The sequence below is a fragment of the Heptranchias perlo genome, chromosome 18 (genome assembly GCF_035084215.1).
Source record: "Heptranchias perlo isolate sHepPer1 chromosome 18, sHepPer1.hap1, whole genome shotgun sequence".
In the NCBI taxonomy this organism is placed as follows: Eukaryota; Metazoa; Chordata; class Chondrichthyes; order Hexanchiformes; family Hexanchidae; genus Heptranchias; species Heptranchias perlo.
Genome location: NC_090342.1, coordinates 3,682,037 through 3,754,125, shown reverse-complemented (window position 1 = coordinate 3,754,125; position 72,089 = coordinate 3,682,037). Strand labels below are relative to the sequence as shown.

The following is a 72,089-nucleotide window of genomic DNA, read 5'->3' as shown; positions in this document are numbered from 1 at the left end:
CCTGTGAATGCTCACAATGCAGGGACCTGCCATGTGTTGCTTCATTTTAACATAGACCACAATCCCACCACTGTTCACAGGTGAAAGGCAGGTGTCTCAGTGGTTGATTGATAGCCAAGGCTGCCACCACTGATTGAGGTCCCAAGGACTCCCATGGTACCCTGAAACAGTGAGGCTCATTCAATCCACAGGTCCAGCTGTGGCTCAGTAGACAGCACTCTCGCCTCTGAGTCAGAAGATTGTGCGTTTGAGCCCCACTCAAGAGGCTTGAGCAAAAAGTCCGGGCTGATACGCCCAGTCCAGTACTGAGGGAGTGCTGCACTGTCAGAGGTGCCGTCTTTCGGATGAGACATTAAACCGAGATCCTGTCTGCCCTCTCAGGAAGATGTAAAAGATCCGACGGCCACTATTTCGGGGAAGAGCAGGGGGGGTTTCCCTGGTGTCCTGGGCAATACTTAACTCTCAACCAACATCACTAAAAACAGATTATCTGGCCATTATCACATTGCTGTGTGTGGGATCTTGCTGTGTGCAAATTGGCTGCCGTGATTCATACATTACAATAGTAACAACACTTCAAAAGTACCTCATTGGCTGTAAAGTGCTTTGGGAGGTCCTGAGGTTGTGAAATGCAAGTTCTATCTTTGTGCAGGCCACAGGGATTATGAGGCACACTACAGGTGATCTGTTTGGGTAGATCTGGTGAGCACTGCAGTGCAGTACAGCCAGGGGAATCATGCATTGTCTGGGCTGCTGTCTGCTGCGGTTTTCCATGAAGAAAGAACTTGCATTTATATAGCGCCTTTCACGACCTCAGGACGTCCCAAAGCGCTTTACACCCAATGAAATACTTTTTGAAGTGTAGTCAATGTTGTAATGTCGGAAACTCAGCAGCCAATTTGCGCACAGCAAGATCCCACAAACAGCAATGAGGTAAATGACCAGGTCATCTGTTGTTTCGTGATGTTGGTTGAGGGATAAATAATGGCCCCAGGAAACCAGGGAGAACTTCCCTGCTCTTCTTCGAAATTGTGCCTCCTCAGGTGGATGTTTCTGGGCTGGTGCTTGTGAGGGTGACATTGATTTGGGTTGGTGTTGGTGAAGAGGGGCTCGATCTTGCTGAAGCAGTATTAATAATAGTGGTAATATTTTATTAAGTAATTAAATGCCCACTCATGTATTCCAGTGTTGTCCCTGAGTATGCACATGCAGGCTCCATTGCTGAGTTAACGAGTTTCACATCCTGTCTAAATTGAAGAACTAATTTTCTCACAATTTTTATCTTTCCTGTTTAAGAGTTGCTGAGTCATGTAACCCTTAACTCACCTTACACTGGGGCAACATCTGGTGGGGAAAAAAAACCCTTGACAAGGCACGGTGCCCCAATCCCATCAGTAAAATTGATTTGTTTGTCCGCTGTGATTTGAAATCTTTGCCAGTATCAAAATAAAAGAAAGACTTGCATTTATATAGCAGCGTTCATGACCTCGGAATGTTCCAAAGCACTTTACAGCCAATGAAGTACTTTTTTTGAAATGTAGCCATTGATGTAATAAGGAAACCCGGCAGCCAATTTGCGCACAGCAAGATCCCACAAACAGCAATGAGATAACCACCAGATAATCTGTATTAGTGATGTTGGTTGAGGGATAAATATTGGTCAGGGCACCAGGGAGAACTCCTCATTTTCTTCAAAAATAGTGCCATGGAATCTTTTACATCCACCTGAGAGGTCAGATGTGGTCTCAGTTTAACATCTCATCCAAAAGACAACACTTCCAACAGTGCAGCACTCCCTCAGTACTGCACTGGAGTGTCAACTTAGATTACATACTCAGGTTTCATGGAGTGGGACATGAGCCCACAGCTTTCTGACTCAGAGGCGAGATGCTGCCCACTGAGCCACAGTCGACAGGTAAATGTTGAATGGTTCAATGATCCAGCTGGATCGATGTTGTTACAGAGGCTGAACCAACAGCAACACAGCACTGAGCAGTCATTTACCTCCATGCACATGGTGGTAGGGAGGAGTGCAACAGCCAGGCATGCACTGCCATCTTTCACATTGGTGACATCTTGGAGCCATCACTACTACCCCTCCCTCACCTGTACTTGATGCTTCCTTGTCATAGTCACCATTTACTTCTCCTATTTGTGTATCTCCAACATCGATAACAGAAGACAAATGGTACTTTGGTCAGATTCTGTAGGACGACTGATCTTTTACTTTTCATTCTCGGGGTGTGGCTGTCACTGGCAAGGCCGGCATTTATTGCCCATCCCTAGTTGCCCCTTGAGAAGGTGGTGGTGAGCCGCCTTCTTGAACCGCTGCAGTCCGTGTGGTGACGGTTCTCCCACAGTGCTGTTAGGAAGGGAGTTCCAGGATTTTGACCCAGCGACGATGAAGGAACGGCCGATATATGTCCAAGTCGGGATGGTGCGTGACTTGGAGGGGAACGTGCAGGTGGTGTTGTTCCCATGCGCCTGCTGTCATCGTCCTTCTAGGTGGTAGAGGTCGCGGGTTTGGGAGGTGCTGTCGAAGAAGCCTTGGCGAGTTGCTGCAGTGCATCCTGTGGATGGTACACACTGCAGCCACAGTGCGCCGGTGGTGAAGGGAGTGAACGTTTAAGGTGGTGGATGGGCTGCTGATCAAGCGGGATGCTTTGTCCTGGATGGTGTCGAGTTCTTGAGTGTTAATGCAGCAGCACCCATCCAGGCAAGTGGAGAGTATTCTATCACACTCCTGACTTCTGCCTTGTAGGTGGTGGAGAGGCTTTGGGGAGTCAGGAGATGAGCCACGTGCTGCAGAATTCACAGCCTCTAACCTGCTCTAGTAGCAATTTATGATCTGAGGAGACGGAAAACAGCCAGCTGAGATCCGATATTGGAAAGAATGGTTGGGAACAAGATATCAAGTCAATGAGCTCACAAGAGAAATTATGTGTTATTATTAGGGTTTCAAAAAATCAGTCCAATAACGGGAAAGGATTAGGCAATATAAGTGGGGTCAATGTGCTCTCCTGGACTAGTTTTCGATCACCTAAGGGAATCAGAGAGGAATTTTCCAGATTTTTTTTTCCCTAATTGCCCTCGGGTTTTTATCTGGTTTTTTTGCCGCTCCCAGGAGATCACATGACTGCTGGTGGGCGGAGAGACTCTAATTACAAACTTCACCCATCGCAACTCGATGCAGCAGGTGGTCTTTTCCTGCCTGTCAATATCCGTGTGCCCGTATGTTTGAGTATTTGGAGCAGACAAGCAGCAGCCATCATGCTATCATACTCCTTCTGAAGGTCCTTGGGATGTTGTACCTCATTTTACTTTAGGACAGTAGCTGAAATTCACTGTTTAAAGGATAATTATATAGAATTAGGTGAAAATTACAGGCCATTCAACACAACTGGTCTGTGCTGGTGTTTATGCTCCACACGAGCCTCCTCCCTCCCAACTTCATCTCACCCGATCAGCATTTCCTCCTATTCCTTTCTCCCTTGTGTGCTCCCCTTAAATGTGAAGTGATACATTTTGGTAGGAAGAATGAGGAGAGGCAATATAAACTAAATGGTACAATTTTAAAGGGGGTGCAGGAACAGAGAGACATACACAAATCTTTGAAGGTGGCAGGACAAATTGAGAAGGCTGTTAAAAAAGCAGATGGGATCCTGGGCTTTGTTATAGAGGCATAGAGTACAAAAGCAAGGAAGTTATGCTAAACCTTTATAAAATACTGGATAGGCCTCAGCTGGAGTGTTGTGTTCAATTCTAGGCACCGCGCTTTAGGAAAAATGTCAAGGCCTTAGAGAGGGTGCAGAAGAGATTTACTAGAATGATACCAGGGATGATGGACTTTAGTTATGTGGAGAGACTGGAAAAGCTGGGACTGTTCTCCTTAGAACAGAGAAGGTTAAGAGGAGATTTGATAGAGGTGTTCAAAATCATGAACGGTTTTGATCGAGTAAATAAGGAGAAACTGTTTCCAGTGGCAGAAGGGTCGGTAACCAGAGGACACAGATTTAACGTGATTGGCAAAAGAAACAGAGGTGAGATGAGGAAACATTTTGTTACCCAGCGAGTTGTTACGATCTGGAATTCACTGCCTGAAAGGGCGGTGGAAGCAGATTCAATAATAACTTTCAAAAGGGAATTGGATAAATATTTGAAGGGTTATGGAGAAAGAACAGCGGAGTGGGACTAATTTGAAAGCTCTAGCAAAGAGCCGGCATGGGCACAATGGGCCGAATGGCCTCCTTCTGTGCTGTATCATACTATGATGCTATGAAAGGTCTCTATGCTATTCACTTCAACTACTATAGTGTAACCTTGATTATCTGCCAAAATGGAAAGAACACGCTCACAAGTAATGGAAATTCACAGATAATCGAGAGTCTCTAAACATTTATTCTGATACTAACGGGTTAATTTCTATTTGGGGGTTCTTCCGATTGTCCGCTGAAACCTTTGTGGAAAATCTACGGGAATTCGTCCCTTTTTCCGGGTTTTCCATGGACCTTCTGCCAAAGTTATAGTGGACAATCAGGAGAATCGCCATGGAAATTACACCCCAGAGTTCTGAGCTTCTGATTAGTCTGTTCAGGTCAGCCAATCAAAATCCCAGCATGTGCAGACCCACGTTCTCCAGTTTTAAAACTGAGGTATTCTTGAACAATTTTGCTGCGACCCCAACTCCTCCTGGTCTCTCAAACCCATCACCCCAACTCCTCCTGGTCTCCCAGACCCATCACCCCAACTCCTCCTGGTCTCCCAGATCCATCATCCCAACTCCTCCTGGTCTCTCAGACCCATCATCCCAACTCCTCCTGGTCTCCCAGATCCATCATCCCAACTCCTCCTGGTCTCCGAGACCCATCACCCCAACTCCCCCTGGTCTCCCAGACCCATCATCCCAACTCCTCCTGGTCTCCGAGACCCATCACCCCAACTCCTCCTGGTCTCCCAGACCCATCACCCCAACTCCTCCTGGTCTCCCAGACCCATCACCCCAACTCCTCCTGGTCTCCCAGACCCATCACCCCAACTCCTCCTGGTCTCCCAGACCCATCACCCCAACTCCACCTGGTCTCCGAGACCCATCACCCCAACTCCCCCTGGTCTCCCAGACCCATCACCCCAACTCCTGCTGGTCTCCTGGATCCATCATCCCAACTCCTCCTGGTCTCCCAGACCCATCACCCCAACTGCTGCTGGTCTCCCAGACCCATCACCCCAACTCCTGCTGGTCTCCTGGATCCATCATCCCAACTCCTCCTGGTCTCCCAGACCCATCACCCCAACTCCTGCTGGTCTCCTGGATCCATCATCCCAACTCCTCCTGGTCTCCCAGACCCATCACCCCAACTCCTGCTGGTCTCCTGGATCCATCATCCCAACTCCTCCTGGTCTCCCAGACCCATCACCCCAACTCCTGCGCTGGTCTCCTGGATCCATCATCCCAACTCCTCCTGGTCTCCCAGACCCATCACCCCAACTCCTGCGCTGGTCTCCTGGATCCAACGCTCTGACTCCTGCTGGTCCCTCTCAAATAAGTGAGCTATTTTATAGAGTGGCCCTAACTATAGCGCTCCTGATATGTATCATAATCTCTGTGTGCCTTGTTTTCTTTACAGATCCCTCTCTAACGGAGATCCTGTACAAAACCCTCTCTATGAAGCGTCCTCATTAAAAGAAGTTTTTGGGAAGCTCCCAAGGGAAACTTAATTGGGCAGGTCCACTACTTTGGGCTTTATAGCAAATACATTTTAGTGTATAATGTGCAGATACATAGGGATAGAAATTGGTATCCGTGCCCAAATCGGGGGGGGGGGGGGATTGTTTTTATTCATTCGTGGGATGTGGGCATCACTGGCAAGGCCGGCATTTATTGCCCATCCCTAATTGCCCTTGAGAAGGTGGTGGTGAGCCACCTTCTTGAACCGCTGCAGTCCGTGTGGTGAAGGTTCTCCCACAGTGCTGTTAGGAAGGGAGTTCCAGGATTTTGACCCAGCGACGATGAAGGAACGGCGATATATTTCCAAGTCGGGATGGTGTGTGACTCGGAGGGGAACGTGCAGGTGGTGTTGTCCCCATGTGCCTGCTGCTCTTGTCCTTCTAGGTGGTAGAGGTTGCAGGTTTGGGAGGTGCTGTCAAAGAAGGAAATGACCAATTTCGCTTTGCCCTGTGCTTCAGAGAAGCCTGAAAAGCGTTTGATGCCACATTGGTCTCCAATTATTTTCAGGCATCGGGGCTGCTACCTAAAACAGGCGTTAGGCCCCCTTCCATGTGCTAATGAGGGTCCTAATGCCTATTTTCGGACCCCCTTTGAGGAATTGGGCTGCCCAGAGCGAGCCGGATTTACGGCCTACTCCGCTCTGGTTTTCCAGACCAAGGATTCGACCTGGCAACTGGCCGCCATGGGAAAGGTAAGTTTTAATTTTTAAAATTTTTTATGTGGAGCCAGGAGGATCAGGAGCAGGATTTAGGAGTGAAATCAAGAAACACAGAGGGTAGTGGAAATCTGGAACTCTCTCTCCCCCAAAAGGCTGTGGATTCTGGGGGTCAATTGGAGCTTTCAAGACTGAGATTGATAGTCTTTTGTTGGGTGAGGGTATCAAGGGATATGGAGCAAAGGCGGGTAAATGGAGTTAAGGTACAGATCAGTCATGATCTAATAGCATGGCGGAACAGGCTCGAGGGGCTGAATGGCCTCCTCCTGTTCCTATCCACCTGAACGGGCAGACGAAGCCTTGATTTAACCTCTCAACCAAAAGACGGCACCTGTGACAATGCAGCACTCCCTCATCAGTGCTGCACGGTGAAAATGGTGGTAAATGCCTTTTGAAACCACAGATATGTCACACACTAATTAACCATTTTGAATGCGTATATACATTTTTCTGACTGGTGAACTGTTGCTTTAACAGCCAGAACATTCTGGAAGAAACTTTTGCTGAGTCAATAGTCTTCAGCAATTCTACATGAAGCAGTCACAAGTTATTCTATTGTTGCTTGGCGATTCTGAATGGATTTTCCAAAGTGTTCTTCGTTTATGACACAAGATGATGTTGGGTTTTTTGTTTTAAACAGCACTGGTGCCTGTTGATATTCACCTCAGTCGTGGTTCAGTATTTATCTTCTAACTATAACAAGGAGCTGGAACTGACACACCGACGTGCGACAGAATCTAAAGGTTCCTTTTTTTTTTGTTTCTTAAAATGGGCACAATTTATCAGATGGCAAGCGTGTAACCACAAATAAAGCATACTGCGTAATTCTGGCGTGTGAACTCTTTCTGAACTTCTGACACAACTAAATGCGAAAACTGCGGCTCTTTAAATGACCCCTGCAGAGTGACTACATTGCAAAGGATCTTTCAGTGACCCTCTCCTGACAGATCTTCACTGTAGAACGGGGGGGATGGGTTGATGCAATGGGTCAGTTTAGCCGTTGTGAATTTATTTTTCTTCCATTGGATGTGGTTGATGCTGACGAGGCCGACATTTATTGCCCATCCTTAGCTGTCCTGAAAAGGTTAGGATGGACCTGCTCCTTGAAGCAATAGTGTTACAACTGAGTGGCTTTGCTAGGCCACTTCAGAAGGCATTAAGAGTCAACCATGTAGTGTGGGGACTGGAGTCGGGTGTAGGCCCAGACCAGGACGGCAGGTTCCCTTCCCTGAAGGAAATTAGTGAACCAGTTGGATTTTTACGACAAACCGACAGCTTTCAAAGTCATTATTTGGTACTTTGGCAGGATTCGAGCTCCCAATCTTTGAGTTGCTGATCCCGTACCGTAACCACGAGGCTACTGTAACTAGTTAACAGAGTGGAACTCTCGATTATCGGCCGATTTCCAACACCCGCCAGGGAATTTTTACAACAACCTGGAAGTTTTCATGGTCATTTACGAATCACCAGGTTAATTGAATTCTGTTTCAAACTCAAATCTTCCAGGTTGTTAATCCAGTTAAAAGAAAGAACTTGCATTTATACAGCGCCTGTCACGTCCTCGGGACGTCCCAAAGCGCTTTACAGCCAATGAAGCACTTTATAAAGTGTAGTCACTATTGTAATGTAGGAAACACGGCAGACAATTTGCACACAGCAAGATCCCACAAACAGCAATGAGATAAATGACCAGACAAACTTACTTTCTTTCTTTTCCTCTACGAACACTTAATGATTTGAATTTTCCTCCTTGGGGGAAAGGCGGGAGGCGGGGGGGAAGAGGGCAGAGTTTCAGGAGGGTGGTACTTCTGCTCTCCCTGACCACCCAGCTCTGACCCATTTTCCTGGGTCGGGGCTCGTTAGGCATTCTCAGATGGGCCCCACTGTCGAGAGGGAGCCAGGAAAGTCCGTCAGAGGCAATGCGCAGGGTGCCGCTGCAGCTGTCAAAGAGCTGACGAGGGACTTAAAGGGGCAGAAGCACCCGGAAGATCAGAATGAGGCTTCCCACTGAAGGCCGGCTGTGAGCAAGGCGGCTGGCTACAAGCCCTCTCCCTCCGTTTGGGTATCTGCCACTGCTCGCCAGGGCCTACCACCAGCTTCCACATGGCGGCCACCAGGAAACAGAGGTAAGTGTGGCAGAGAGTAGGGAATATACATGGGACCCCAGGCCCAGCACCTCCACCCCCAACCCCCCTCCCCCCACCCCGTCCGCCATTTACCTGGGGGGGGGGGCGTGAGAAGCCTGGTGGGGGGTGTGATGTGAGGGAAATCTCGCACAGGCAGTGAGAGGGCTGTAGGTCTCATCGCCAGAATCTTCTGACATTCTCCGCCATTCGGGGAGCGGGGGAGGGGAGGGTGCGGGGGGAGGGGGGATTACGGAGGAGAAATCTCCCCCCCACCCACCACCCACCACCAAAACCGTGTTGATGCTAAATTTCACTCTGTGCTGTTTGAACACTGCCGCTAACCGGCTTTATTTTAAATGGGTAGATGTCTGTGTTAAGAAAGCACAGGGAGGGATTTAGGACGGGTGAGTTAAGGACCAGCACGGGTCAGAATATTGAGCCCCCCCCCCATCTACTTTATTTTCCCTATTACAGTGCGGCCGGACATTTTGTCCTGCGTTAGGCGTTTTTGGAGTTCCGATTTTACCTTAACCCGACCGGCCTGTGGTGGACACCCATTTTACAAAAGCAACGGTGTTAAGCTAAACCTTTCTAAATCACTAGTTAGACCTCAGCTGGAGCATTGAGTCCAATTCTGGGCACCACATTTTGGGGAAGATGTCAAAGCCTTAGAGAGGGTGCAGAGTAGAGGAGATTTACTAAGAATGGTACCAGGGATGAGGTACCTCAGTTACGTGGATGGACTGAAGAAGCTGGGGTTGCTCTCCTTAGAACGGAGAAGGTTAGGGGGAGATTTAATAGAGGTGTTCAAAATCATGAGGGGTTTTGATAGAGTAAATAAGGAGAAACTGTTTCCACTGGCGGGAGGGTCAGTAACCAGAGGACACAGAATTAAGGTGATTGGCAAAAGAACCAGAGGAGGAGATGAGGAGAAATTGTTTTAGGCAGCGAGTTGTTATGATCTGGAGTGCGCTGCCTGAAAGGGCGGTGGGAGCAGATTCAGTAGTAACTTTCAGGGGGGAGTTAGATATGTGCTTAAGGTGGAGGGGTTTTCAGGGCTATGGGGATGGAGCAGAGGGGATTGGGACTAATTGGATAGCACCTTCAGAGAGCTGCGTAGGTGTGATGGGCTGAACGGCCCCCCTTCTGTACTGTGTGATTATTTACACCCACTTCGATTTTACTTTGTGTTGACTTCAATGGAGAGTAAAATCGGGGCATGGTGTACAGTGGCCCTAAATCCACCCCATTCACGCTGGGGAGGTTAGGTTAAAATCGGGGCCAATGCCTTTGTTGGCGCAAAAAGAGTGGAAATTACAACGGGCGCCGCTCTCGTAACGAATCGTTTTGCACACTCGTGCCCGATTCCTCTCTGTGCCTTCAGTTAACGAGTCTTTAACCTGGCAAACTAGCGCCACGTGCGTTAACCAGCGTTAACACGAACAGCGCCGATAACGACACGATTGGAAATGCTTATTCTCTCCTGCCTCCGCTGGAAATGCCCACACTGCGTTACACTCCCCTCGTCCGAGGGGTCAGTGCAGGCCCCGCCCCTCCCCTCCGCACTCCTCCCCCCCCCCTCCCCTCCCCCTCCACTCCTCCCCTCCCCTCCCCTCCCCTCCGCACTCCTCCCCTCCCCCCCCACTCCTCCCCCCCTCCCCTCCCCTCCGCACTCCTCCCCTCCCCCCCACTCCTCCCCTCCCCCCCCACTCCTCCCCCCCTCCCCTCCCCTCCGCACTCCTCCCCTCCCCCCCACTCCTCCCCTCCCCTCCCCTCTTCCCCCCCCCCCCACCACCGCCGCACTTCAGCCCTTTAATTTTTAATTCAAAAAAAGATAAAGTATATTTAGCGCAGCGCATCGCTGGTACAGGAATAAGTCGCAAATCTGCAAGTTTCTGAGCTGCTTCCTGCCTCAACACAAGTCAGAAAGGGAACAGCCAACAAACCAAGTCAGCAATTCTGGCCTATCATCAAATATCCACCCCCCTCATTGGGCTTTGGGCTCAAACTCCCCCGTTATGTTGCTCATTCCTTTCAAATCTGAGACCCCCGGAGTGGACGCTGTGGGGAACCTGAGCCGCCTGAAATCTGTCACGGCTGAGGCACCTGGGGCGAGATCATGGCGGATTCTGGGTGGGGCCCTTTAATGCTGGGGAGGGGCGGGGGGTTCTGCCCCACTTGCCTTGTGCCAGGGTTTGCTAGAAGAGGTTGGGGTGGGGATGGGGATTGGATGGGGTGGGTTTGGGGATGGGGATTGGATGGGGATGGGGATGGGGTGGGGATGGGGATGGGTTTGGGGTGGGTTTGGGGTGGGGATGGGGATGGGTTTGGGGTGGGGATGGGGATGGGGTGGGGATGGGGATGGGTTTGGGGTGGGGATGGGGATGGGGTGGGTTTGGGGTGGGGATGGGGATGGGTTTGGGGTGGGGATGGGGATGGGGATGGGGTGGGTTTGGGGTGGGTTTGGGGATGGGTTTGGGGTGGGGATGGGGATGGGGATGGGGTGGGTTTGGGGTGGGTTTGGGGTGGGTTTGGGGATGGGGTGGGGATGGGGATGGGGTGGGTTTGGGATGGGGATGGGATGGGGGTGGGGATGGGGATGGGGGTGGGGATGGGGATGGGGTGGGGATGGGGATGGGGTGGGGATGGGGATGGGGTGGGTTTGGGATGGGGATGGGGTGGGGATGGGGATGGGGTGGGTTTGGGATGGGGATGGGATGGGGGTGGGGATGGGGATGGGGTGGGGATGGGGTGGGTTTGGGGTGGGTTTGGGGATGGGTGGGGATGGTTCCTGCGGCTGTAACTTTCAAAACTGGCGTCTCTCCTGCACAAAACAAGCATACAGTACCTTCAGGAAATGGGGTCCTTAAGAACATAGGTCCATAGGTCCATGGGCACATAAGTCCATATGAACATAAATCTATAGGAATGTAGGAACATAGGTCCATAGGAACATACATAGGAACATAGTCCATAGGAACATTGGACCATAGGAACATAGGAGTGAGCTGTAACTAAGACTTATTGCTCTCACCTCTGAGTCAAAAGGTTGTGTGTTCAAGTCTAGGACTGATTTCTATACCAGTATGTTTTTAGTCCAACAAGAATGGATCTAGTTCCTGGAAATGAAGTGGGGTTGGTAAGGATAGGGGATCATCTAGGAAACAGCGGCCAGAACATTAATTGAAAAGGAGAAGGAACAGTCAGAGATAAAGGTTTTAAGACTTTTAAAAAAAAAAGCAAGTATCAATGAATTGAAACAGGAATTAACCCAAAAAAAGTGGGAAGAAAAACTAGCAAATTTGTCAGTGCACAAACAGTGGGAAACTATCAACAGGTAATGATTAGGGCATAGACTAGACATAGTCCCATGGGGGAGTGGGACTAATTGGATAGCTCTTTCAAAGATGGGCCGAATGGCTCCCTTCTGTGCTGCATGATTCTATGATAAAGCTGGAGTTCTTCAGATAAGTAAAGAAATTAAAATTAAAATAAGACTTAAAAAAGGCATATAATAGATCTAGAGCTAATAATGTAAAAGGGAATCAAGTGGAATTTTAAAAATATAGAGGAGAAGCAAAAAAAATGGGATTACAAAGGCAAAGAGTGGGGTTGAAGAATGATTGGCAGGAAACATGCTTTCATTAACAAGTATAAAGTAAAAGGCCAGTTAAAGGAAGGGTAGGACCAATTCAAGTAAAAAAAGGTAAACCTTATGGAATTTGAAGGAATGGCAGAAATAGTAAATGAAGAGTTTGCTTTGGTTTTCACAATGATGGTGGGAATGAGGGAATACAAGAGGAGGAGGTAGAGCAATTAAGGGGGATAATTATAGATAGGGGCGTAGTATTGAAAACGTTGGTTGAAATCAAGTGGAAAAGGCACTGGGGCATCATGGAATTGGCCCTGGAATGCCAAGGGGGAATTCAGAGAGGAAATAGCAGAGGCTCCGGCCTCAATCTTTGAAACAAGAGGGGAGATGAGGAGAATTTTTTTTACGCAGGTAGCTGTTATGATCTGGAATGCGCTGCCTGAAAGGGCGGTGGAAGCAGATTCAATAATAACTTTCAAAAGGGAATTGGATAAATACTTGAAAAAGTAAAAAATTGCAGGTCCATGGGGAAAGAGCAGGGGAGTGGGACTAACTGGATCGCTCTTTCAAAGAGCCGGCACAGGCACGATGGGCTGAACGGCCTCCCTCTGTGCTGTATGATTCTATGATACCAACACAGAGTTACAATCCTGTGGTTTCACACTGATAAGTTGCAACGGAATTTCTGAATCTCCTATTGACTCAGTGTTACCATGCTCCGGTTTTTTGTTCTCATAAAACCAAGCCTGCATTTTGGGAGCAGATAGAACGAGCTTTAGATCTTACAAACAAAAGGGACCTTGATGAGGTGTGGAAGTAGTGAGAATTGCTTCTGCTTTGCTATTGTTCAGCCATGTCTTTGGAGAATGCTAAATGTGGAAGTGTACACAGGTATTGGAAAAATACAGGGAACTTGTATTGTTTATGATAAAGTGCCTGTAAAATATCAACCTGAATTTGCAAGATTCCACTCCCAGCGCAGAGTCCCTCCTGACCAGAGCAGGAATCCCGTTGGGCCATTGGTGAACCAGTTGGGTTTTTACGACAATCCGACAGCATCACGGTCACTTTTCCTGATCCCAGCTTTTTATTCCCAGCAGCACCCACATCCTGAGAATGAGCTTTTAAAAAAAAAATTGGGTGTACAACAACAACAGCAACAGCTTTGCACTTACAGAGCAACCTCAACGTAAGGAAGATACCATGGTGCTTCACGGGTAGACACAAGGTAAATACTGATCAGGCCAGGCCTGTCGTCTTAACATAAATACATCGAACCCCTTGCTGATGAAGTTCGCAATGCAACTGAAGTAAAAAATGCCCCTCCCCCTCCCTCGCCCCAAGAAATTTGAACTCTTTTTTTGGAGAAGTGTCAAAAAAACACAACCAGCCTTTATTACTCACTGAGCAAGCTTAGTTTCTGCTAAAACTCTCCTTGTTTATTTGATGGAGAGACACTCAGAATTGCACCAGATCACAGCGGCTTTCAGAGCTGCACTTCCTGTTTGATTATTCGCTCAGTATAGTTTCTGTTTTTCTGATTAGATGGACCTGTGTCAGCCACAGATTTGAATGACACCACCCTTTGGGGTTACAGCAGAGTTTCATGTATCAAGGATGGAACTTATTTTACGGTGCTACTAAACAACAACTTGCATTTATATAGCGCCTTTAACGTAGTAAAAACGTCCCAAAGCGCCTCACGGGAGCGATTATCAAACAGAATTTGACACCGAGCCACATAAGGAGATATTAGGACAGGTGACCAAAAGCTTGGTCAGAGAGGTAGGTTTTAAGGAGCATCTTAAAGGAGGAGAGAGAGGCGGAGAGGTTTAGGGAGAGGATTCCAGAGCTCAGGGCCTAGGCAGCTGAAGGCACGGCCGCCAATGGTGGAGCGATGAAAATCGGGGATGGGCAAGAGGCCAGAATTGGAGGAGCGCAGAGATCTCGGAGGGTTGTAGGGCTGGAGGAGTTGTAATGATCTGCATACGGCCTACACACCGAGAGCAACCGACTTTTATCATCCATCTTTCAGATGAGACGTTCAACTGAGGCCCCGTCTGCCCTTTCAGGTGGACGTAAAAGATCCCAAGGCCACCATTTCGAAGAAGAGCCAAAGAGTTCTCCCCAGTGTCGTGGTCAATATTTATCCCTCATCACCAAAAAACAGAATATCTGGTCATTTACCACAAACATTACTGTTTGTGGGAACTTTGCTTTGCGCAAATTGGCTGCCATGTTTGTCTACATAACAACAGAGACTGCACAGACTCTACAGCATAAACAGAGGCAATTCGGTCCATTGCAAAGAGAGCTCACTCTTCTACTGGAGCCGTCTAATCCAATCCCATCTTCTCGCCCTTTTCCCTGTATCCTATTGTGTTCCGCTTTTTCAAATCCAATTCCCCATTGGATGTTGTCAGGGTAAATTCTCTGATTTAATGCTCTGAGCGTAAAGCCCTGCTCTCCGAGAGTTCTGATTGTACGAGTGCAGTTCCCGAATGGTCCAGTCGTTAATTTTAATGGAGGGAAAATCAGAGGCTGCCCAGCCAGCTTTCCCGTTGGGCCAGGAGTCCCGTCGAAAGTGCAAAAGCAGAAATTTATCAAATGGCCTCTGTCCATGTTCTAAGAAAGACTGACTGACTGACATTTATATCTCGACATCCCAAAGTGCTTTACAGCTAATGTGTAGTCACTGTTGTAATGTAGGAAACACAGCAGCCAATTTGTGCACAGCAAGATCCCATAAACAGTAATGAGATAATTACCAGATAATCTGTTTTTGGTTGAATGATATATTTTGACATGGGGAGAACTCCCCAGCTCTTCTTTGAATAGTGCCATTGGATCGTTTATGTCCATCTGAAAGATGGCACCTCCAACAGTGCAGCACTCCCTCAGTACTGCACTGGGAGTGTCAGCCTACATTTCATTCTCAAGTCTCTGGAGTGGGACTTGAACCCACAGCCCTTCTGCTTATGGAGGTGAGGGTGCTACCCACTGAGCCACAGCTGACATTAATGACCAGTGCTGTGAAAATAATTTCTCGAACTTTCCCCTTCGTTCTTCTGGTGATAATTCCCAGTCTGTGGCCCCTTGTTACTGGTGGAAGAAATCTTTTACTGTTTAACTGTCTCAAAACCTTTGACAGCTTCTTTACATCCCCTATTTCATGGGTCAAATTTCCCCCATTCCTTCATGCTGTGCATGAGCCTACACGATCTGGGAGTTCCCTTATTATAAAGGATAGTTTAATGGCATCTCTACATAACCAGTACGGTTAGTTTAGACAAATTGGGTTATAATGGATAAGCACTTGAAGAGCCATAACCCACAAGGCAACAGACCAAAAGCTGGACAGTGGGATTAGGCTGGATGGCTCTTTTTCAGCTGGCACAGACACGATGGGCTGAATGGCCTCCTTCTGTGCCGTAAATTTCTACGATTCTATAAACTCCCCCCAAATCCCCTAGTTAGACAATGAGTTTATTTTAATATAACAGTGTATAAAGCACAACCACTGGAATTACCAGCAGCATTAATAAACTCTTGATTTTAGATGGGTTCGTCCACACTACTCTCACAGGAAACAGGCTCGAGCCTCCGTGCTGTTGAGTTCCCTATCTCAGCTGCATTGCTGTGGGAAAGTTCCAAGTGGAGAGGGTCGATTTTAACTTTTGGGTGGTTGGAGCCATTTTTAGGATTTTGACCCAGCGACGATGAAGGAACGGCCGATATATGTCCAAGGTGGGATGGTGTGTGACTTGGAGGAGAACTTGGAGGTGGTGGTAGAAACATAGAAAATAGGAGCAGGAATAGGCCATTCGGCCCCTTGAGCCGGCTCCACCATTCAATATGATCATGGCTGATCCTCTATCTCAATGCCATATTCCCGCTCTCTCCCCATATCCCTTGATGCCTTTTGTGTCTAGAAATCTATCCAGCTCCTTCTTAAATATATTCAGTGACTTGGCCTTCACAGCCTTCTGCGGTAGAGAATTCCATAGGTTCACCACCCTCTGAGTGAAGAAATTTCTCCTCATCTCAGTCCTAAATTTCCTACCCCGTATCCTGAGACTGTGACTCCTCATTCTGGACCCCCCAGCCAGTGGAAACATCCTCCCTGCATCCAGTCGGTCTAGCCCTGTCAGAATTTTATACGTTTCAATGAGATCCCCTCTCAATCTTCTAAACTCAAGTGAATACAAGCCTCAATCGCTCCTCATAGGACAGTCCTGCCATCCCAGGAATCAGTCTGGTGAACCTTCGCTGCACTCCCTCTATAGCAAGTATATCCTTTGTTAGGTCAGGAGACCAAAACTGCACACAATACTCCAGGTGTGGTTTCACCAAGGCCCTGTATAACTGCAGTAAGACATCCTTGCTCCTGTACTCAAATCCTCTTACAATGAAGGCCAACATACCATTTGCCTTCCTAACTGCTTGCTGCACCTGCATGTTTGCTTTCAGTGACTGGTGTACAAGGACACCCAGGTCCCTTTGTACATCCACATTCCCCAATCTATCACCATTTAAATAATACTCTGCCTTTCTGTTTTTCCTTCCGAAGTGGATAACTTCACATTTATCCACATTATACTGCATCTGCCATGTATTTGCCCACTCACTCAACTTGTCTAAATCGCCTTGAAGCCTCTTTGCATCCTCCTCACATCTTATGATCCCACCTAGTTTTGTCTCGTCAGCAAACTTGGAAATAATGGGCATCATTTTAGCACCCGCTCCAACCCGCCCACTTCCGGGTTCCCCACTGACGCGCCAGCGTGCGCGCGCAGCCCCCGCTGGTGGGAATCCCGCAGGCAATTAAAGCCAGCGGGATGCCACTTGAAAGTATTAATGTTGCTTGTTCAGGTCATTTACAGACCTGATTGAGCTGTTTTATTAGGAGGGGTGGGATTTTATACTGAACTGAGACTGTTTCCCATACTGGGGGAAACACTCCCAGTTCAAACGGAGATGTTGCAGCCAGCAGCCTGTGGCAGCTTCAAAGGTGCATTCGACAGGAGGCCACTCCGTCACATTGGACAAAGTTTGGCCTCCACCACCCACCTCCTAACAAGAAAATTCACCGACCTGGAACCGCAACCCCGGTGTGAGGACACACTTACCTACTTTGCGGACCCCCTCAGATGTACATCTTCCGGATGGGGGCCGCCGTAGCTGCAGTCATGACCTCCTCGGAGGGCGAACAGCATCACCAGCCTCGCCGTCCACCTCTGACACGTGGAGCTCCACAACACAGTGCTGTGACACATCCACCTGCACAGCAGGGGGGAGGGCAACCACAGAGAGAGATGCGTCGCAGAGGGCACTACCCCCCCCACAGGGTCCACAGACCGAGGCTCAGCTTCCTGGACCTCTCTGAGCAGCAGTGCACACAGAGACTCGGAGTCACTCGACATGTAGTCGTGGACATCTGCAGCCTCCTTCATGCCGAGCTGCTCCCGGCTGGCCCGAGCACCATCTTCTTACCTGTCGCTATCAAAGTCACCACTGCCCTCAACAACTTCTCCTCCGCATCCTTCCAGGGTGCTACCGGGGACATCGCCGACGTCTCTCCGTCGTCTGCACAAAAGAGCCCTGCAAATACACCTACACCCACTCTGCAGTGACACACTGGGTGGCATCAGTTGTGGGTCTTCATAGTGATCCTCAGGAAAAGGCATTATTGCACAAACCAGACAAGATTTGCAAAGACACGGCAGTAGTGGTGCCAATATAATATGTGATGTGAGTTGGTCAGAAATTAAATATAAGTAAAAACCATGACAAACCCTCAAACACCCTTGTGCATCCCCTTCATGCTCACGACACGTTTGCCTTACACTGTCTACTGCACATATGTGATGCATGCCCTGTGGCTGCAGCACAGGTAGTGGCAGGTTGAGTGAGGCTGACTGTGAAAGAGATGCACGAGATGGTGAGTATGAGATAGAGCCATGAGATTGTATGAGGATTGGGTTGAGTGGTAGTGGCGGGATGAGTACTGGCGAGGTGAGTAAGAGCAGGTAAGATGAGGATGAGGTTTGAGTGGGTATGAGGGGTGATGTGACAGAGTTGTGTTGGCAGTGCAGAAGGAGATGTGGGCTGGGGGCGGTGATGTGGCAGATGGAGTGTAGGGGAATGAGTAAGTGTACTCACTTTGGCTGACCTACTGAGGTCATTGGAGCGCCTCCTGCACTGTATGCAGGTGGGCGATATGTTGGTAGTGCAGGTGACCTCCTCTGCCACCTCGAGCCAGGCCTTCCTGGTGGCAGAGGCAGGCCGCTTCCTCCCGCCCACCGGGGGGAAGATCTCTGTCCTCCCCCTCCTCCTCACCCCATCTAATGATACCTGGAGTGAGGCATCATTAAACTGGGAGCAGCCTTCCCCCTGGGCTGCTCCATGATGTAATTCTTTCTATTTGTGCAGCATCTGTCAGTGGAGGACTGCCCCTTTAAATAGAGCTCTTCCAGCTGACAGATCTTACTGTGCATGCGCAGTCCGCCCGATGCGCAGATCAGCAGTGGGGAACCCGGAAGACAAGGTAAGTGGATCCAATTGGGCTGCGATCGCGCGGGGGGCTGACTAATTTCACCGGGCGCGTTACCCACGCGCCCAATAGCCCCCCCGCCGCGAACCCGCAGCCCTGGTAATATCGAGCCCATTACATTTGGTTCCCTCATCCAAATCATTGATATATATTGTGAATAGCTGGGGCCCAAGCACTGATCCCCGCAGTACCCCACTAGTCACTGCCTGTCACCCAGAAAAAGACCCATTTATTCTTACTCTCTGTTTCCTGTCTGTCAACAATTCTCAATCCATGCCAGTATATTCCCCCCAATCCCATGTGCTTTGATTTTGCACACTAACCTCTTATGTGGGACTTTATCAAAGGCCTTCTGAAAATCCAAATAAACCACATCCACTGGTTCTACCTTATCTATTCTACTAGTTACATCCTCGAAAAACTCCAGTAGGTTTGTCAAACATGATTTCCCTTTCATAAATCCATGTTGACTTTGTCTAATCCCGTTGATATTCTCTAAGTGTCCTATTATCACATCCTTTATAATAGACTCTAGCATTTTCCCTACTACTGCATGCATCTGCTGCCCTTGTTCTTCTGGTGTTGGAGGTCACGGGTTTGGGAGGTGCTGTTGACGAAGCCTTGGCGTAGTGTAGATAGTACACACTGCAGCCACGGTGCGCCGGTGGTGAAGGGAGTGGATAGTTAAGATGGAGAGGGAGCAGGTGATTAACATGGTGGATAGGATGTCGATCAAGCGGACTGCTTTGTCCTGGACGGTGTCGAGCTTCTTGAGTGTTGTTGCGGCTTCACCCATCCAGGCAAGTGAAGAGTATTCCATCGCACTCCTCAGGAGGTGAGTCACTCGCCGGAGAATATCTAGCCTCTGATCTGCTCTTGTAGCCACAGTATTTATGTGCCTGGTCCAGTTAAGTTTCTGGTCAATGGTGACCCCCCCAGGATGTTGATTGTGGAGGATTTGGCGATGGTAATTCCATTGAATGTGAAGGGGAGGTGGTTAAACTCTCTCTTGTTGGAGATGGTCATTGCCTGGCACTTGTCTGGCATGAGTGTTACTTGTCACTTATCAGCCCAAGCCTGGATGTTGTCCAGGCCTTGCTAAATGCGGGCACGGACTGCTTCATTATCTGAGGAATTGCGAATGGAGCTGAATACTGTGCAATCATCAGCGAAATTATGCAGGGTTTTGATGGGCTGAATAGCGAAAGACTATTTCCTTTGGTTGGGGAGTCAGTGATGAATGCTTTTCAACTTAAAATTGTCACTAAAAGAGTGAGGAGAAAGGCCAGGAGAAATAGAATTGTTGAGCATGGAATTCTTTGTCTCAGAGGTTGGTTGAGGCAGAGACCATTACATCTTTTAAGGGGAAAATGGTTATATATTTGAAGCAGTGGAAGATACAGGGCTATGAGAAAAGAGTGGGGCAATGGGATTAGTTTTCGATTGCTCTAGCAAAGAGCCGGCACAGACACGATTGGCTGAATGGCCTTCTTTCGTATTGTAAACTTCTATGATTAATCCATAATCTTTTGTGCCCAGGAGATATGTGACTCACCGGGGCTGCCCCAGATGAACCAAACTGGTCCTTTCCCATCCCGTCGCCTAGAAATTCGAGCGTACCCAAAAAATGGGTGCGATCCTTGCACCTGAATGGATGGGCCCGAGCTGCACGTAATATTGGGCCTCGGGCCTCATTATCATCGAGCTGGCGAGCTGCGGACACCTAATTGCGTTCCCAGGCAGCTCGCCGGCGAAGAGGACTCGAAGAACGGGCTGCAGCACCAGCTGAAAATCGGGTGCTAAACGGTCAAACTTCTAGGCCTGTGATTATCAGCCAACTTGTATCAACACCACAGTTTGCTGCACCTCCTATGGATGTTCTCATGATGGCTGTTGCTATGTCGATAAATGTTAACTAAAATAAACCAGCAGGTAAGGGATAATATCCTTGGTAAACAGAGATGAGACTTAAGCCCATCTCTGCGACCAAACACTTCGTCACCCATTCCAATCTCTCCTTCTTTGGCTCAGTGTCCCCTGTACCTCTGTGAAGTTCCACCTTGAACATCCATCCCATCCCCCACCGTAAACACCCACTCCTTTCCCCACCTTAAACACCCGCCCCCTCCCCCACCTTAAACACCCGCCCCCTCCCCCGCTGTAAACACCCGCCCCCTCCCCGCCGTAAACACCCCCCGCCGTAAACACCCGCTCCCTCCCCCACCGTAAACACCCGCCCCCTCCCCCACCGTAAACACCCGCCCCCTCCCCGCCGTAAACACCCGCCCCCTCCCCCACCGTAAACACCCGCCCCCTCCCCGCCGTAAACACCCGCTCCCTCCCCCACCGTAAACACCCGCCCCCTCCCCGCCGTAAACACCCGCCCCCTCCCCCGCCGTAAACACCCCCCGCCGTAAACACCCGCTCCCTCCCCCACCGTAAACACCCGCCCCCTCCCCCACCGTAAACACCCGCCCCCCTCCCCCGCCGTAAACAGCCGCCCCCTCCCCCGCCGTAAACAGCCGCCCCCTCCCCCGCCGTAAACAGCCGCCCCCTCCCCCGCCGTAAACACCCGCCAGCTCCCCTGCCGTAACTACCCGCCCCCTCCCCCGCCGTAAACAGCCGCCCCCTCCCCCGCCGTAAACAGCCGCCCCCTCCCCCGCCGTAAACAGCCGCCCCCTCCCCCGCCGTAAACACCTGCCCCCTCCCCCGCCGTAAACACCCGCCCCCTCCCCCGCCGTATACACCCGCCCCCTCCCCCGCCGTAAACACCCGCCCCCTCCTCCGCCGTAAACACCCGCCCCCTCCCCCGCCGTAAACACCCGCTCCCTCCCCGCCCCCTCCTCCGCCGTAAACACCCGCCCTCTCCCCCGCCGTAAACACCCGCCCCCTCCCCCGCCGTAAACACCCGCCCCCTCCCCCGCCGTAAACACCCGCCCCCTCCCCCGCCGTAAACACCCGCCCCCTCCCCCGCCGTAAACACCCGCCCCCTCCCCCGCCGTAAACACCCGCCCCCTCCCCCGCCGTAAACACCCGCCCCCTCCCCCGCCGTAAACACCCGCCCCCTCCCCCGCCGTAAACACCCGCCCCCTCCCCCGCCGTAAACACCCGCCCCCTCCCCCGCCGTAAACACCCGCCCCCTCCCCCGCCGTAAACACCCGCCCCCTCCCCCACCTTAAACACCCGCTCCCTCCCCCACCCTAAACATTTACTCCCTTCACCACCGGCGCACTGTGGCTGCAGTGTGTACCATCCACAGGATGCACTGCAGCAACTCGCCAAGGCTTCTTTGACAGCACCTCCCAAACCCGCGACCTCTACCACCTAGAAGGACAAGAGCAGCAGGTACATGGGAACAACACCACCTGCACGTTCCCCTCCAAGTCACACACCATCCCGACTTCATCGTCGCTGGGTCAAAATCCTGGAACTCCCTTCCTAACAGCACTGTGGGAGAACCTTCACCACACGGACTGCAGCGGTTCAAGAAGGCGGCTCACCACCACCTTCTCAAGGGCAATTAGGGATGGGCAATAAATGCCGGCCTCGCCAGCGACGCCCACATCCCGAGAATGAATTTAAAAATAGTGCCTTGGGACACTTACTCCATTAGAGGTGCTATATAAATGCAAATTGCTGTTGTACAAAACTATTGGTGCAAAAAAAAATAGCAACTGCTACCCTTCGGGCAACCATTCACTAACTTTCTGGAGGATCACCATCGATAAAAGACCAATGGTAAAAATGTGATGGTAAATTGCCCAACAGTTTAATTCCTACCCGTTTAATACAACACCTGGGCTTGTGAATGAGAGAAAGAGAACTCCGAACATTGACTGCATGGAGCCAGCGTTTGACTCCAGTAAATCCACGTGACACAGTTAACTTCTTCATAAATAGCCTCAATAAAGAAGTAATTTTGAAGCAGAATGTCAGAGTGTCAGGTCCACACAAAGGAAAGGGGAAACTGCCCACTTCTCTCCAAAACATTCATTTTATTTTGCTGCTGAACTATTTTATGTTCTCCAATGCTGCTACAAATAACAACTCCACTTTTCTGTGCAGTTGAAGCCATCAATCTTTTTTTTTATATAGAATCTTACAGCACAGAAAGGAGGCCATTTGGCCCATTGTGCCTGTGCTGGCTCTTTGAAAAAGCTGTCCAATTACCACCGCCCTTCCAGATCATAACAACTCGCTGTGTAAAGAAAATTCCTCATCTCCCCTCTGGTTCTTTTGCCAATTACCTTAAATCTGTGTCCTCTGGTTACCGACCCTCCTGCCACTGGAAACAGTTTCTCCCTATTTACCCTATCAAAACCCTTCGTAATTTTGAACACCTCCATTAAATCTCTTCTCTGCTCTAAGGAGAACAATCCCAGCCTCTCTGGTCTCTCCACATAATTGAATATATATTTAACAATTTCTTACAAAGACTCTGTCTTAAACAAGTAATGTTTACTTGGGCTGTGTTTAGTCACGGCCCTTCTTTTCTGGATGCCCGGGGTCTCCACCCATTCTCATCTCCCGCCCGTCGCTGGCCCAGAATTCCCTAGGCCTTTCCCAGGTGATAAAAGTGGGCCTGTAACTGGAGTCCGCCCAGACCCCACCTTCCCAACTGGTTACTTAGAATTACATTACAGCACAGAAACAGGTCACTCGGTCCAACTGGTCTATGCCAGTGTTTATGCTCCACTCAAGCCTCCTCCCTCCCTACTTCATCTCACCCTATCAGCATATCCTTCTATTCCTTTCTCCCTCATGTACATATCGAGTGTCCCCTTAAATGTATCTACACTATTTGCCTCAACTACTCCCTGTGGTAGCAAGATCCACTCTCTGGATGAAGAAGTTTCTCCTGAATTCCCTATTGGATTTATTAGCGACGATCTTATATTTATGACCCCTAGTTCTGGTCTCCCCCACAAGTAGAAACATCGTCTCTGCATCTACCCTATCAAACCCTTTCATAATCTTAAAGACCTCTATTAGGTCCCCTCTCAGTCTTCTCTTTTCTAGAGAAAAGAGCCCCACATTATCTAATGTCCTTCAGGGAAGGGAACCTGCCACCCTTACCCAGTCTGGACCTACACGTGACTCCAGTCCCATACCATGTGGTCGACTGTCTGCTGAAGTGGTCGAGCAAACCACTCAGTTCTAAAAACAATTACCAGAGTGTCTATTGACATCACTGTGTCAGCCAATGAGAAGGTGGTGGGGTGGGACTTACGGCAGGACTCACAGCAAACAAAGTCTATTTAAACAGCGCACTACAGCAAACGGTCCACAGAGTCTACTTAAAAAGAGTCTCTACGAGCTAGAGGAAACAGAAACTGCAGCAACTTCTCCCGATAAAAGCAGGATTAATTCTCCAGCAAGATGCAGTGAGCGGAGGATAGTTACATAACACAAATTATGTGCGTAAAATCAATCCCACTCACTTACAGCAGTGCGGTCTCAGGCGTGATTGACGGGAGAATTACCCAATCTCCGTTCTGGCCGGGAATAGTGGTGTCACTATTTGCAGCCAACAATTACTATGGCAGGAAGCCCAACATCACCTTCTCAGAGTACCTGTGGGTGGGCTGTAGATGTAGATGTGGCCTTGCCAGCGCCACTCACACCCCAAAAACAGATAAATTAAAACTAAAGCCCCCTGTTTTGCGGCCCCATCAGTATCAGGAACGTCGAGATCGTGGGCAGGCTGTGGCTCAGGCCTTACCAGGTTTTAGCGAGGCCAGTACGTGCATGGACCCAGGGATGCATACGATTGTCTGCGGATAGGAATCCAACAAGGCAGCAGCTCTTAAAGAACCATTGGTATCAGCCGTGGCTCAGCGGACAGCACTCTTTGCCTCTGAGTCAGAAGGTTATGAGTTCAAGTCCCACTCCAGAGACTTGAGCACAAAATCTAGGCGTGCAGTACTGAGGGAGTGCTGCACTGTCGGAGGGTCAGTACTGACGGAGTGCTGCACTGTCGGAGGGTCAGTACTGAGGGAGTGCTGCACCGTCGAAGGGTCAGTATTGAGGGAGTGCTGCAGTGTTGGAGGTGCTGTCTATCAGATGTGACATTAAAGCAAGTTCTTGTCTGCCCTCTCAGGTGGATGTAAAAGATCCCATGCCACTATTTTGAAGAAGGGCAGGGGTGTTCTTGCCAGTGTCCTGGTTGAGATTTATCCCTCAACCAACATAATTGGTTGTATCCAGAGAACCTCTCTGGATACGTCGAGGGCATCCTGAAACCCATCGTACAGGGAACCCCCAGCTTCTGTCGCGACACTACAGACTTCCTACAAAAACTCAGTACCCACGGACCAGTTGAACCAGGAACACTTCTCACCACGATGGACGTCTCGGCACTCTACACCAGTATCCCCCACGATGACGGCATCGCTGCGACAGCATCAATACTCAACACCAACAACAGCCAATCTCCGGAAGCCATCCTACAACTCATCCGCTTCATCCTGGATCACAATGTCTTCACCTTCGATAACCAGTTCTTTACCCAAACACACGGAACAGCCATGGGGACCAAATTCGCACCCCAATACGCCAACATTTTCATGCACAAGTTCGAGCAGGACTTCTTCACTGCACAAGACCTCCAACCAACACTATACACCAGATACATCGACGACATTTTCTTTCTATGGACCCACGGCAAGGAATCACTAAAGAGACTACACGATAACATCAACAAGTTCCATCCCACCATCAAGCTCACCATGGACTACTCCTCAGAATCAGTTTCTTTCTTGGACACACGAATCTCCATCAAAGACGGGCACCTCAGCACCTCACTCTACCGCAAGCCCACGGACAACCTCACGATGCTCCACTTTTCCAGCTTCCACCCTAACCACGTCAAAGAGGCCATCCCCTATGGACAGGCCCTGCGAATACACAGGGTCTGCTCAGACGAGGAGGAACGCGATGGACACCTACAGACGCTGAAAGACGCCCTAGTAAGAATGGGATATGACGCTCGACTCATCGATCGACAGTTCCGACGGGCCACAGCAAAAAATCGCATAGACCTCCTCAGGAGACTAACACGGGACGCAACCAACAGAGTACCCTTTGTCGTCCAGTACTTCCCCGGAGCGGAGAAACTACGCCATGTTCTCCGCAGCCTTCAACATGTCATCAATGACGACGAACACCTCGCTATGGCCATCCCCACACCTCCACTACTCGCCTTTAAACAGCCACCCAACCTCAAACAGACCATCGTTCGCAGCAAATTACCTAGCTTTCAAGAGAACAGCGTCCACGACACCACACAACCCTGCCACGGTAACCTCTGCAAGACATGCCAGATCATCGACACAGATACCACCATCACACGAGAGGACACCACCCACCAGGTGCATGGTTCATACTCCTGTGACTCGGCCAACGTTGTCTACCTCATACGTTGCAGGAAAGGATGCCCCAGAGCATGGTACATTGGCGAGACCATGCAGACGCTGCGACAACGGATGAACGGACACCGCGCAACAATCGCCAAACAGGAGGGTTCCCTCCCAGTCGGGGAACACTTCAGCAGTCATGGACATTCATCCACCGACCTTCGGGTAAGCGTACTCCAAGGCGGCCTTCGAGACACACGACAACGCAAAATCGTCGAGCAGAAATTGATAGCCAAGTTCCGCACCCATGAGGACGGCCTCAACCGGGATCTTGGGTTCATGTCACGCTACACGTTACCCCACCAGCGAACAAATGTTATCTGTTTTTAATATAATGGGTCATTTGCTGGCTCTCTCTGCCTTCCGGATGTTTCTGCCTCTCTCTGTTTTTTTTCCTGTTTGTTTTTTTGTTGAATGTGTATTCGGGGGTTCTGCAGGTGACACCTCTCTGTCTGAACACGGTGATTGCCTTGGCAACGGGCAGTTGCAGGGGCAGTCTGTAAACACCATGTATTGTTCTATATGTATAAATGCGTAGGCTTCAAGGAGCTCCTGAAACATTTACCTGAGGAAGGAGGAAGTCTCCGAAAGCTTGTGAATTTAAAATAAAATTGCTGGACTATAACTTGGTGTTGTAAAATTGTTTACAAACATAATTAAAAGCAGATTATCTGGTCATTATCTCATTGCTGTTTGCGGGACTTTGCTGTGTGCAAAATTGGCTGCTGCATTTCCTACATTACAACAGTGACTACATTTCAAAAGTACTTAACTGGCTGTAAAGCGCTTTGGGACATCCTGAGGCCATATTAATGCAAGTTCTTTCTTTTTTTAAGCTTTTGAAAAGTGAACTGATTACTGCCAGCTAACAGCCACCATGAGTCAGCACATTCAAATTGCTGTTGTCAGTTCCGTCACTGAGAATTAGAAAACAACCTACATTTCTTCACAACCCATATTGCCAGTGTCTAGAATTTAAATAAGACCATAAGAGATAGGAGCAGGAGTAGGCCATTCGGCCCCTCGAGCCTGCTCCGCCATTCAATGACATCATGGCTGATCTGATTTTTACCTCAACTCCACTTTCCCGCCCTTTCCCCATATCCTTTGACTCCCTTGCTGATCAAAAATTTGTCTAACTCAGCCTTGAATGTATTCAATGACTCAGCCTCCACAGCTTTTTGAGGTAAAGAATTCCAAAGATTCACGACCTTCTGGGAGAAGAAATTCCTCCTCATTTCCGTCTTAAACGGGCGACCCCTTATTCTGCGACTATGCCCCCTAGTTTTAGATTCCCCCATGAGGGGTAACATCCTCTCAGCATCTACCCTATCGAGTCCCCTCAGAATCTTGTATGTTTCAATAAGATCTCCTCTCATTCTTCTAAACTCCAATGAGTATAGACCCAACCTGTTCAATCTTTCCTCATAAGACAACCCTTCCATACCCGGAATCAACCTAGTGAACCTTCTCTGAACTGCCTCCAATGTAAGTATGTCCTTCCTTAAATAAGGGCACCAGAACTGTATGCAGTACTCCAGGTGTGGTCTCACCAGCACCCTGTATAGTTGTAGCATGACTTCCCTGCTTTTATACTCCATCCCCCTAGAAATAAAGGGCAATATTCCATTTGCCTTCTGGATTACCTGCTGCACTTGAATGTTGACTTTTTGTGTTTCATGTACGAGGACACTCAGATCCCTCTGTACTGCAGCATTTTGTAGTATTTCTCCATTTAAATAATATTTTGCTTTTTTATTTTTCCTCCCAAAGTGGATGACTTTACATTTTCCCACATTATATTCCATCTGCCTAATTTTTGCCCATTCGCTTAACCTGTCAATATCCCTTTGCAGACACTTTGTGTCCTCAACGCAACTTGCTTTTCCACCTACCTTTGTATCATCAGCAAATTTGGCTACAAGGCACTCTGTTCCTTCATCCAAGTCATTGATATATATTGTAAATAATCGAGGCCCCTGATCCCTGCGGCATCCCACTAGTTACAGATTGACAATTTGAAAATGACCCTTTTATCCCCACTCTTTGTTTTCTGTTAGTTAGCCAATCCTCTATCCATACCAATATATTACCCCCAACACCATGAGCTCTTATCTTGTGCAGTAATCTTTTATGTGGCACCTTATCGAATGCCTTTTGGGAAATCCAAATATACTGCATCCATTGGTTCCCCTTTATCCACCCTGCCCGTTACGAACAGAATTCATATGAAGGAAAGAACTTGTATTTATTTGGCCCTTAGTCTCACTTCTCAGTGAAAGTACTTCACGTACAACGAGTTACATCTAAGTGCAGTCACTGATGTTACGTAGACAAACAGCAAAGAGGAGAATTATCAGTTTATTTACTTCTGGTGGTGTTTGGGTGGAGTGGAATGTTGGCCCAGGACATCCACCAGAAACACAAGGAACGGGCCAGACAGCGTCTCACTCAAAGATCAGCACCTCTGACTGACAGAGCAGCAATTCACTCAGGAGTGCACTGGAGCGTCAGCCTGGATTATGTGCTCAAGTCCTGGAGTTGGGCTTGAACGCATGACCTTCTGACTCAGAGGTGAGAGTTGGTGCATGTGCTGGGGACAGTTCCACTCTCAGCCAAGCAGCCATTCTTCAGGTATGAAGTTAGACACTGAGTGTTGGCGAGCTGTCCAACTAAGGGGGTTTGGGGGGGTGGCAGGAGAGGGAGGTTTATAGCTTAATTTGTCCTCACTTTTTTTAATATCCATTCTTGGCATATGGGCGTCACTGGCAAGGCCCACGGTTATTGTCCATCCCTAATTGACCTGAAAAGGTAGCAGTCATCCTTCTTTGAGTCAATATATGTAACAAAATGGTAACGGAGAAAATAATGGGACTTAAAATAGATAAATCATTAGGATCTAATGGTTTCCACCCCGGGGTATTAAAAGAAGTTTGTGAAGACCCTCCTGCAGTGGAAAGAGTTTCTCCTTATTTACTCCATCAAAACCCCTCATAAGCAGTTAAAGATGTCTAGTTTTTCTTTATTTAAAATAATACCATACAGAAGTCAGATACATATATTGTAGCAATGTAATATTGCACATGAAGTGGTGAATATCACATTTAATCCAATTCACTGACTCGTTACTTTTTTTTACTGTGAAGCACTGTACAGTTGCCTTTACTCACATCAAGTGTGGAGCCCCGATGGGCGAGAAAGAAAGACTTACATTTACATTTCACCTTATCATATTGATCAAAAACATCACAAAGCCCTTGAAAGTCAGCAAACTATATTAAAATGTAGTCACTGTTATTATTTAGGCAAACAATTTGCACGCAGCAAGGTCCCACAAACAGCAAACGAATGACCAGACACACTGTTATTTTGGTGGGTGTTGAAGGGATGTCGGCCAGCGCACTGGGAGCGCTCCCTGCAACTTCTTCGAATCGTGCCGTGGATTCTGTAGCTCCCGCCTGAACCAGCAGAACAGGCAGGCGAGATATTGCTCTCGCCGTTTGGTGGAGCTGCAGTATAAAGGGGCAGCAGCAGAGGGTGCCAGCGCCATTGGCTGAGCATTCTCCACCAGTAACCATATTGTGTTAATGTGTGAGTGAAAACGGAAATCCCCCTTTCCTTCTAAAGCTGCAGCTCGGCTCTTGCAGGTTTTTTTTTTGCAATGAAGGAAGTTCAGAAATGGAAACATCAGCAGGGAGTTCTTGGCGATATTTTAAAAATTGAATTTGTGTTTATTTATTTACCAAGTTCCGCCAGCGGAAACTCGGATTCCAACGAAAACGGAGCGGAATTCACCGGCGGGTGTTGGGAATCGGCCGATAATCGAGAGTCCCACTCAACCAACTGGTTAGAGTAGCCTCGTGGTCACAGTATGGGACCAGCACTCGGAGGTTGGGAGCTCGAATCCCACCATCGTACCAGATAATGACGTTGAAAGCTGTCAGATTGTCGTAAAAACCCAACTGGTTCACTAATGTCCTTCAGGGAAGGAAACCTGCCATCCTTACCTGGTCTGGGCCTATATGTGACTCCAGTCCCACCGTACATGCTTGACCCTTAATGTCCTCAGGACAACCAGGGATGGGCAATAACTTTTTTTTTAATTACAATAAAATAGCGGAAAGCAGCATGGATTTCAGATTAGCATGGAGTAACAAGACATTGTCTCAACAATAACCTGCATTTATATAGCACCTTTAACATAGTAAAAATGTCCCAAGGCATTTCACAGGAGCGTAATCAGACAAAATTTGCCACCAAGCCACATAAGGAGATATTAGGACAGCTTGGTCAAAGAGGTAGGTTTTAAGGAGCGTCTTAGAGGAGGAGAGAGAGGCGGAGAGGTTTAGGGAGATAATACCAGAGCTTAGGGCCTAGGCAGCTGAAGGAATGGCCGCCAACGGTGAGCCAAAGGATGTGGGAGATGAGCAAGAGGCCAGAATTGGAGGAGCGCAGAGATCTCGGAGGGTTGTAGGACTGGAGGAGGTTACAATAGATAGGGAGGGGCGAGGCCATGGAGGGATTTGAAAACAAAGATGAGAATTTTAAATGTGATACATTGCTGAACTGGGAGCCAATGTATCATTGGAATATTGGAATTTTGAAGCCGACTCAATCACCTCATTTATGAGGGAATTGCATAAACACTTGAAGAGGAAAAATATTAAAGGGTTTAGGGAAAAATCATGTAAGTGAGATTAGTGCAGACAGCTCCAATGTGGAGTCAGCACTGTCACAATCGTCATGGATCAAAAGTCCTCCTTCTGTGCTTGAGTTACTTCTAAGACCTAACTTATAATTCTACGATCATGCTGCTAAGCTCCATTCCCAGCACGGACCCAGTCTAGACAGATGCATGGGTCAGCTTTAGAGCTGGAACACCATAGGGCTCCCTCTGTGGGAGGGAGTGCTCCTTCTGTGAGGCTCCACACTGGAAGAAAAGTTTCACAAAAAGATCCCGCAGTGTACGTACACAACAAGGTCACTGTACCTCATCTGTTTGTGACTTGAGATTATTTGAGAACGGAATCTGTGAAAATATTACACATGGATAGATTCTGTTTCTTACCAGAAATGTTTTTGCTGTTGGTTGTACTATTGAACACTTAAGATTCCAGAGACTTGAGCACATAATCCAGGCTGACACTCCCAGTGCAGTACTGAGGGAGCACGGCACTGTCGGAGGGTCAGTACTGAGGGAGCACTGCACTGCTGGAGGGTCAGTACTGAGGGAGCACTGCACTGCTGGAGGGTCAGTACTGAGGGAGCGCTGCACTGTCGGAGGGTCAGTACTGAGGGAGCGCTGCACTGTCGGAGGGTCAGTACTGAGGGAGCGCTGCACTGTCGGAGGGTCAGTTCTGAGGGAGCACTGCACTGTCAGAGGGGCAGTACTGAGGGAGCGCTGCCCAGTCGGAGGGTCAGTTCTGAGGGAGCGCTGCACTGTCGGAGGGTCAGTACTGAGGGAGCGCTGCACTGTCGGAGGGTCAGTACCGAGGGAGTGCTGCACTCTCAGAGGGGCATCTTTTGGATGAGACGTTGAACTGAGACCTCGTCTGCCCTTTCAGGTGAACGTAAAAGATCCCAAGGCGCTATTTTGAAGAAGAGCAGGGGGGAGTTCACCCCGCTGTCCTGGTCAATATTTATCCCTCAACCAACATCAGTAAAACAGATTATCTGGTCATTATCACGTTGCTGTTTGTGGGATCTTGCTGTGCGCAAATTGGCTGCCGCATTTCCTACATTACAACAGTGACTATACTTCAAAATGCACTTTGTGGCTGTAAAGTGCCTTGGGATGTCCTGAAGTCTTGAAAAGCACTGTATAAATGTGAATTTTTCTTTCTTTTTCTGCAGGAAGACTGAGCATCGATAAGTGACAACATCATCTTCCTAGACTGGGGGTAAAATTCATCTGAGGGAGTTTGCAGGGTGGTGGGCAGCGGAGAGCGAGTCAGCGACTCGTTTTACACAACGGCTGATTTTATTTCCCGTTGACATCAATGGAGATCGGGTGGGGAATAAAACGGCCGACTGATTCGCTGTTGCCCGAGACAGATTTTACCCCCACTCCGTCTTTCCCAGATGGATTAAGAAGTCTCGGGGCTCTGGGCTCCAAGAGAATTCGAGCCCCCTCCTCACCCCCCCCCAATCCGTTAAAACACAAACGTGTCGTGAAATGCATTCAGAAATCGGCCTGTACGATGTTCACCAATAATAAAACAAATCATATCACAATATACCACACTTAAATTAAACTGATCCAGCGGGGGAATCAGTTTTTCTGTGTTGAGGTGTGTTTCACCAGAGGCCCCATATTGAGCTGAGGGCCCCTGGGAACAGGCCCCGTGCGTTAATCTGTCCCCCAGTATCTTAAAAAAAAATCTGTCATTAATTGCTGTAAATTGCATTTTACTTCATGCATTTTACACAAAGTATCTCCTTACCTAATGATTGGCTTCAAAATATCCTTTTCTCTGTAAAGATTATTGTATCTTGACTTGGCGAAGATGAATTTCAGAACAAATGCCAAAAATAAACTCCCAGATCTGTTTGTGAAGAATGAGTCTGATTTGTGGCCAAGTTCACTGGTCGGCTGAAGTCACTAAAACTGAATTCAATTGTTTTACCAAATTCATTTCTATAGTTCTAGAAAGGGGAAAATGCCTACACAAGTAACTCTTAGGTGGGGAAGTTGTTTCATAGTAAAGGAGTACTTTTCTGTTCCTCCGGAACACAAACATGTTTTTTATTTTAATAAGCAAATTCCCTAACGCTCGGGGTCCAGACCGTTCGTTACTGGTAAATTCCACTTGAAGGAGTGAGCACCTGTCCATCCTTCAACCCTGAAACATTTCACATCACAAGTGAACCAACGAATGATTCATGGCGTGTCCTTTCAGTTAGAGGACGATAGGTGTTTTTTTTAGTGATGATGATTAACTGTGTGCCTATCTGTACATACGTTTAAAAAAGTCTTACTTCTGCTGCACTTCCTGTCAGCTACTGCAATTATAAATTCCTACGTCCACATCTATAATGTCTATGTAAACTTTTCATGCCCGTAATTGCACCCTCTGCAGGAGCGTGTAATTAAGTGTGACAAGTTTACACAGGCAGTTTCCATTTGTCAGTGAAGCGCTTTGGGACGTCCAGAGGTTGTGAAAGGCGCTATATAAATGTAAGTCTTTCTTTACTCCACTTGGGAATGAGTAACTTTGAGCTGAATTAAGTGCTCGGCTGTTTCTACGTTCATTAACTCTGTGCCCACCATATTTAGTCCTAGATTGTAGCATCATTAAATATCCGTGTCAAGCAACAGTTACAAAAGTGTTGTGTGTTAACCAGCGGCCTCTTTTAAAGATGAAAATCCACGTCGGTGATGCAACATTAATTGTAATGGACATCGTGGGGAGCCTGAATTATATCAATTTATATCAGTGGTGTTATGTTGATCTGATTTGTTTTAGAGAGTGTGATAAGAGTTGAGTAGACGGTACAAATGTCCTCATTAAGAACATGCTGCTTACAACGGACAGTAGCAATCGAGACTGCCATTCATACAGAACACAAAATCAGATTCGTCTAGACTAGAGAAGAACTTTCAAATGGACTTGAAGCATTAAAATACCAAACCATTTGGAAAGGAGATGAGGGCTAGAAATTACTTTAAAGAACAAGGAAGGGGAAAATTAGATGAGATTCTGTGATTTAGTAACTTCTACCCAGTTTGTCTGGTAACACAACATTAATTAACCTAATTTGATACAATGGCTGAAACTTCAGTTTTCTTACTTAGATGAATTTTTGCCTCCCTCAAGGTCTTAGACGTCTGTGTCACTTTGGGTGAAATAATGTCATACACAGTGGCTGGATATGATTTAGCTCGATGCAGTGTTTGAAAAAGATTACCTGCATTGCGTTCCAGTAATTCTTAGCCCCAGCACCAGTCTCAAGAGCTCCACTATCGCACTTGAGTAGTGTTTGTCTTTTTCTGCACTTCCTACCCATATTGTCTCACTGAGTGAAAATGCCAAATTGTGGGGAATTTTGTGCTGAGGACTTGTATCTCTCCAAATTGGATTACCATTGCTCACGTGGGTAAACGCTGGCACGGACTGTTTCCGTGTTGTAACTTCTATGTATTTTCTTTCTCTTTATAAACGTGTACATAGGGATTATTGGGTGGCAAATTGCTTAAGAAAGGAAACTGCTCAACAGCGCTCACCGTTGTTAGTGGTGAAATTGAGGAGCAATTCAATCGATCACACATACGCAGTCAAACATGGAAATCCAGAACTTGCACCTCCTGGTTTGCTGGTGATATGACAGCTTTGCATTAAAGGGATATCGCTGGCTGGAATCAGTGCAATCAATGGACCAGTGCCAACTTGCTCAACTGCCCAGCTGGAAAGTAACCAATAGTACTACAAACAGGAATGCTTGAAAACACCAGGTATAAACTAAGTTTAATGACTGCCAAACAACTAAAAATTAACTTTTAAAAATGAATTAAAATATTTCTTATTTTAATAGTTTTTGGTCATTTAAAAAAAATTAAAATTGAAAAATTTTTAAAACATTTTTTTACTTTTTCCTTCTGTCTCTTTTATTTAATTCGATTGTTTCTTACCCTCTTTTTCTTTCGCTGTCTATAATTATTTTTACAAATGATTTTAGTGTTGTACCTTTCACTTCTATGATTTTACGTGCCAGCTTGCAGAAATTGTTTGCAGCTTGTCAAAAATGGTGCAATCTGATTGTCTGAGGGGAGAGAGTGATCCTCTTGCTTCTCCCATGGCTCTTAGGTTTGCTGGGCTGTTCACTGCTACCTGTTAGTGGAAGTTCACACAGTAAAGACCGCGGTAAGTGGATGGGTTAGTATAAATCTATGGAGCAGCGAGCACTGTTAGTTTGCCACTTGGAGCAATTTTGAGCCATAACGACATGGACTGAAGGTTAGACTTTAAAAATGGGGATTGAATTACTCCTGCCCCTCCTGGTTCAATTAACCCACTGCCACTTAGCTCACTTCACTCGCAACATGAGCAACGCCGCGGGCGGTCCACTGGCGGAACCTCGTGTCCTTCCTGCAAACAGCGACCCCCTGCGGCTGGGGTCAGATCCTCGAGTAACACGGCCGAGGTCACGTGACACCAGGCAGTGACGAATCGGCGGAATGTGGGAGGGTTTCAAAAAAATAACAACAACTGATGCCGACTGCCGGTCGACGTGAGGTAAATATCGAGGTCGGGAAAAAAAATAAGCATATTTAAATCGAGTTTAAAGAACCGATTATTAGTCGTCGGTCGCGCTGCTGAGGAGCGAATCTGCCGACATCGGTGGGTGTTGTTTATGGGGAAGTGCGCGCGCAGCCTGGAGCTGACAGCCACGTCGGAGGAACAGCGGCGGCGCGATGGGTGAGTGAGGGGGAGAAACCGGGGGGAGTGAGGGGGGAAAACCGGGGGGGGTGAGGGGGGAAAACCGGGGGGGGAGTGAGGGGGAGAAACCGGGGGGGGGAGTGAGGGGGGAAACCGGGGGGGGGAGTGAGGGGGGAAAACCGGGGGGGGTGAGGGGGGAAAACCGGGGGGGGAGTGAGGGGGAGAAACCGGGGGGGGGAGTGAGGGGGGAAACCGGGGGGGGGAGTGAGGGGGGAAACCGGGGGGGGGAGTGAGGGGGAGAAACCGGGGGGAGTGAGGGGGGAAACCGGGGGGAGTGAGGGGGGAGAAACCGGGGGGAGTGAGGGGGGAGAAACCGGGGGGGGAGTGAGGGGGAGAAACCGGGGGGGGAGTGAGGGGGAGAAACCGGGGGGAGTGAGGGGGAGAAACCGGGGGGGGAGTGAGGGGGAGAAACCGGGGTGAGGGGGGGGGAGTGAGGGGGGGGGAGTGAGGGGGAGAAACCGGGGGGAGTGAGGGGGAGAAACCGGGGGGGGAGTGAGGGGGGGGGAGTGAGGGGGAGAAACCGGGGGGAGTGAGGGGGAGAAACCGGGGGGAGTGAGGGGGGAAAACCGGGGGGAAACCGGGGGGGGGGAGTGAGGGGGGAGAAACCGGGGGGGGAGTGAGGGGGGAGAAACCGGGGGGGGAGTGAGGGGGGAAAACCGGGGGGGGGGGGGGGAAGTGAGGGGGGAAAACCGGGGGGAGTGAGGGGGAGAAACCGGGGGGAGTGAGGGGGAAAACCGGGGGGGGGGGGAGTGAGGGGGGAAAACCGGGGGGGGGGGGGAGTGAGGGGGGAAAACCGGGGGGGGGGGGAGTGAGGGGGGAAAACCGGGGGGGGAGTGAGGGGGGAAAACCGGGGGGGGGGGGGGGGGGGGGAGTGAGGGGGGAAAACCGGGGGGGGGGGGGGGGGGGGGGAGTGAGGGGGGAAAACCGGGGGGGGGGGGGGGGGGGAGTGAGGGGGGAAAACCGGGGGGGGGGGGGGGGGGGGGGAGTGAGGGGGGAAAACCGGGGGGGGGGGGGGGGGGGGGAGTGAGGGGGGAAAACCGGGGGGGGGGGGGGGGGGGGGAGTGAGGGGGGGAAAACCGGGGGGGGGGGAGTGAGGGGGGAAAACCGGGGGGGGGGGGGGGGGGAGTGAGGGGGGAAAACCGGGGGGGGGGGGGGGGGGAGTGAGGGGGGAAAACCGGGAGTGAGGGGGGAAAACCGGGGGGGGGGGGGGGAGTGAGGGGGGAAAACCGGGGGGGGGGGGGGGGGAGTGAGGGGGGAAAACCGGGGGGGGGGGGGGGGAGAGTGAGGGGGGAAAACCGGGAGTGAGGGGGGGGGGAGTGAGGGGGGAAAACCGGGAGTGAGGGGGGAAAACCGGGGGGGGGGGGGGGGAGAGTGAGGGGGGAAAACCGGGAGTGAGGGGGGGGGGAGTGAGGGGGGAAAACCGGGAGTGAGGGGGGAAAACCGGGGGGGGGGGTAGTGAGGGGGGAAAACCGGGGGGGGGGGGGGGAGTGAGGGGGGAAAACCGGGGGGGGGAGGGGGGGGAGTGAGGGGGGAAAACCGGGGGGGGGGGGGGGGGAGTGAGGGGGGAAAACCGGGGGGGGGGGGGGGGGGAGTGAGGGGGGAAAACCGGGGGGGGGGGGGGAGTGAGGGGGGAAAACCGGGGGGGGGGGGGAGTGAGGGGGGAAAACCGGGAGTGAGGGGGGAAAACCGGGGGGGGGGGGGGGGAGTGAGGGGGGAAACCCGGGGGGGGGGGGGGGGGGGGAGTGAGGGGGGAAAACCGGGAGTGAGGGGGGAAAACCGGGGGGGGGGGGGGGGGGGAGTGAGGGGGGAAAACCGGGGGGGGGGAGTGGGGGGGGGGGGGAGTGAGGGGGGAAAACCGGGAGTGAGGGGGGAGAAACCGGGGGGAGTGAGGGGGGGGAAAACCGGGGGGGGGAGTGAGGGGGGGGGGAAACCGGGGTGGGGGGGGAAGTGAGGGGGGAAAGCTGGGCAGGGGGGGAGAGAGGGGGGAAAGCTGGGCAGGGGGGGGAGAGAGGGGAAAACCAAGGGGAGAAACCAGGGGTGAGTGAGGGGGAGAGAGGGGGAAAAGCCGGGGGGAACCTGGGGAGAGAGGGGAAAAACCGGGGGAGTGAGGGGGAAAAACCGAGGAGAACCTGGGGAGAGAGGGGAAAAACCGGGGGAGTGAGGGGGAAAAACCGAGGAGAACCTGGGGAGAGAGGGGAAAAACCGGGGGAGTGAGGGGGAAAAACCGAGGAGAGGGAGGGGGGAATGTAACCGGGGGAGAGAGGGGGGAAAACCGGGGCAGGAAAGGGGGAAAACTGGGGGGGGGGAGTAAGGGGGAAAACCGGGGGGGGGGGAGCGAGGGGGAAAACCGGGGGGGGGCGAGTGAGGGGGAAAACCGGGGGGGGGAAGTGAGGGGGAGAAACCGGGGGGGGGGGAAGTGAGGGGGAGAAACCGGGGGGGGGGGGAAGTGAGGGGGAGAAACCGGGGGGGGGGGGGGGAAGTGAGGGGGAGAAACCGGGGGGGGGGGAAGTGAGGGGGAGAAACCGGGGGGGGGGGGGGGGGGGAGTGAGGGGGAGAAACCGGGGGGGGGGGGGGGGGGAAGTGAGGGGGAGAAACCGGGGGGGGGGGGGGGGGGAAGTGAGGGGGAGAAACCGGGGGGGGGGGGGGGGGGGGAAGTGAGGGGGAGAAACCGGGGGGGGGGGGGAAGTGAGGGGGAGAAACCGGGGGGGGGGGGAAGTGAGGGGGAGAAACCGGGGGGGGGGGGGGGGGGGGAAGTGAGGGGGAGAAACCGGGGGGGGGGGAAGTGAGGGGGAGAAACCGGGGGGGGGGGGGGGGAAGTGAGGGGGGAAAGCTGGGCAGGGGGGGAGAGAGGGGGGAAAGCTGGGCAGGGGGGGAGAGAGGGGGGAAAGCTGGGCAGGGGGGGAGAGAGGGGGGAAAGCTGGGCAGGGGGGGAGAGAGGGGGGAAAGCTGGGCAGGGGGGGAGAGAGGGGGGAAAGCTGGGCAGGGGGGGAGAGAGGGGGGAAAGCTGGGCAGGGGGGGAGAGAGGGGGGAAAGCTGGGCAGGGGGGGAGAGAGGGGGGAAAGCTGGGCAGGGGGGGAGAGAGGGGGGAGGGGGGAAAGCTGGGCAGGGGGGGAGAGAGGGGGGAGGGGGGAAAGCTGGGCAGGGGGGGGAGAGAGGGGAAAACCAAGGGGAGAAACCAGGGGTGAGTGAGGGGGAGAGAGGGGGAAAAGCCGGGGGGAACCTGGGGAGAGAGGGGAAAAACCGGGGGAGTGAGGGGGAAAAACCAAGGAGAACCTGGGGAGAGAGGGGAAAAACCGGGGGAGTGAGGGGGAAAAACCGAGGAGAGGGAGGGGGGAATGTAACCGGGGGAGAGAGGGGGGAAAACCGGGGCAGGAAAGGGGGAAAACTGGGGGGGGGAGTAAGGGGGAAAACCGGGGGGGGGAGTGAGGGGGAAAACCGGGGCGGGGGAAGTGAGGGGGAAAACCGGGGGGGGGCGAGTGAGGGGGAAAAACCGGGGGGCGAGTGAGGGGGAAAAACCGGGGGGGGGGCGAGTGAGGGGGGGAACCGAGGAGAGGAGTGAGGGGGGGAAACCGAGGAGAGGAGTGAGGGGGGGAAACCGAGGAGAGGAGTGAGGGGGGGAAACCGAGGAGAGGAGTGAGGGGGGAAAACCGAGGAGAGGAGTGAGGGGGGAAAACCGAGGAGAGGAGTGAGGGGGGAAAACCGAGGAGAGGAGTGAGGGGGGAAAACCGAGGAGAGGAGTGAGGGGGGAAAACCGAGGAGAGGAGTGAGGGGGAAAAACCGAGGAGAGGAGTGAGGGGGAAAAACCGAGGAGAGGGAGGGGGGAATGTAACCGGGGGGAGAGAGGGGAGAAAACTGGGGGGTAAACCAGGGAGAAAACCGGGGGGGGGGGGGGAAAGAGAGGGGGAGAAAACTGGGGGGAAAGGGGTAAAACTGGGGGGGGAGGGCGGTGCGATGGCTGAGTGGGGGAGAAAACCAGGGTGGGGAGGGGGGATATAACTGGGGGAGAGGGGAAGAAAACTGGGGAGGGGGAGAGAGAGAGAGAAAGATAATGATAACTGGGGGGGGAAGAGGGGGTGATAACCCGGGGGAGAAACTGGGGGGAAAGGAGTAAAACCAGGGGAGAGAGGGGAAAACTGGGGGGGAGGGTGTGAGGGCGGTGCGATGGCTGAGTGAGGGCGGGCCCCGCTCCACTCAAGGGGCGATCGGCTCCCACTGCAGCCGCCGGCAAAAACTGTGGAGCTGCAGCTTGTCCCCCTCCTCCTCCTCCAGATGCACCAGCAGGTCGCCCCTGAGCGAGGGTGATGCTGGAGGGGGAGAGAGTGACTGACTGTGGGGGCAAGGAGGGGGGAGAGTGACCGATGTTTGGGGAGGGAGCGATCGATTGTAGGGGGGAGGAGGGGGGAATTAGTCCAACGTCACCAAAAAAAACCCACCAGATTAACTGGCCGTTCATTTTATTGCTATTTGTGGGAATTTGATGTGCACAAATTGGCTGCTGCATTTACCCACATAACTTCTTGGTATGTGAAGAGCTTTGGGATGATGATTGTAGAAAGTACAGTGCAGATAGAATCATACAGCACAGAAGGAGGCCATTTGGCCTATTGTGACTGTGCTGGCTCTTTGAAAGAGCGACCCAATTAGTCCCACCACTTGCTCTTTCCCCATAGCCCTGCAAATTTTTCCTTTTCAAGCATTTATCCAATTCCCTTTTGAAAGTTATTATTGAATCTGCTTCCACTGCCCTTTCAGGCAGTGCATTCCAGATCATCTTAACTCGCTGCGTAAAATAATTCCTACTCATCTCCCCTCTGGTTCTTGTGTCAATTACATTAAATCTAAATCCTTTGGTTACCGACCCTCCTGCCAGTGGAAATAGTTTCTCCCTATCTACTCTATCAAATTCAAAATTGAGATTAATAGATTTTTGTTAGGCAAGAGTATTAAGGATTACAAACCAAGACAGGTAGATGGAGTTAAGATACAGATCAGCCATGATCTAATTGAGTGGCGGAACAGGCTCCAGGGGCTAACTGGCCTCCTGCTGTTCCAATGTTCCTATCAAAACCCCTTAAAATTTTAAACACCTCTATTAAATCCCCCCCTTATCCTCCTCTGCTCTAAAGAGAACAATCCCAGCATCTCTAATCTCTCCATGTAACTGAAGTCCCTCATCCCATTCTGGTAAATCTCCTCTCCACCCTCTCGAAGGCCTTGACAGCCTTCCTAAAGTGTGGTGCCCAGAACTGAACACAATACTCCAGCTGAGGCCTAACCAGTAACTTTTAAAGGTTTAGCATAACTTCCTTGCTTTTGTACTCTGCCTTTTAAAAAATTCATTCATGGGATGTGGGCGTCGCTGGCGAGGCCGGCATTTATTGCCCATCCCTAATTGCCCTTGAGAAGGTGGTGGTGAGCCGCCACCTTGAACCGCTGCGGTCCGTGTGGTGAAGGTTCTCCCACAGTGAGTATAAAGCCAAGGATCCCATATCCTTTTTTTTATTAAAATAGCCTTCTCAACTTGTCCTGTCACCTTCAAAGAATTGTGTACGTAAACCCCCAGGTCTCTCTGTTCCTGCATATTCTTCAAAATTGTACCATTTTGTTTATATTTCCTCTCCTCATTCTCCCTTCCAAAATGTATCATTTCACACTTCTCTGCATTAAATTTCAGCTGCCATTTCACCAGTCTGTCTATGTCCTCCTGAAGTCTGTTACTATCCTCCTCACTGTTTACTACATTTCTGAATTTCTTGTCATCTGCAAAACTTTGAAATTATGCCCTGGATACCCAAGTCCAGGTCATGAATATATATCAAAAAGAGCAGTGGTCCTAATACCGACCCCTGGGGAACACTACTATATACTTCCCTCCAGTCTGAAAAACAACCGTTCACCACTACTCTCTACTTTCTGTCCCTTAGCCAATTTCGTACCATGCTGCAACTGCCCCTTTAATCCCATGGGCTTCAATTTTGCTAACAAGTCTATTATGTTGTGCTTTATCACAACATCAACTGCACTACCCTCAACCTTCTCTATTACTTCATCAAGGAACTCAGTCAAGTTTGTCAGACAAGATTTGCCCTTAACAAATCCACGCTGGCTGTCATTTATCAACCCATGTAGTGACAATTAATTTTGTCCTGGGCTACTGTCTAAAAGTTTCCCCACCACCAACGTTAGGCTGACTGGCCTATAATCATAGTATGTTACAGCACAGAAGGAGGCCATTCGGCCCATCATGCCTGTGCCGGCTCTTTGAAAGAGCTATCCCATTAGTCCTACTCCCCTGCTCTTTCCCCATAGCCCTGTACGTTTTTTCTTTTCAAGTATTTATCCAAGTCCCTTTTGAAAGTTATTATTGAATCTGCTTCCAGTGCTCTTTCAGGCAGCGCATTCCAGATCATCACACCACTCTGTGTAAAAAAAAAAAAAAAAAAGTTTCCTCATCTCACCTCTGGTTCTTTTGCCAATCACCTTAAATCTGTGACCTCTGGTTACCGACCCTTCTGCCACTGGAAACAGTTTCTCCTTATTTACTCTATCAAAACCACTCATGATTTTGAACACCTCTATCAAATCTTCTCTTAACCTTCTCTGCTGTAAGGTGAGCAATCCCAGCTTCTCCAGTCCCTCCATGTAACTGAAGTCCCTCATCCCTGGTACCATTCTAGTAAATCTCTTCTGCACCCTCTCTAACGCCTTGATATCCTTCTAAAGCGTGGTGCCCAGAATTGAACACAATACTCCAACCGAGGCCTAACCAGCGTTTTATAAAGGTTTAGTATAACTTCCTTGCTTTTGTACTTTATGCCTCTATTAATAAAGCCCAGGATCCCGTATGCTTTTTTTAAGCAGCCTTTTCAACTTGACCTGCCACCTTCAAAGATTTGTGTGCATACACCCCCAGGTTTCTATGTTCCTGTACCCTCTTTACAATTGTACCATTTAGTTTATATTGATTTTCCTCATTCTTCCTACCAAAATGCATTACATCACACTTCTCTGCATTAAATTCCATCTGCCACATGCCTGCCCATTTCATCAGTCCTGTGTCCTCCTGAAGTCTGTTACTATTCTCCACATTGTTTCTTACATTTCCGAGTTTTGTGTTATCTGCAAACTTTGAAATTATGCCCTGTATATCCAAGTCCAGGTCATTTAATATATATCAAAAAGAGCAATGGTCTTAGTACCAACCCTGGGGAACACCACTGTATACTTCCCTCCAGTCTGAAAAACAACTGTTCACCACTACTTTCTGCTTTCTGTCCCTTAGCCAATTTTGTACCCACGATGCCACTGTCCCATTAATCCCATGGGGTTTAATTTTGCTAACAAGTCTATTATGTGGCACTTTAACAAATGCCTTTTGAAAGGGAGAGGAAGTACTAGAGGGACTGGAATCCTTGAAAGTTGATAAGTCACCAGGGCCGGATGGATTGTTTCCTAGGCTATTGAAGGAAGCCAGGGAGGAAATAGCGGATGCTCTGAGGATCATTTTCCAATCCTCACTAGATACAGGGGAGGTACCGGAGGACTGGAAGACTGCAAACATAGCACCATTGTTTAAAAAGGGTACGAGGGAAAGGCCGAACAATTATAGGCCAGTCAGTCTTACCTCGGTGGTGGGCAAACTATTAGAATCAATACTGAGAGATAGGATAAACTGTCACTTGGAAAGGCATGGTTTAATCAGGGATAGTCAGCATGGATTTGTTCAGGGAAGGTCATGCCTTACAAATCTGCTTGAATTCTTTGAGGAAGTGACAAGGAGGATTGATAAGGGTAGTGCAGTGGGTGCTGTCTACATGGATTTTAGTAAGGCATTTGACAAGGTCCCACATGGCAGACTGGTCAGAAAGGTAAAAGCCCATGGGATACAGGGAAATGTGGCGAATTGGATCCAAAATTGGCTCGGTAACAGGAAACAAAAGGTAAAAGTTGATGGACGTTTTTACAAATGGAAATCCGTTTCCAGTGGTGTGCCACATGGCTCAGTGTTAGGTTCCTTGCTGTTTTTGGTATATATTAATAATTTGGACTTGAATGTAGGGGGCATGATTGGCAAATTTGCAGACGACACAAAAATGGGCCGTGTAGTTGATAGTGAAGAGGATAGCTGTAGACTCCAAGAAGATATTAATGGGTTGGTGGAGTGGGCGGAAAAGTGGCAAATGGAGTTCAACACAGAGAAGTGTGAGGTAATGCACCTAGGGAGGGCAAACAGTAAAAGGGAATACGCAGTAAATGGGAATATATTGAGAGGGGTAGAGGAAGTGAGAGACCTTGGAGTGCATGTGCACAGGTCAGTGAAGATGGCAGTACAGATAGATATGGTTATAAAGAAGGCATACGGAATGCTCTCCGTTATTAGCCGAGGTATAGAATACAAAAGCAGGGATGTAATGATGGAACTGTATAAAATGCTAGTAAGGCCACAGCTGGAGTATTGTGCGCAGTTCTGGTCACAGAAGGACGTAATTGCTCCGGAGAGAGTGCAGAGAAGATTTACAAGAATGTTGCCAGAGCTTGAAAATTGCAGCTATGAGGAGAGATTGGATAGGCTGGGGTTGTTTTCCTTGCAGCAGAGGAGGCTGAGGGGAGACTTGATTGAGGTGTACAAAATTATGAGGGGCCCAGATAGAGTAGACAGGAAGTACCTGTTTCCCCTCGCGGAGAGTTCAAGAACTAGAGGACATAGATTTAAGCTGATTGGCGGAAGGATTAGAGGGGACATGAGGGAAAACTTTTTTACCCAGAGGGTGGTGGGTGTATGGAATTTGCTGCCCGAATTGGTGGTAGAGGCAGGGACCCTTAACTCTTTTAAAAAGTACCTGGACCTGCACCTAAAGTGCTGTAAGTTGCAGGGCTACGGACCGGGTGCTGGAAGGTGGGAGTAGAATGGGCACCTGGTTGTTCTTCGAGATGGCGCGGACACGATGGGCCGAATGGCCCCCTTCTGTGCTGTATCTTTTCTATGGTTCTAAAGCCCATATACACAACATCACCCGCACTACCCTCATCAACCCTTTCCGTTACTTCATCAAAAAAACTCAATCAAGTTGGTCAAACACGATTTTCCTTTAACAAAAGGAAAGTTGGTGGCCTGCAGTTTTAACATTCAGATAAGTAAAAAATCTTTAAACGTTCCTTTTGGGTGACAGCCTCCTGTGGTCCATTCAAGGACGACTGGTTTGGCTTCAGTGCCCCTGAGAAAACTGACCACAGTATGCCCACGGACTGAGCGCGCTCACGCCATATTGGGTCCTGTAAGCAAATTTCTAGGCCTCGTCAGCCAATGAGTTGTAAAACAGGTCAACGAGTGGTGGGCAGTGAATGTAGGCCTGCCAGCGTCACCCACACCCTGGGGGAGAAAGCGATGATTAGGTATATTTTCATTTGATCAATTCCAAGAACAATCTCTTGATTTTTAAAATTCATAAAGCCTCCAAGTATTAAATAAAGACCAGGTTTAAAAACGAGTGGTTAGTGATCTTGATGTGAATCTAATATGCTCTACCTCGACTGGCCAGGAGCCATTTAAGATTTACTTATGGTTGGCAAATTCTTTTTCACAGTAGAGCAGGAAACACAGAATAGTTTATTTAGCTTTTCACACTGTACCACAGCTTAGCTTCCCTTCTCTGCTGTCAAAACTGATGCTGGAACATCAGGATTGTGGTGGGCATGTGTCGTGTAATGCTTGTTACAGATAGAACCGGGAAGCCAGGGCAAGGGATATATTAGTTGGAAGTTTCAAGCCCACTATTTCCATTTTGAGCCCGTAGGGAACATTTCAACTTGAATTTTGTTACTTGCCCTATTGGAAATCTGGACTTACTCAAGCGTTTTTTGTTGTTGTGGTGAAAGCATTTAATGGTTAGAAATAAATAGTTTAGAAATAAATTTGATGCAGTATGATGGTTCGAACATGCAGCAGGTGACTGGCTACATTAAATTGATGTCGCATGATTGAATAATTCCCATTCCCTTTCCCTTTCCATTTTGAAAATGTAACTTTTACTTTCAAACAGTTTCATTCTTAAAAACTCAGTGGGTAACACTCTCACCTCTGAGTCAGACAGTCGTGGGTTCAAGTCCTACTCCAGAGACTTGAGCACGAAATCTAGACTGACGCTGCCAGAGCCAGTACTGAGGGAGCGCTGCACTGTTGGAGGTGCCGTCTTTTGGATGAGACGTCTGCCCCCTCAGGTGGATGTAAAAGATCCCATGCCACCATTTCGAAGAAGAGCAGGGGAATTCTCCCTGGTGTCCTGGCCAATATTTATCCCTCAACCAACATCACTAAAACAGATTATCTGGTCATTATCACATTGCTGTTTGTGGGATCTTGCTGTGTGCAAATCGTCTGCTTTGTTTCCTATATTGCAACAGTAATCTCTTTTGGTGATAAATTTATGCTCAGTGAGAAGTCAGAACAGTTTATCTAAATTCACCAAATCAAGACCCCTCATAATTTGAACACCTTTATCAGATCTCCTCTTAACCTTTTTTGGCCTAATGAAAAGAGCCCCAGTTTCTCTAGTCTCTCCTCACACTAAAACCTGTCCTTCCTAAAGTAGGGCGCTCAGAGCTGCATATATTGTTCTAACTGCTTCTAACCAATGATTTGTTAATATTTAGCATTTATATTGGAGATGCTTTACTGCAGAGAGATTAACTGCTGTGGCACATTTTACTGGATTCAAGCAGAGTTAATCACATATTATCTATTGCTTTAACTTGATCCATAAAACCTGCTCTAGCATAAACTAAGTATATTACTAAATACTGTACCTTGATCCAGGAAGCATCTATAAGGTGATAACGTAAGTTGTGTTTCTTATTAAGTAAAATAAATGTGATCTTATTTTTCAGCAAAGTGCATTGTAGTTCAAAAAAATGACAGCTCCAATACAATCTACAAGATTAGGTTATAAATAGTAATGTTGCTTTAATAAAGGTTATCATCTTGAGAAACTTAAATATATCAAAAAGCATTGTTTGCTATTTTCTGGACATTCAAAAGGGGAAAATGATAGCTCCATTTATTTTAATGGCCTGTAGTCGCCATAGGAAAGTACAGAACTGGAGAAGACCGTGCAGTATATGTAATTCCCCTCAATCGCCCACTTCCTCAAACATCTATCCAACTGTCCCTCACGTGTTTCCATGCTGTCTGCCTCCACAGCCTGCTTGGGCATTTAGCCTGATACTGTACAAATATGAGAAGCTAGCTGATCTATCCTGCACTTGTCACTGAGCAAAGCTTAAATAACTTTACCTACATTAATGTTTAGAGAAACATAAGAGTGGGTTGGGGCATACAGTAATGTAGTGGTTATGGTACTGGACCAGCGACCCTGAGATTGTGAGTTCAAATCCTGCCATGGGTGAAATTGAGTTGGCTCAGCGTGCATTTCTTTTGCCGGCACAGGCACGATGGGCTGAATGGCCTCCTTTGTGCTGTAAGATTCTATAATAAGCCTAAAGTTAGTCATTGAAGCAAAGACCACATCAACATTTAAGAATAGGTTAGGTAGATGGTTGAAGGAAAGGGGAATAAGTGGATATGGGAACAAGGTGGGATAAGGGTACTGCTCGTGTGGAGGATAAACACCAACACTGACTGGTTGGGCCGAATGGCCTGTTTCTATCTTTCGGATGAGACGTTAAATCAAGGCCCCATCTGCCCTCTGAGGTGGATGTAAAAGATCCCGTGTACTATTTCGAAAAAGATCAGGGGAGTTCTCCCTGGTGTCCTGGCCAATATTTATCTCTCAACCAACATCACTAAAATAGATGATCTGGTCATTATCTCATTGCTGTTTGTGGAAGGTTGCTATGTGCAAAATGGCTGTTGCACTCCCTACGCTATAACTGACTACACTTCAGAAGTACTCCATTGACTGTAAAGCGCTTTGGAACATCCTGAGGTCCTGAAAGTACTATATAAATGCAAGTTCTTTCTTTCAAAAAAGAAAGCTTTTGAAGAAATACATTGGAATTTGTGTTTGGTTTCATTAGAAGCTCTTTTCCAGTGAGCAAATTTTGAAATCACCGTATTGAGGGAAGGTGTTGTGAAATTGGAATTATTACATCTAATGTATGAAAATCCATAATTCATAGTCTGCATTCCTTGTGTAATTAACCAGTGTCTTAATACTGTGCACAGAATTAAATTTAAAGCTGTTTGAAAACTTGACTGAAGTTGGCTACAGAAGTTAGTTTTCCATTTTAATTTTTCCTGATTCTCGTGCCGTAAATATCAAGTGTATTGCCTCGTATGTTGATGCTGTCTTCTGATTACTGTAGGTGGGTGGTTGTCCACTTTGGTTTCCGGCTTGTTTGGGACGCGGGAAATGAGAATATTGATCCTGGGTCTGGATGGAGCAGGCAAGACCACAATACTCTACAAACTACAAGTGGGTGAAGTCGTCACCACCATTCCCAGTAAGTATTATGTCCTGTTGCACGCTGCTGGGGCTATTGACTGGAGCAAACTTATTTATATAGATTCAGATTTTCTTTAAATTTCTATATTTCTACAATAGGGAACAACTGGCTTGCCAATTAAAAGCAAATGGAAAGTGTCAATCTTTGGTCACCAGCGTTTCAATGTTTGTTACAACCTTTATAATGTCATTAAGCACCCAGAAGTCTCAGCAGGGAGGTGAGCCAGGAGGCAGGAGGGGGTGAATTAAACTAGATTACTTGTTCTTGTTACAAATATCTCAGTCAGAGATGTCCTAACTTTTTGTCTTTGTTTGGTGCTTAAGTGCAGATCTGTGTTTTCATTAATTTGCCGCAACAAATTGCTGCTGCTATCAAACCTTGGTCTTCTGATTTAGGATTTATTCACCAATGAGATAGCAATTCTAAAAACTACCCTTTTCTTCAACAACAACAACAACAACAACAAAGTACATTTATATAGCAACTTTAACGTAGTAAAACGTCCCAAGGTGCTTCCCAGGAGCGTTGTCAGACATAATTTGACACTGAGCCAAAAGTTTGGTCAAATAGGTAAGTTTTAAGGAGCGTCTTAAAGGAGAAGAGGCAGAGGGGTTTAGGGTCTAGGCAGCTGAAGGCTCGGCTGCCAATGGTGGGGCGAAGGAAATCAGGGATGCACAAGAGATCAGAGTTGGAGGAACACAGATCTCTGAGGGTTGTAGGGCTGGAGGAGGTTACAGAGATAGGGAGGGGCGATGCCATGGAGGGATTTGAACACAAGGATGAGAATTTTAAATTTGAGGCGTTGCAGGACCTTAAGCCAAAGTAGGTCAGAGAGCACTGGGGTGATGGAAGAACGGGAGTTAGGATATAGGCAGCAGAGCTTTGGATGAGTTCAAGTTTACGGAGGGTGGAGGATGGGAGGCTGGCCAGGAAAGCATTGGAATAGTCAAGTCTGGAGGTAACGAGAGCATGGATGAGGGTTTCAGCAGCAGATGAGCTGAGGCAGGGATGGAGACAGACGATGTTAGAGATAGAAGTAGGCGGTATTGGTGATGGAGAGGACATGGGGTTGGAAGCTCAGCTCAGGATCAAGTAGGATGCCAAGGTTGTGAACAGTCCCCCAGGCCACAAAATTCAAACAAGACAAACTAGGAAATAGGGCAGAATTGCCTGGACTTGCAGGCCGCATTTTGAACAGCGCTAGTCTAAAGTATAAAATCACTTGCTGCGACATGGTGATAGAATTTGATTGCCAGTCGAAACATTGTCACTAACCAGATGTGCATGTGATTTCAGAAGTCACCCAGTGTGGTGACAAACAGCTGGTGACTAGCTGACTTCTGAGTGGTTCTGGGATGTACATTGATTCATTGGTAAATAATAACTTTATTGAAGAAGGTTATGTCGAACTCCTAAATCTATCGCGCAACGGTGGATTACATTTAACTCGTCAATTTTGCATTTACCGCACAAATGTAAAACTACTCTGAAAGTAAATTTTATTTATTCTTTCCAGAGTTGGCTGGAATTCGTGTTCCTCTCCCCTCAAAAACAAAAAGTACATTTAACCTGCTGGTTTTCAAAATTGACTTGTAATAGTTCCACCTGAACATGTGAGCTTCTAACAGTAGCTAGGGTAAACAGATGAATTAGGAGCTGTTTAATGGAATTTTGAATAGCTGCTATCCAAGAGGAGAATTATATGCAAAGTTTGGTTCCATTTGGTATCCTACTCGATCCTGCAACTGGACTCCTTTTGGCTTAGTGTCCTACTTTTGTCTGATTACACTTTGTGAACCCCCCGGGAATGTTTTTCTGCATTAAAGTCGCTATATAAAAGGCAAGATACTGTTGTAAATCTCCTTTTCATTTTTATTACTTAAAAAGGGCTGAGCTGTTGTTTTGGGCAAAAAACTGTATACAAAAAAAAGTACTTTTTTCTCTCAGTTATCGTAATTCGTATGTTTGTATGATCAAGTTTAAAAGCAGGAGTAGGCCATTCGGCCCCTCGAGCCTGCTCTGCCATCTGATAAGATCATGGCTGATCTGATTGTGACCTCAACCCGACTTTCCCGTCTACCTACTATAACCTTTGACTCCCTTGTTAATCAGGAATCTATCTAACTCGGCCTTAAAAATATTCAATGACCCTGCCTCCACCGCTCTCTGGGGAAGGGAGTTCCACAGACTCACTACCCTCTGAGAGAAACAATTTCTCCTCAACTCCGTCTTAAATGGAAGACCCCTTATTTTTAAACTGTGGCCCCCAGTTCTAGTCTCTCCCACAAGGGGAAACATCCTCTCAGCATCTACCCCTTCAAATCCACTCAGGACCTTTATCTGTTTCAATAAGATCACCTCTCATTCTTCTAAACTCCAGTGTATACAGGCCCAACTTGTCCAACCTTTCCTCATAAGATAACCCCCACATCCCAGGAATCAGTCGAGTGAACCTTCTCTGAACCACCTCCAAAGCAATTATGTCCTTTCTTAAATAAGGAGACCTAAACGGCACACAATATTCTAGATGTGGTCTCACCAATGCCCTGTACAACTGTAGCAAAACATCTTTACTTTTATATTCCATTCCCCTTGCTTTAAATGACAATCAGTGTAGTGACTTCCCATTCAATATATGATTCAAAATTAAGAAACATAGGAACAGGAGTAGGTCATTTAGCCTCTCGAGCCTGTTCCACCATTCAGTCAGATCATGGCTGATCCGTACCTCAACTCCATTTACCTGCTTTTGCTCCATATCCTTTGATACCCTTACCCAACAAAAATCTATCCATCTCAGGCTTGAGAATTTCAGTTGACCCCCAGCACCCACACACTTTTTGGGGAGAGTGTTCCAGATTTCCACTACCCTTTGTGTGAAAGTTGATTGGGAGAGTCTGTTGGCAGGCAAAGGGACGTCTGGTAAGTGGGAGGCTTTCAAAAGTGTGTTAACCAGAGTTCAGGGTAAGCACATTCCTTATAAAGTGAAGGGCAAGGCCGGTAGAAGTAGGGAACCTTGGATGACTCGGGAGATTGAGGCCCTAGTCAAAAAGAAGAAGGAGGCATATGACATGCATAGGCAGCTGGGATCAAGTGGATCCCTTGAAGAGTATAGAGATTGCTGGAGTAGAGTTGAGAGAAATCAGGAGGGCAAAAAGGGGACATGAGATTGCTTTGGCAGATAAGGCAAAGGAGAATCCAAAGAGCTTCTACAAATACATAAAGGGCAAAAGAGTAACTAGAGAGAGAGTAGGGCCTCTTAAGGATCAACAAGGTCATCTATGTGCGGAACCACAAGAGATGGGTGAGATCCTAAATGAATATTTCACATCGGTATTTACGGTTGAGAAAGGCATAGATGTTAGGGAACTTGGGGAAATAAATAGTGATGTCTTGAGGAGTGTACATATTACAGAGAGGGAGGTGCTGGAAGTCTTAACGCGCATCAAAGTAGATAAATCTCCGGGACCTGATGAAATGTATCCCAGGACGTTATGGGAGGTTAGGGAGGAAATTGCGGGTCCCCTAGCAGAGATATTTGAATCATCGACAGCTACAGGTGAGGTGCCTGAAGATTGAAGGGTAGCAAATGTTGTGCCTTTGTTTAAGAAGGGAGGCAGGGAAAAGCCTGGGAACTACAGACCAGTGAGCCTGACATCTGTAGTGGGTAAGTTGTTAGAGGGTATTCTGAGAGACAGGATCTACAGGCATTTGGAGAGGCAGGGACTAATCAGGAACAGGCAGCATGGTTTTATGAGAGGAAATTCATGTCTCACGAATTTGATTGAGTTTTTTGAAGGGGTAACCAAGAAGATAGATGAGGGCTGTGCAGTAGACGTGGTCTACATGGACTTCAGCAAAGCCTTTGACAAGGTACCGCATGGTAGGTTGTTGCATAAGGTTAAATCTCACGGGATCCAAGGTGAGGTAGCCAATTGGATACAAAATTGGCTTGACGACAGAAGACAGAGGGTGGTTGTAGAGGGTTGTTTTTCAAACTGGAGGCCTGTGACCAGCGGTGTGCCTCAGGGATCGGTGCTTGGTCCGCTGTTATTTGGTATTTATATTAATGATTTGGATGAGAATTTGGGAGGCATGGTTAGTAAGTTTGCAGATGACACCAAGATTGGTGGCATTGTGGACAGTGAAGAAGGTTATCTAGGATTGCAACGGGATCTTGATAAATTGGGCCAGTGGGCCGATGAATGGCAGATGGAGTTTAATTTAGATCAATGTGAGGTGATGCATTTTGGTAGATCGAATTGGGCCAGGACCTACTCCGTTAATGGTAGGGCGTTGGGGAGAGTTATAGAACAAAGAGATCTAGGAGTACAGGTTCATAGCTCCTTGAAAGTGGAGTCACAGGTGGATAGGGTGGTGAAGAAGGCATTCAGCATGCTTGGTTTCATTGGTCAGAACATTGAATACAGGAGTTGGGATGTCTTGTTGAAGTTGTACAAGACATTAGTAAGGCCACACTTGGAATACTGTGTACAGTTCTGGTCACCCTATTATAGAAAGGATATTATTAAACTAGAAAGAGTGCAGAAAAGATTTACTAGGATGCTACCGGGACTTGATGGTTTGACTTATAGGGAGAGGTTAGACAGACTGGGACTTTTTTCCCTGGAGAGTAGGAGGTTAAGGGGTGATCTTATAGAAGTCTGTAAAATAATGAGGGGCATAGATAAGGTAGATAGTCAAAATCTTTTCCCAAAGGTAGGGGAGTCTATAACGAGGGGGCATAGATTTAAGGTGAGAGGGGAGAGATACAAAAGGGTCCAGAGGGGCAATTTTTTCACTCAAAGGGTGGTGAGTGTCTGGAACGAGCTGCCAGAGGCAGTAGTAGAGGCGGGTACAATTTTGTCTTTTAAAAAGCATTTGGACGGTAAGATGGGTATAGAGGGATATGGGCCAAGTGCAGGCAATTGGGACTAGCTTAGTGGTATAAACTGGGCGACATGGACATGTTGGGCCGAAGGGCCTGTTTCCATGTTGTAACTTCTATGATTCTATATGAAATAGTGCGTCCTGATTTCACTCTTCAACGCCCTATCTCTAATTTTAAGATTGTGCCCTTTTGTTTTGAATTCCTCCACCGGAGGAAATAGTTTCTCTCAAATTCTTTCAATGCAGGTAAAATGCATTATTGGGTATATTTTATTTGAAGGTAACTACTAAAAAAAAATATTTGCACTTGCTGTACAGTAAGTATTGCGAATTTTTCTGTGTTAATTTGACCATGAAAATGGTTTTCACTGAGGATGATTCTGCACGGAGAGTTACGGCGGGAGCACATTGCTGGATAGCAGGCAGCCCGGCAATTATTTTTAAGGAATGTTTTGTCAATTATGTACTGATACAATACAACCCTCCGAGATCTCTGCGCTCCTCCAGTTCTTGCCCCTTGAGCAGCCCCGATTTTCATCGCTCCGCCATTGGCGTCTGTGCCTTCAGCTGCTTAGACCCTTAGCTCTGGAATTCCATCCTTAAACCTCTCTGCCTCCCTACCTCTTTCCTCCTTTAAGACACTCTTTAAAACCTACCTCTTTGACCAAGCTTTTGTTCACCTGTCCTAATACTTCCTTATGTAGCTTGGTGTCAAATTTTACTATGTTAAAGGCGCTATATAAATGCAAGTTGTTGTTGATTTCTAAAAGCTAATTATGCTACAAATAAGCTTTTATGCTGGGTGGAAGAGTGGCAATTTGGTAGGTCACAAAAACCAGTGAGTATGTCCAACAACTGTTTTACCTTTTGTATTGTATATTAACAGATTACACAGGTTAAAGAAAATCAGTCTTAATAGGACAGAACTGCAGTTGTAATCTCTCTCTTTACAATCTCTGATGTCTGTTTTTGCATTGTGAATGTGAAATGGAGCAATCATTTTTGTTTTGCAGCAATTGGTTTTAACGTTGAGACGGTGACCTACAAGAACCTTAAGTTTCAAGTGTGGGATTTAGGTGGACAGACCAGCATAAGGTATGAACATGTTCACTTGAGTATTATCAATAGCGTTAGCCTCATTCATAGGAACATAGGAACAGGAGTAGGCCATTCAGCCCCTCGTGCCTGCTCCGCCATTTGATAAGATCTAACTCCATATACCCACCTTTGGCCCATATCCCTTAATACCTTTGATTGCCAAAAAGCTATCTATCTCAGATTTAATAATGTAGTCGTTGGGTACAGTTGCCAAATGAGATCGGGAAATGGACTACATGACTCGTTAGTCCTATCGCTCTATGTAAAGCCTTTCCTTTAATGGAACGTTTGCACGTATTCAGTGTGTTCCTTGCAAAAAGCACGGCCAAGATCAAGAATTTTTGCCATTTGGGAAATTGCAGCTCTAAAAATGTAGCCCGTCCCTTCAACAGGCAACCAGTACCCGAGTTCCAAATATTCACCTTCAGTACGTAGCAAAATGCTGGCCCAATGGCCTAAGATCCTTACGGAACATTTCTAACTACTTGCAGCTTGATAGAAGATTCCAACATCACTGTACATTTTGCCAACTTTGAAAATAGAAACTAACTCGACAAAATGTCTCCCTCTTAAATGTGGTATCAAAATCTGTTGTTCGCTCACAAGTGTTTTTAATTGTTTAAAAAATTACCCTGTGCAACTTGGAGCATAATGAGGAAGCTTTTGCTTTGTGGTGGGGGGAAGGAGAGAGACGTGGGCATCGTTCTAACTGGGGCTCCCGGGTTATTTATGAAACCTTCGCTGTAACCTTTCTGTACCATAATGGGACATGAGGTTAATTGTTTTATCCTTCTGGGTCAAGATTACAAGGTTCACTGCTTTTAGATTCCTTGCATCATTATTTAGTGCTAAAGATATACACATCTACACATTAAAATCAGTGTACACTGTCCCTTTTCAACATTCCTTATGGAGATTTCCATCTTAATTGTGTCCATAGCCTGTAACACCTGTAGGTGGTGCTCCAACAGAGCTTCCTGTGTATAGAGCTCAGGCCTTTGTCAGTTTTTCAGTCACCAAAGTCTGTGACCCTACAAGTTCCCTTTGAAAAGCATGGTTTGGGTCAGCCCACAGATTCACATTCTGTCCACCGAGTGGCTCCTCCCTTTGTCACACATCTTGCCAAAGGTGAGTTTTTAAGCATTTTGAAAATACTGACAATTTAAAAATTAACTTGCATGTTTAATTTGGTTTAATTTACCACTAATAGAAAACCCCCAAAGCAAAACTTCTGTCCCCTCAAGAAATGGAGCTTTCTATCTGTCAACCACCCTCTCCCTTCTCCTTCTCTCCACCTTCCTCCTCCTCCTTCCGTCCTTTCTCTCCCTCTCCTCGCTCTCTTTTCCCTCACCCCTTTTTCCTTTCTGTTCTAGCCAATCCCTCAACCAACAGCAGTAAAACAGATTATCTGGTGATATATCTCATTGCTGTTTGTGGGGCCTTGCTGTGAGCAAATTGGCTGCTGCCTACATTACAACAGTGACTCCACTTCAAAAGTACTTCATTGGCTGTAAATCGCTTTGGGACTTCCTGAGGTCATGAAAGGCGATTTTTGCAATAAATGCAGTTTAAATGCGATAAATGCAATTTCTTTTCTCTCTCCCTATTCTCTCTCCTTGCTTTCTTTCTCTCTCCCTCTTTTTTTCTCTCTCTCTCTTTCTCCCTCTTTTTTTCTCTCTCTCTCCCTCTTTTTTTTCTCTCTCTCTCTCTCCCTCTTTTTTTCTCTTTCTCCCTTTTTTTTCTCTCTCTTTCTCCCTCTTTTTTTCTCTTTCTCCCTCTTTTTTTCTCTCTCTCTCTTCCTCTTTTTTTCTCTCTCTCTCTTCCTCTTTTTTTCTCTCTCTCTCTTTCTCCCTCTTTTTTTCTCTCTCTCTCTCTTTCTCCCTCTTTTTTTCTCTCTCTCCCTCTTTTTCTCTCTCTCTCCCTCTTTTTCTCTCCCTCTTTTTCTCTCCCTCTTTTTCTCTCTCTCCCTCGCTCCCCACACCTCTCCCACCCTCCCTGGTGTTTATATTTTATATTATGTTTTCATATACCATGAATGCAGTCAATTAATTTAAATATTTCTTAGATTTGTACAATAAATGACCTACATTTTATTAGAAAACTGAAATTATTTCACTTCATAGTGTTTTGTAAGTAAATTCTCTCTTTCTCTTTCAGGCCTTATTGGCGTTGTTATTACTCCAACACAGATGCAGTTATCTATGTAGTAGACAGTTGTGACAAGGACAGAATGGGAATCTCAAAGTCAGAACTTGTTGCAATGTTGGAGGTAAGGAAAAAATGCTTTGAAGACTCATTGAAATATCTGTAAATTATTTCATGGTTAGTGAATGGTATTTAAACAATGTAAAAGACTAATCTTTAGCAGTAACCCAGATGAACATGTGGTACTGAAGGGCACAAGTGCAAAAGTCATCAATAAAGCAAATGCAAAAGCTGGAAATACACAGCAAGTCCATCAGCATCTATAAAAGGAAAAGGTTAATATTACTGATTGATAACAGGTTATGCTCAGAACATTAATGTATCTTTCCCCTTTGCAGATACTGATGGACCTGCTGTTTATTTTCGGCAAGCTGATCAAAAGAATGTTGATATAGGGCCAGAGATGCTTTTTTTTGTCTCTATAATCATAGTGATTACTCGGGAGGGAGTTGAAAATAATTCTTCACAATGCATTTTCAGTAATTTTAACATGATGTGCTGTATAAATGCAAGTATTATATCCTTATCATGATATGTTTGCCAAGGAGCTTTGGCTTCTTGGAGAATTCAGCAATCGATTCCCTTACAAATGCTGAATATTTATCAGTTACCATGTTCAGCTACACTTTAATCTGTGCATTTTTTTTTAGAAATGGTCGTCAGCTCATGCAAAATTTATTTAAACACTGGGTCCCTTTATTGGACATGTCTGCCCTTCCAATAAACCCATGTAGGATTTGCATTATTTAAAATACCCTCAGCGTTAGCTTGTGGTGGAAAGCCTCCCCACCCTTAATGTGGTACTGTTTATATGATACGGCCACTAAGGGATGCACAAAATACACTCAAGTAATAATAGCGAAATGGCAGAAGTATTGAATAGTTACTTTGCTTCAATATTTACCAGGGAGACTGACAAGGTGGACATGACGCTAGAAGAAGAGATCAAAAAAGATATAAAGACATTTAAGATAGAATGGGGGGAGATAATTGATAGACTAATCAAACTTAGAGAGGATAAAACCCCTGGTCTGGATGGATTGCATCTGTGAATATTAAAGGAAGTTAGGGAAGAGATAGCAGAGGCACTATTACATATATATAAAAATTCATTAGAAAGGGGAATAGTGTCAGAGGACTGGCAGACAGCTAATGTGATTCCTGTATGTAAAAAGGCAGATAGAACAAGTCCAGGGAACTATAGACCAGTTAGCTTAACATTAGTGGTAGGAAAGATAATGGAATCTTTAATCAAAGAAGTAATAGAAAAATATCTGGAAAATATAATCAAGAATAGTTAGCATGGATTTCAGAAGGGAATGTTTGACCAACCATACTGAATTCTTTGAAGAAGTAAGAGTGGACAAAAGTACTGCAGTAGATGTAATATGTTTGGATTTTCAAAAGGTCTTCGATAAGGTACCGCATAGTAGATTCATGACTAAGGTCAGAGCATGTGGAGTCAAGGGACAGGTAGCAAATGAATGGCAAGCTGGGTACAAAACAGAAATCAGAGAATAGAGGTTAAAGGTAATTACTCAGACTGGCAAAAGGTGGGAAGTGGTGTTCGACAGGGATCAGTGCTGGGATCACTGTTGTTCACAATTTACATTAACAATTTGGACTCTGGAATCGGAAGTACAATCTCAAAATTTGCAGAGGACACCAAATTGGGGAATGTAGTTAATATAAAAAGAGAATGCGTCAAGATGCAAGAAGACATTAATAAACTTGCAGAATGGGTATGTATACAATACAGATTATGCAGATTCAATATAGATAAGTTTGAGGCGGTGCATTTTTGTAGGAAGAATAAGGAGGCCACATACTGCTTGGAAACTAAGATTCTAAATGGGGTAGAGGAGCAAAGGGATCTTGGGGTACAGATACACAAATCACTAAAAGTAGCGACGCAGATTAATAAGGCCATAAAAAAGGCAAATCAAGCACTGGGGTTCATAGAATTGAAAAGAAAAGTTATGTTAAACTTTTATAGAACCATGGTTAGACCACACTTGGAGTATTGTGCACAGTTCTGTTCTCCATATTATGAAAAGGAAATAGAGGCATTGGAGAAGGTACAAAAAAGATTCACCAGGATAATACCAGAACTGAGGATATCCTTATCTGGAAAGGCTGAACACGCTGGGGCTCTTTTCTCTAGAAAAGAGAAGGCTGGGTTGGGGTGACCTGATAGAGGTCTTTAAGATTATGGAAGGGTTTGATAGGGTAGACATGGAGAAAACATTTCCACTTGTGAGGGAGACCAAAACTAGGGGTCATAAATATAAGATAGTCACTAATAAATCCAATAGGGAATTCAAGAGAAACTTCTTTACCCAGAAAGACAATGCGGAAATCGCTGCCACAAGGAGTAATTGAGACGAATAGCATAGATGGATTTAAGAGGAAGCTAGATAAACACAAGAGGGAAAAAGGGATAGAAGGATATGCTGATAGGATGGGAGGGAGGAGGCTTGTGTGGAGCATAAATGCCGGCATAGACCAGTTGGACCGAATGGCCTGTTTCTGTGCTGTAGACTCGATGTAACCCACTGTAAAAACTATAGAAAAGATTTTACTTGTGAGAGATTAAATACTAATGGTAGATTGCCATTCTTAAGTGCAATGGACCCCAATATATAACATTTTTACTATACTTCAGAGTGTCAAAAGAGGCAGAAAGGCAGTCGTGGAATCATACAGCACAAAAGGAGGCCATTCGGCACATCGTGCTTGTGTTGGCTCTTTGGAAGAGCTATCCAATTAGTCCCACTCTCCTGCTCTTTCCCTATAGCCCTGCAAGTTATATAGCACCTTTAACCTAGAAAAGATGGTTCACAGGAGCGTAATCAGACAAAAATTGACACCGAGCTAAAGGTGGCCATATTAAGACAGGTGACTAAAAACTTGGCCAAAGAGGTGGGTTTTGAGGAGGTTCTTGAAGGAGGAGAGATTTAGGGAGGGAATTCCAGAGTGTGGGTCTTAGATGGCTGAAGGTGCAGACACTAATAGTGCGGCGAAGGCAGTGGGGGATGTACAAGAGGTGAGAGCGCAAAGTCCTCGGAGGGTTGTGGGGCTGGAGAAGGTTACAGAGATCGGGAGGGGGAGGCGAAGCCATGAAGGGATTTGAAAACAAGAATGAGTGTTTAAATTTGAGATGGTGTTCAAACTATCCACTCCTAATCACTGGTCAGTGGCTCCGGTTGGAATATGAACTACTGAGGGCGGGATTGGACTTAGCTGAGACACAACGTGAAGAATGGTCCCTTTTTAGTTTACCTTTGGAATCACATCTCAGTGAGTTTACACCTGAAGGAGAGGAGGGAAGAAAGTCAAAAAATATTGACCAACAGTCAATGTAATCCAACCTTCTGTTTAGGCTCTAAAACCATTGGTTTCAGAAACTGCTTTCCGTAACTCTGACTTATTTCATTGTCCTGTTCTATTATCTGAATGCCTCCCCCCACCCAGTGTGAGAGGTGGGAGGAGAAAGGCCGCAGGAGAATAGACTGAGTTTGGATACTTGAACTTGTAAGAATTCCACGTTCTCATCAAGAAATCTGCAGCAATGGGAGCACAGGTCATGCTGTGCTGAGTAGCCGCGATCAATACATGGAAGGGTAGGTGTTCCCTGAAAATGTTCAGGGCCACTTGGCCTTGTTTCAGAATCTAAGCACTGAAATAGGTTCTTGTTTTAGTCTGCTACATTTAACCATCCTTCATTCTACATAGAATAGAATCATAGAATGGTTACAGCACAAAAGAAGGCCATTTGGCCAATTGAGCCCATGCCAGCTCTTTGTAAGTGCAATCCAGTTGGTCCCATTCCCCCGCTCTTTCCCCATAGCCCTGCAAATGTTTTCCCTTCAAGTATTTATCCAATTCCTTTTTGAAAGCCATAATTGAATCTGCTTCCACCGCCCTTTTAGGCAGCGCATTCCAGATCATAACTACTCACTGCGTAAAAAAGTTTTTCCTCGTGCCGCCTTTGATTCTTTTGCCAATCACCTTAAATCTGTGTCCTCAGGTTCTCGACCCTTCCGCCAATGGGAACAGTTTCTCTTTATTTACTTTATCTGTACCCTTCATGATTTTGAACACTTCTCTTAATAGAATCTGACTTTTTTTTCCCCCGCTGCCGTTATAAGGAGTAGTTGTTCACGGGCAATCTGTTTACTTGCAGGAGGAAGAGCTGAAGAAGGCTGTTCTAGTTGTTTTTGCGAATAAGCAGGATATGGAGCAGGCCATGACTCCCACAGAGGTTGCCAATGCACTAGGCCTGCCAGCTATGAAGGACCGGAAGTGGCAGATATTCAAAACCTCTGCAACCAAAGGTGTTGGACTGGACGAAGCTATGGATTGGTAATTGAACTAATACAGTAATACACAGGGAAACCCACGCGTACCACTGGCACGGTGGTAACACGTTTAATTTAGTTAGTTTGTTTAATTTCCAGTTACCCTGAGTTGCCCTTTCTGTTTTGGAAATGAGTCATAGAGTTATACAGCACGGATAGAGGCCCTTCGGCCCATCGTGTCTGCGCCGGCCATCAGCCCTGTCTACTCTAATCCCATATTCCAGCATTTGGTCCGTAGCCTTGTATGCTATGGCATTTCAAGTGCTCATCCAAATGCTTCTTGAATGTTGTGAGGGTTCCTGCCTCCACAACCCTTTCAGGCAGTGAGTTCCAGACTCCAACCACCCTCTGGGTGAAAAAGTTCTTTCTCAAATCCCCTCTAAACCTCCCGCCTTTTACCTTGAATCTATGTCCCCTTGTTATAGAACCCTCAACGAAGGGAAAAAGCTCCTTAGTATCCATCCTATCTGTGCCCCTCATAATTTTGTACACCTCAATCATGTCCCCCCTCAGCCTCCTCTGCTCCAAGGAAAACAAACCCAATCTTCCCAGTCTCTCTGTGGGAACAATTTGTCCTGTGATTGGTTGAAAATGATGTTCAAAGGCCCTAATGTGTTAATGCTTGACTTTGTCCCTTCATTGATGCTGACAGGGTCAATCTTTAATGCCTTGACATCCACTCCCTCCACCATCGGCGCACTGTGGCTGCAGTGTGTGCCATCTACAGGACGCACTGCAGCAACTTGCCAAGGCTTCTTCGACAGCACCTCCCAAACCCACGACCACCACCACCTAGAAGGACAAAGGCAGCAGGTGCGTGAGAACACCACCACCGCCGAGTTCCCCTCCAACTCTCACACTATCCCTACTTGAACGTACATCAGCCGTTCCTTCATCATTGCTGAGTCAAAATCCTGGAACTCCCGACCTAACAGCACTGTGGGAGAACCTTCACCACACGGACTGCAGCGGTTCAAGAAGGCGGCTCACCACCACCTTCTCAAGGGGCAACTAGGGATGGGCAATAAATGCCGGCCTTGCAGTGACGCCCACATCCAGAATGAATTTTTTTAATGTAATAATACGGTTGTCTTTCTTCACCACCTTATGGGTTACAGAAGTTTTGTGCTGGCTTTGAATTAACAGTATTGACACAAAAGCAATTTCTTCATTAGTGGATCTCCCATGACGTTGCACCTAGGTGTCGAGACCTATTGTAGCCTTCAGGTGAAATGAGGTTAGAGGGTGGAGGTGGGTAATTGGGACAGGGCTTGCAGACAAAATGTAGTCCCCATTTAAAGTCACATATAGTCTGTCCTTATTTTTATATTTGCATCATTAATTCCTGTTGTCTTTGGTCCCTGCCACAAATTCTGTTCCCCCGCCACCGACTCCATCCCTCTCCCTGGCCACTGTCTGAGGCTGAACCAGACCGTTCACAACCTTGACGTCCTATTTGATCCTGAGATGAGCTTCCGACCACACATCCGCTCCATCACCAAGACCGCCTACTTCCACCTCTGTAACATTGCCTGTCTCTGCCGCTGCCTCAGCACATCTGCTGCTGAAACCCTTATCCGTGCCTTTGTTACCTCTAGACTAGACTATTCCAATGCTCTCCTGGCCGGTCTCCCATCTTCCACCCTCCGTAAACTTGAGCTCATCCAAAACTCTGCTGCCCGTACCCTAACTCACAACAAGTCCCGTTCTCCCATCACCCCCTGTGCTCGCTGACCTACATTGGCTCCCGGTCCAGCAACACCTTGATTTTAAAATTCTCATCCTTGTTTTCAAATCCCTCCAAGGCCTCGCCCCTCCCTATCTCCGCCCCTCCCTATCTCCAGCCCTACACCCCTCCGAGATCTCTGCACTCCTCCAATGCCTCTCGCATCCCTGATTTTAATCGCTCCACCATTGGCGGCCGTGCCTTCAGCTGCCTAGGCTGTAAACTCTGGAATTCCCTCCCTAAACCCCTCCGTCTCTCTACCTCTCTCTCCTCCTTTAAGATGCTCCTTAAAACCAACTCTTTGGCCATTTGTCATAATATCTCCTTGTGCAGTTCGGTTTCAAATTTTGTTTGATAATCGCACCTGTGTAGCGCCTTGGGACATTTTACTATGTTAAAGGCGCTGTATAAATGCAAGTTGTTGTGATGGAAGCTGCTTACGTAAATGTGTTACGCTGTCATTGCACCCTCCCACCAGTGGTAGTGCTGCAGCCACCCTCCCCAAGTGGGAGTTGTATTACAGTGGGACAGGTTTGCGGAGGCAGTTCCCATTATAAGTGTGGACACGGGAATTTATAATGGGGGAAACAGTTGGCAGGAACTGTGTGGAGATACAAGATTTATAATATATTGAATTGAAATTGCCACTTTTTTTTCCAGGTTGGTTGAAGCCTTGAAGTGTAGACAGTGAAAATCGTTTTGCTTCATTTGTTTCTACTGCAAGACACTGCAACAGACACAGCCAAGATTCACCCCACCCCCCCCCAGAGGTCTCATATATTGTACAAGAAACACTTATTCTACAGTGTCCTCCATTTACTCCTGGTTGTTTTATTTTGCATTCATTTGTATTTATGTGGGAGGGTTTTTTTTGCATTGGATTAACTTTACTGTTTTAGACGGGTCTCTTTAATAGAAAGGGTTGAGATTTTCTGCATCAGGAAGGGGAAGTTGCCCTTTTGTTGTTTGCATAACTTCCTGTTTATGATTGCTATAAAACACTAATAAACATTCCTTTCTTTGAACGAAGGTATGTTCTTGTTATTAATTATCGTTTGGTTGAGAGAAACCTTCAAGGCTATGATAGTTTACTTAATGTAGCTGCTAAACTTCAAAGTAAAAGTAGGAGGAATGTGTGATTTTTCTTTTTCCGTCTTTAAGCTTTAAATACAACGAGTGTTCAATTTAACATGGAGCAAGAAACTCATAGTTAAAAAATGGTTGCAGAATTCATTCTGTAAATGCTTTGTCACATAAAAGCCTCTGACTGACTTACCAAATATTCTGTTTAGTGACCAGTGTTGAAGTTTAGGAATTGAATTGTGGGAGGCAGCCTAAAAAAATGGATGGAAGAGTATATAGAATGATACAGCACAGAAACTGGCCATTCAGCCCACCGTGCCTGTGCTGGCTCTTTGAAAGAGCTATCCCAATTAGTCCCACTCTCCCCCTGCTCTTTCCCCCATAGCCCTGCAGATTTTTCCTTTTCAAGTATTTATCCAATTCCCTTTTGAAAGTTACTATTGAATCTGCTTCCACCTTTCAGATCATTAATAACTCGCTGCACTAAAAAAAAAATTCTCCTCTTAATTATCTTAAATCTGTATCTTCTGTGATTGCTTGGGGTAGTTGGAGGTGATCAAGTGTCATTAGATTCACTGATGTCCACTTTGAAAAATCTTAACCTTTCAAGCCCAAATTGGTAGCAATCATTAAAATGAATTTTTACAGACTTCTACCAAAAATTCCTGGATTTTTTTTGTGTGCAATGAATGGGTTAAAAACTGATTCCCTCCTGAATTGGAGCCTCCCCCACCCCCCCCCCCCCCCCATATTTCCCATGGTTTCCTTACCCAATAAAAACGTGATTTCATTCATGGTTTTGGCACTTGTCGCACGCTACACATGGTACACTGATTTCACTGCGCTCATCTCTGGTCCCAACTTTCAGCAGTAAAAGTGAAGGTGTTTTAAGGGGAAACCGGATCATCTTTAGGTCCTGCTGTGAGGAGTCTCTTTTTTTTTACTGCAACATCTGCCTCAAATTCATAGAATCATAGAATGGCTACAGCACGGAAGGGGGCCATTCGGCCCATCGAGTCCGTGCCGCCCCTCTGCAAGAGCAATCCAGCTAATCCTACTCCCCCGGCCTATTCCCGTAGCCCTGCAAATTTTTTCCCTTCAAATACTTAACCAGTTTCCTTTTGAAGACCACGGTTGAATCTGCCTCCACCACCCCCTCGGACAGTGCATTCCAGATCATAACCACTCACCGTGTAAAAAGTTTATCCTCATGTCGCCTTTGGTTCTTTTGCCAATCACCTTAAATCTATGTCCTCTCGTTCTTGATCCTTCCGCCAATGGGAGCAGTTTTTCTCTGTCTAGGCCCTTCGTGATTTTGAATACCTCTATCAAATCTCTCAACCTCCTCTGCTCTAAGGAGAACAACCCCAGCTTCTCCAGTCTATCCTCGTAATTGAAGTCCCTCATCCCTGGAATCGTTCTAGTAAATCTCTTCTGCACCCTCTCTAAGGCCTCCACATCTTTCCTAAAGTGCAGTGCCCAGAACTGGACGCAATACTCCAGTTGTGGCCGAACCAGTGTTTTATAAAGGTCCATTGTAAGCATAATTCCTAGGTATGGGGCTAAGACAGCAGGGTCTTGACAGCTACCACACCGATACAGTTCATCAGTCGAAGGTTTCTGAGGTCCCGCACCAAAGCAAGATTGCAAATGTTACCCTGTGCGTAAGATCCCAACAATTTGTATTATCCCACGGTCATAGTGGCTGCAGCCACAACAATAAGCCTAGGTTATTCAAATTACTTCTAATTTTTAAAATAATTTTCAAATAAGAGTCTGATGGAGCGAGCCATAAAAGTGGTGTCAGGAACCTGAAAATAATTGTGGGTTGTATTTTAGCCTGACTTTTTAAAAAAAAATTCTTGTTTGTTTAATAATATTCAAAATAAAAGCTGACTTTTACCTGGGTTTTAGAACTTTCCCACTGATTTTCTCCCCTTTTTAATACAATAAATAAAACCTGAAGAAAATTGGATGTTAAAGAACCTTACTAATTGGCAAATTGACAATTGTTTTATTTAGTGGGGATGGTATGATTTTTTTTGTACATGTACAAAATTAATTTTATGCTTTTCGTACATAAGGTGAGGGACATCGATGCTGGGTGATGCAACACTTCCCAATAGGCACCCATTCTTGGTACCAAACACTCTAGGTTCGGGTACAGTGCAGTCAGATGTGGAGTAAAGCAATCGTAACCCCAAGCACAGATGACCATAAGCACAAAATTGCCAATCCCACATCAGTCCACTTGTGGCCTTTGAGTGACAATAGTGCTGAATTATGGGTCGTTGGATGCTGTGGGTTCATATTTACTATGAAGTGGGTTGAGTCTGGACAACATCTCACTTACGACCCTCGCACTTAGAATAAAGGAACCTTTCATTCCTTTAGTCTGTGCTGGATACAACGGAGGTGAAAGGTTAATGTTCTTGCAATGATGGAAAATACAGCTCAGAAGGAAGCCAATCGACCCCCCTCGTGCCTGTGCTGTGTTAGCTCTCCAACTGAAGCTATCTCCATCTCCCTGCCCATTCCCTTAATTCTCTTCATTTCCAAATACTTAGCCAGTTCCCTTTTAAGTAGCAAATCGGCTTTAATGTCTGGAACTTCCTAAACCTCTTTGCTATTTTCCTCCCTACCTTTAAAGGCCTCCTCAACACCTATCTTTTGGCCCATGCATCTGGTTATGTCTTCTAACTCTTACTACTGCTTCATGTCTGTTCTTTTTTTATGTGAAGTACATTGGGATGTCAAGTTAAAAATGCTACAAAAATGCAAAATTTCATGTCTTCAGAACTCTTGTCTTCTGCAAAAATAAAAATGACTTTGTAGTTTCCCCAATATTCCTCCAAATTTGGAGTGTCTGCAAAGGGTATTTTATGATGACTTCTGATTTCAGTTAGCTGCAGGAAGTGTTTCCTGAAACCAGCAGTAACGCACAACATCTTCCCACCTCACCACAGCTTCATAAGAGATAGGAGCAGAAGTAGGCCATTTGGCCCCTCGAGCCTGCTCCGCATTCATTGAGATCATAGCTGATCTGATTCTGGCCTCAACTCCACTTTCCCGCCTGTTCCCAATATCTTTTGATTCCCTTGCTGATCAAAAATTTGTCTAACTCAGCCTTGACCGCTCTGTGGGGCAAAGAATTCCAAAGGTTCACAACCCTCTGAGAGAAGAAATTTCTCCTCATCTCTGTCTTAAATGGGCGACCCCTTATTCTGAGACTATGCCCCCTGGTTCTAGATTCCCCTATGAGGGGTAACATCCTCTCAGCATTTACCCAGTCAAGCCCCCTCAGAATCTTATATGTTGCAATAAGATCTCCTCTCATTCTTCTAAACTCCAGTGAGTATGGGCCAACCTGTTCAATCTTTCCTCACAAGACAACCCTTCCATACCCGGAATCAACCTAGTGAACCTTCTCTGAACTGCCTCCAATGCAAGTATATCCTTCCTTAAATAAGGGGACCAAAACTGTACGCTGTGCTCTAGGTGAGGTCTCACCAGCACCCTGTACAGTTGTAGCAAGACTGCTCTGCTTTTATACTCCATCCCCCTTGAAATAAAGGCCAATATTACATTTGCCTTCCCAATTACCTGCTGCACCTATATGTTGACCTTTTGTGTTTCATGTACGAGGGCACCCAAATCTCTCTGTACCGCAGCATTCTGTAGTCTGTCTTTATTTATATAATATTTATATAACAGCTTCACTGCAGATTAAATCAGGGGGTAATGTGTTGAGAAAAAAACAGAAGTCCGGGGGCTGCCTGCTGCGACTGAATACAAGGTTAAGGCAGTCGTGGCTCAGAGGGTAGCACTCTTTCCTCTTGAGTCAAAAGGTTGTGGGTTCAAGTCCCACTCCTGAGCTGCAAGCACATAATCTAGGCTGATAATCCCAGTGCAGTACCGAGGGAGTGCTGCACTGTTGGAGGTGCTGTCTTTCAAATGAGGTAGCATCTTTCAGTCTGCCCTCAGGTGGATATAAAAGATCCCAAGGTGGTATTTCAAAGAAGAGCAGGGGAGTTCTTCCCAGTGTCTTGGCCAATATTTATTCCTTAACCAACATCACTTAATAATGACCAGATAATCTGGTTTTTTTTAGATAGAATGTATGAGGAGAGGCAATATACACCAAATGGTACAATTTTAAAGGGGATGCAGGAACAGAGAGACCTGGGGGTGTACGTACACAAATCTTTGAAGGTGGCAGGACAAGTTGAGAAGGCTGTTAAAAATAGCATATAGGATCCTTGGCTTTATAAATAGAGGCATAGAGTACAAAGCAAACCTTTATAAAACACTGGTTAGGCCCCAGCTGGAGTATTGTAGTCAATTCTGGGCACCACACTTTAGGAAGGATGTCAAGGCCTTAGGGTGCAGAGGAGATTTACTAGAATGGTACCAGGGATGAAAGACTTCAGCTTTGTGGAGAGACTGGAGAAGCTGGGATTGTTCTCCTTGGAGCAGTGAAGGTTATGGGGAGATTTAATGGAGGTGTTCAAAATTATGAAGGGTTTTGATCGAGTAAATAAGGAGAAACTGTTTCCAGTGGCAGGAGGGTCGGTAACCAGAGGACACAGATTTAAGGTAATTGGCAAAAGAACCAGAGGCGAGATGAGTCATTTTTTTTTAACGCAGCGAGTTGTTATGATCTGGAATGCGCTGCCCGAAAGGGCGGTGGAAGCAGATTCAATAGTAACTTTCAAAAGGGAATTGTATAAATACTTGAAGGGGAAAAATTTGCAGGTCTATGGGGAATGAGAGGGGGAGTGGGACTAATTGGATTGCTCTTTGCTTTACTGCTTTGCCCCTTTTCTGGGCTCACTGTGGCTGGTGAGTGTTTGCTACTTCGCCCAATGCAGTCAGTTTATTTGACTAGTTGTCAATGCAGGTTATATTACTGGACCAATAAACCAGAGGCTTGAACTAATAATCCAGAGAATATTAAATTCAAATCCATGGCAGTTTGAGAATTTGAATTCATATTGAAAAAAATTTGGAAATAAAAAGCTGGTATCAGTAAAAGTGACAGTGAAAAACCCAACTAGTTCACTAATGTCCTTTAGGGAAGGAAGCCTGCCGTCCTTACCCGGTCTGGGCCTATATGTGACTCCAGTCCCACACCAACATGGTTGACTCTTAACTGCCATTTGAATTGGCCTAGCAAGTCACTTAGTTGTATCAAACCCGCCACCCAGAGGTTCAAGAAGAAGACCCACCACCACCTTCTCAAGGGTAACTAGGGACCGGCAATTAATGCCTGCCTCGCCAGTGACGCCCACATCCAGAAAATTAAAATTTGATTCGATTAGTCATACTGGATGGACTGAACAATTTTTTTTTGTTTGAGACACATCTCTCACCGCTGGAGTGAGGGAAAGCTGGCAAACTAGTTCAACTGGTCAGACCACGAATCTGCCATTTCCTGAAAGCCGCTCAGCACTGGGATTCAAGTAACTCTTCAAAATCACCTACAACGCAAAGCAATAGAAAGCCGGCCTTCTAGAATTTCAGCACAGCTAATGAAACGGAAAGGGAAATTTAATCTCCTGAAAATTATACTCGTGCTCTTTGCATATGAACCATTTATCAGGACCTGCATTACTTGACTTGTGGTTTCTCACAAGCGTTTTCCTTCCTTTATTGTTGTGAAGTAGTTATCTCCTCCCAATCTTACCGTAGCTGTGAAAGAAAGATTTTGTATTTATTTACACCTTGTCACATCTCTCGGGGCATGCTGACGTGCTTTCCATCCAATGAATTGCTTTGAAATGCAGTCGCTGTTACGGGTGACAGCAACAACCACTTTTGTGCACAAACCAGTTAATCTGGCGGCAGTGCTGGATGCTGTGGGAAAATTGTTGGATCAGAAACCAGGAGAACTCCTTGAAATAGCGCCCTCGGGTGTTTAACATTCAGCTGAACAGCTGGAGAGAGGCTTTAGCTTCATGTCTCATTTAAAGGAAAGTACCTCTGGTACCCTTCACTTCTTTTAAAGGGCAGTTCAGCTCAGTGGGTAGCATTCTTGCCTCTGAGTCAGAAGGTTGTGGGTTTAAACACCACTCCAGGACTTGAGCACATAATACTTTCAGATGCTTGTGCATAGAATACGTACAAAGGATGTCAAGGCCTTGGAGACGATGCGGAGGAGATTTACCAGAATGCTACCGGGGATGAGGGACTTCAGTTACGTGGACAGGCTGGAGAATTTGGGGTTAAGAGCATAAGAACATAACAAATAGGAGCAGGAGTAGGCCAATCGGCCCCTCGAGCCTGCTCCGCCATTCAATAAGATCATGGCTGATCTGATCCGAACCTCAAATCTAAAGAACACAAGAAGTAGGAACAGGACCCGGCCACTCAGCCCCTGGGCCCGCTCCGCCACCCACAGGGCCTTGACCGATCCGAACTCAGCTTCATGTCCAATTTCCTGCCCGCTCCCCGTAACCCCTAATTCCCTTTACTTCTAGGAAACTGTCGATTTCTGTTTTAAATTTATTTAATGATGTAGCTTCCACAGCTTCCTGGGGCAGCAAATTCCACAGACCTCTGAGTGAAGAAGTTTCTCCTCATCTCAGTTTTGAAAGAGCAGCCCCTTATTCTAAGATTATGCCCCCTAGTTCTAGTTTCACCCATCCTTGGGAACATCCTTACCGCATCCACCCGATCAAGCCCCTTCACAATCTTATATGTTTCAATAAGATCGCCTCTCATTCTTCTGAACTCCAATGAGTAGAGTCCCAATCTACTCAACTTCTCCTCATATGTCCACCCCCTCATCCCCGGGATTAGCCGGGATTGCAGAGGGGCAATTTTTTCACTCAAAGGGTGGTGAGTGTCTGGAACGAGCTGCCAGAGGCAGTAGTAGAGGCGGGTACAATTTTGTCTTTTAAAAAGCATTTGGACAGTTACATGGGGAAGATGGGTATCGAGGGATATGGGCCAAGTGCAGGCAATTGGGACTAGCTTAGTGGTATAAACTGGGCGACATGGACATGTTGGGCCGAAGGGCCTGTTTCCATGTTGTAACTTCTATGATTCTATGATTCTATGATTCTATGAACCTTCTTTGTACTGCCTCGAGAGCAAGTATGTCTTTTCTTAAGTATGGAGACCAAAACTGTATGCAGTATTCCAGGTGCGGTCTCACCAATACCTTATATAACTGCAGCAATACCTCCCTGTTTTTATATTCTATCCCCCTAGCAATAAACGCCAACATTCCGTTGGCCTTCTTGATCACCTGCTGCACCTGCATACTAACTTTTTGATTTTCTTGCACTAGGACCCCCAGATCCCTTTGTACTGCAGTACTTTCCAGTTTCTCGCCATTAAGATAATAACTTGCTCTCTGATTTTTCCTGCCAAAGTGCATAACCTCACATTTTCCAATATTGTATTGCATCTGCCAAATCTCCGCCCACTCACCCAGCCTGTCTATATCCCCTTGTAGGTTTTTTATGTCCTCCTCACTCTCTACTTTCCCTCCCATCTTTGTATCATCTGCAAATTTTGATATGTTACACTCGGTCCCCTCCTCCAAATCGTTAATATAGATTGTAAAGAGTTGGGGACCCAGCACCGACCCCTGCGGAACACCACTGGCTACAGGTTGCCAGTCCGAGAATGAACCATTTATCCCAACTCTCTGCTTCCTGTTAGATAACCAATCCTCCACCCATGCCAGAATATTACCCCCAATCCAGTGATTCTTTATCTTGAGCAATAATCTTTTATGTGGCACCTTGTCGAATGCCTTCTGGAAGTCTAAATACACTACGTCCACTGGTTCCCCTTTATCCACCCTGTACGTTATGTCCTCAAAGAATTCAAGCAAATTTGTCAGACATGACTTCCCCTTCATAAAGCCATGCTGACTTTGTCCTATTAAATTATGTTTATCTAAATGTTCCGTTACTGTCTCCTTAATAATAGACTCCAAAATTTTACCCACCACAGATGTTAGGCTAACTGGTCTATAATTTCCAGCCTTCTGCCTACTACCCTTTTTAAATAAGGGTGTTACATTAGCAGTTTTCCAATCTGCCGGGACCTTTGCTAAGTCCAGAGAATTTTGGAAAATTATTACCAAAGCATCCACAATCCCTACTGCCACTTCCCTCAAGACCCGAGGATGTAAGCCATCAGGTCCAGGGGATTTATCCGCCTTGAGTCCCATTATTTTATTGAGTACTAATTCCTTAGTGATTTTAATCGTATTTAGCTCCTTCCCCCCCAGAGCCCCCTGTTTGTCCAGTGTTGGGATATTCTTAGTGTCCTCTACCGTAAAGACTGAAACAAAATATTTGTTCAGCATTTTTGCCATCTCCATGTTTCCCACCATTAAGTTCCTGGTCTCATCCTCTAAGGGACCTATGTTTGCCTTAGCCACCCTTTTTCTTTTTATATAACTAGAAACTCTTGCTATCTGTTTTTATATTTTTTGCTAATTTATTTTCATAATCTATCTTCCCTTTCTTAATCAATCCTTTAGTTACTTTTTGCTGTCTTTTGAAGACTTCCCAATCTTCTATCCTCCCACTAAGTTTGGCTACCTTTTATGTCCTTGTTTTTAGTCGGATACTATCCTTAATTTCTTTACTTAGCCACGGATTGCTGTCATTTCTTTTACAATCTTTTTTCCTCAGTGGAATATATATTTTTTGAAAGTTGTAAAATAACTCCTTAAATG

General features: G+C 47.1%; 1 protein-coding gene across 1 annotated transcript; it reads left to right on the top strand.

Moving 5' to 3' along the window:
• Nucleotides 1–35,444: 35,444 nt before the first annotated feature.
• Nucleotides 35,445–63,330, top strand: arl1 (ADP-ribosylation factor-like 1). The gene is made up of 6 exons (XM_067999227.1): nucleotides 35,445–35,542; nucleotides 47,885–48,022; nucleotides 53,929–54,010; nucleotides 56,171–56,282; nucleotides 60,405–60,583; nucleotides 62,966–63,330. The coding sequence occupies exons 1-6, from the start codon at nucleotides 35,539–35,541 to the stop codon at nucleotides 62,994–62,996; spliced, it is 546 nt and encodes a 181-aa protein (XP_067855328.1). The 5' UTR covers nucleotides 35,445–35,538; the 3' UTR covers nucleotides 62,997–63,330.
• The last annotated feature ends 8,759 nt before the right edge of the window (nucleotides 63,331–72,089 follow it).

What these genes read in the sequence shown, in the direction of transcription:
- arl1 (XM_067999227.1), top strand. An exon ending in GGTGGACAGACCAGCATAAG is followed by an intron (nt 54,011 to 56,170) that starts GTATGAACATGT and finishes TTTCTCTTTCAG; the next exon opens with GCCTTATTGGCGTTGTTATT. An exon ending in AACTTGTTGCAATGTTGGAG is followed by an intron (nt 56,283 to 60,404) that starts GTAAGGAAAAAA and finishes GTTTACTTGCAG; the next exon opens with GAGGAAGAGCTGAAGAAGGC.